The sequence below is a fragment of the Bidens hawaiensis genome, unplaced genomic scaffold (genome assembly GCF_021521415.1).
Source record: "Bidens hawaiensis isolate Kalapana, Puna unplaced genomic scaffold, B.hawaiensis_p1.1 tig00018660_1, whole genome shotgun sequence".
Lineage (NCBI taxonomy): Eukaryota > Viridiplantae > Streptophyta > Magnoliopsida > Asterales > Asteraceae > Bidens > Bidens hawaiensis.
Genome location: NW_027492825.1, coordinates 342,876 through 414,964, shown reverse-complemented (window position 1 = coordinate 414,964; position 72,089 = coordinate 342,876). Strand labels below are relative to the sequence as shown.

The window sequence follows — 72,089 nt, the reverse complement described above, 5'->3', positions numbered from 1 at the left end:
AATTTTGGGGATGTTACAGGAAGCTCTTCCCTTAATAACAAATGTGACCTAATAGATTGATAACTACTATCTAGGCCCATTAAGAAATACATTAGTTTATTCATATGATTGAATGCCTTAAACTTCTTAGAATCATTACAAGTACATGCAGGTAGTTGAAGAATTTGATCAAGTTGTTTTCACATAATATTTAGCTTATGATAATATTCAGACATAGGAGAGTTATTTTGAGAAAACATATTAATCTTTTGATACATATTTAACACAACAGACCCATGCAATTTATTATAGGTTTCTTTTAGTTCTTTCCATACTTCAAAAGTTTTGAATAAACTTCCCTGAGTTCTGCTGATCATAAACATAGTTTAAAATCCAAGTGCGAACCACTGAATTACATCTATCCCATTGTCTACCAAGAATCTCATTATCTGTAGGTCTAATACAAGAACCATCAATAAACCAAGTTTTATTTTTCACTTGAAGTGTAAGATTCATTGCATTAGACAATCTAGTATATTTTCCTGACAGTAAGTTTGATACTATCAATAGTCGAACTGTTGGAGTCACTAGCATGTAAATAAAGAGGATCGCTAGCCTCTAACTTACTAATAACAATACTACTACCAGAAGCATCACCCATATTAGCAAGCAGTTAAACACTTATGAATGAATTAATCACACAAGCACACAGGAGTCTATCAAGGCTAAATCCAGACAGACTTATGCAAGCACAAAAAAAAATATAACAAACCGCACAACGATGCATAAAGAGACCTAGCTAGACTGTATGATGCACCACAAGACCATGCTTTAAATCCTCTAGTATCAGCCTATTTATGCCTACACAATATATCAGATGTAAAAAAAAATAAAAGAATCAAAAAGATCTCACCAAGGGGTGCCCAAGTTAGGATATTCATTCCAAGAGTCAAGATTGTAACCTTCACTTAGGGTTATAGATCTTGACATAATACAAAGTTTACGGCAGCCAGATCTTTGACAACATACAACGTCCACAGCTAGAATACACCGCGAGAAAACTATACACAGACGAACTAAGCCTTTAAGAACGTTGAGAACTATAATTCCCAAATGTTAGGGTTTCAATTTTGGAAACCCTATATCTGCAATTAACGCCGAACACAATTGAATTCCTAAGATATCGAGCAGTCAGAGCTCTAATACCATGTACAAATTGATACCATAAACTATCAACTTAATTAATACCAATAACTCTTACGAATACAGCGGAAGAAATCAATACAAATCAACGACATCACCAACACAGTGATCTATTAATCTCTCAACTCTATCTAACAGATTAACGATTCACAATATTAAGAACCTAAACCATAAAATCGATTACAAAGAGCACAATGAATATCATTTGTATATTATACAAAAGGAGACGAACCAATCCTTTTAAAACCCAATTAACCTGGGGCTCACTCGTTCTAACAAACCAAGACTTGAGAGTTTGTTGAAACAAACTGAGACGTACACACACGGGCTAAATTAGCCTTCTGGTCTTCAAATTTTGTCCATGCTTGAGCCTATGTTCCCTTCCAAGAATTTAAGCATCATTCCAGATCTTGAAGTCCAACAAACAAGCCCATAAAATTTCCTCATATAATAACAAAAACAAACATAAGAGTTGAACATTTAAACGTAAAAATAATAATAATTGAATTGAAAGATAGAAATATAACATATCAAAACATATGTTTCAACAATCATATCATAAAATTTCAGTATTCAAGATTTTTATATATCAATATTCATTCATCGTTATATTGTAAAAACATTTTATCAACAACTATTTCATTTTGGATGGTAACCGCCTATAGCATAATCTTTCTTACGGGTTTTGAATAAACAAACATGCTTAACCGCTGACACAACTTAGCTACAATATAAATGATGCATTTATCTCAATCATACTCAATTTTATGTATCTTATAAATCATCCAACTAGTGTTCATCTTCTATGATGCGAATTTATAGTGTTCTAATCCCTCTATACACATGATTAACCCACTATTAACACTTAATAGTTAATACACAGAAGTATCATATTTCATACTTAGAAAGTTACAAACTAAGAAGGTTAGGTCAAGGGGCTTACCAAAAGTTTCTTTTCTCTAACTATAATTAGATTAATTACCTTCAACTTTAAATTTCTACTGGTTTAGTAAAATTTCAGCTCGTCCCTTTGTCTATTCTCTTCACTGTCAATTTCCCTTTCAAGAACACGAACCACACACACTTTGGTTCGAGAAAAATATGTGAGTTCTTAAATCATACAGGGTCTCCAACTCATTCATCAATTAATTCCCACCTACTTAACCAGTTTTGGCCCTTAATAAACATGATTCTCAAGCTTTACATGTAGACTATCATATATAACATTATAACACTTAGGGATGTGCATCTGGGTCGCACCGACCCGAACCGGGAAATACCCAAACGGACCGAAACCCAAAAATTATTTATATAAGAACTGAAGCCTGACCCGTTTGACTCACTTCGGGTTTCGGGTACCATCGGTTTTCGTGCTTCGAGTAGATAGAAAAAAACCAAAACCGTTTATAAAGAGTGGCCAAGTTCTTCAAAGAAACAGGTTATGGTGATAAGGAGGGAGGGAGAAGATGGGGAGGCTGTGAGATAAAAGAATACGAAAGAGAGAAATTTTTGAAAACATAAATTTATAATTTAAGTTTGTATAGATAACCACTAGAAGACAATTAAAGTTTATGACCCTTTTTCACCTTTAGTGACACACCAAATAGTTAACTATATTTTAAGAATTGAGAAAGGCTATACCCACTCTCTTTCTTAATTAATTATTAATATAATTTTTCCTTTATTCAATGCAGCTCTTTCAAAACAAAGCATTTATGGATTCAAGCAATTCTCCATGGCCATGGAACAAATTTGACAGTTGGAAACTTGTGCGTTTGCATCTTTAATTACTCATGTGGTCCCTATAAGATGTAAGTATGAATCCATCAGAGCAAAACCTCACCAACGTCGTAGCCGAGACGACATCCCATATCCCGCTTTCTACTATCGATCTTTCTCAGTTAGTCGGGTTTTCACCGGTTCTTGACTCGAACCCGACCCAAGACCGAGTTTCTGAACATATCAGGACCGAAACAAAACAGGGAAGTGTAGGGTCGGTTTGGGTTCGGTTTATTTTAGGGTCGGTTATGTCGGGTTTTTCAGTCCGGACCTAAATCTGCACACCCACTACATTTGGGCAAATTAGATTTTAATATCTCAACTAACTGTTATTGGCCAATAATTATCCCAACTTCGTTTATTTCCATTGGTGGTCGCAAGTTTTAAAAAAATGGCTCTCAATGGTCCCCCGTTAAAAAACTTAACGACGTTAAGTTTTTTCCTAATTTCAAACTGATTTTTTAGGGTTTTTGATTGTAAGGAGGATACAGTAGATTGATGTAAAACTTAGCTCGAACTGCTCCAAACGGTTTGATTAGTGCTTCAAATTGGGTGTTTTAACTTCAAATTAACAAAAAATAAGCTGTTTGGAGCATCGTTTCGAGCTAAGTTTTACATCATTCGACTCGTATCCTCCTTCCAATCAAAATCCCTAAAAACTCAGTTTGAAATTTGGAAAAAAATTTGCCGTTAAGTTTTTTTTAACGGGTGACCATTGAGAGCCAATTTATTAAAATCTGTTGTCACACCCCGACTAGGGGGCTGGACGTGACGATTGAATACCAATCAAAACACAGCAGAAATAAGGTAACAAATGTATATTAAGACACTAGGTCAATATTACAATCAAATGTCAGATACAACTACAAGCTAGAAATTCAACTACCATCTAATTAGGGAATAGGTTCTACTATCCATCATGGCTTCTTCGGGCTAATCTCTACGGTTTGATGTAGGTCTTCTAAAAAGGGTCTTCTATCTCCAAACAAGCTCATGTCTAAATATCTATATTGCCACATCTTGAGAAGAGGTACCTGAACACATGCTTAAAATAATTGGGTCAACTAAAAAGTTGGTGAGTTCATGAGTTTAATTTATAAAAACATATATATAAAAATGATCTAAATAGTAAATAGTATGGTGCACATTAAACAAGTTCACAATCAAACCTGTGTCCATGACCTGTGAACATCTAAAATATATAAACCCCTTACCCATACCCCTTATTGTTATGGGTCAAATTTACTTATGTCTGCCAACATAAGACACCAAACTGCGCGAATATATGTCACAAGATAACCATTTATCATTCAGTGGGAGGTCGTCCATGATATAGGCCCACTGTGTGCGGGGGTCTTCCCCAGATAGTACTACCCATATATCCCATGGCTCCCAGTGGAGATAATGATTGTGCTACAAAGTCTGGGATTGTTTATGGCAGCTAAATTGGTCTTGATTAATAATACACCATTAATTTTAAAAACATATAGAAGCATGTATCCACCCAAAAATTTAAGAAAAAGGGTTTGCATGAACTCACCTTGGCCTATGCGTGAAGGAAAACATACTAAAGGAATCTTGTATGCTACGTCATAAACATCTCCAAATGATAGGCATCCCTAAATGCATATAACATGTCACTAGACATAATATGCATCATATTATATGTGCTCGTGGCCTAAATAGGTTAAGGTTATGTTTTTATTTAGGTTATTAAGGGTTATGGTTGCTTATCGCAATATGTGAAGGAACAAAGTGTTCTTAATCAGAATGTTTAAGTTTTGTCTTATGAGAGTATAATTTCGGTTCATGCTAGATTGATATATATCTAAATATATAGTTCACATATATTAGTTAATAATAATAACAATAACGATGATGATGATATTCTAGTTTCGATTACTAAGTTCGTCTAATAATGTTCAACAGTTCGGTTTTACTAAACATGTTAGTAAGTTTTTACATATCTATACTTATTCACACTAAATGGCTAGGCATTTTACATATTTTAAATAATATGATTTCGGGTTAGATTAGTCCTTAGAATAAACTTTAGATATTGGCAAAACGAACTAGCTTCTTAGTTATGAGGTTATGTTCAACGTGCACGAAAGTATAAAGTTTTTGGTATTAAAGTAATATAAATCATCTCAGTTTATAAATAGTAAAAATAGATATTTGGATTTATGTATTTTAAAGAAAATGTACGTGGTTCGAAAATATATGTTTCTAGTTGCCGGTTTGGGTAGATATCGCGTTTTATAAAGCGTAATCGTATAATTAGGATATAGTTTATCAAAAAAAACTTAGGAGAAAATTTTATAATACTTGTAAGTGTAATTTAATGAAAATACCATGTTTGTGTAAAAAGTTCTAGTAAATATTAACTTTCTTTTGTTTCGAGTTTTTAACGCGCTTAACTCGGTTTTTACCATGTCGCTAACTCGTAAATCAAATCAAGGTGATTCTTTTTGCTAAAACCCATAAAATACTTTAAATTTACTATAAGAGTTAAGCTTTTAGCACTTTTTAGAAAAATCTGCACGGTTTTCACATTTAATGCTTTATATACACACATACATACATAATGTCGGTTTAATGGTTTTATTGTTGTGTAAAACGGGTTTTCAAGCAAAGGACCATTATGTAGAGATTAAAGTGTTTAGCTCACTGGAAATTTAGTGTTTATAATGTTTTGGTTCTTATGGATGTCATTTGTGCCTATATGATGTGTAAAACTCAATAATAGACGTATTTAACGAATGTTTTCGGTTAGGATTCGTGTACCTTGTATTACGGCTGATTTCACACAGAAGAGAGTCCAAACATATGTGAATTTCATGGGTTTTGAAGGAACAAGGGCTTAGTACAATAGTTGGTAGAAAACATGAATTTCAAAGGAAACAAGTCGAGCTTCTGGTTTACCTTGTTGAAGGCGGCTATGGGGCTTCAGGTGGGGCTGAAGTATGCCGAGAACAGGGTCACAAGAGGCTGATTACATTCTGTGAAAACGAGATTTAAGGATATTACAAACCAAACATACACTTAGGAGCATGAAACTTATAATATTGGTATGTAGGTGTGATACCCGGTTTAATGGTGCTTCGGGTCTTCCTCTTGGCCGAACACAACAGCAAGCGAGAGAGGGTCATGGGACTCCTGGATCAGATTCAAGGCTAGTGTTAAATGAATTATACTTTAGAATTGAAATAAACACTAACAAAGGATGAAACTTACACATAGGAGCATGAAACTCCATGCGATCGATTAAGGGGTTTTCGGGTTTGCCTTGAGGTTTCGGTTGGGGATGTGTATGGTGTCCAACAGTAGGGCTTTTTCACTGTCAGGATGATGATGGAAATATTAGAAGCAATATCAAAGGAAAGTAATTCCAGAACTTACAAGATTAGACAACGGTTTTCACTACCGAAAAGTGATGTGATTGAAGATTAATAAGAGGCATCTCTCTTGATTGATTCCAGCCAATCGTAAGGGTTCAATGGTATTTTTTTTTGTTATGGAGGGCTTTGAACCTTGCAAGAGTTAAGAAAAGTTTCGTGAGCATAAAGGCTTTTGAACTCACAAAACAACAAGAGTGCAAACTCACCTATGATGCCTCTAGAACTCGTGACTCTTTTGGGCGAATGTTGGGTCGTTTCTGGGCATCAAATACCCTGGGAATTCAACTAAGCTAAACATTAATGAAATCCTTGGAAGTGGGTAAAAGAATCAACGAAATCGGAGTTCGTTTGATACCTTAAACAGGATGACAAAGTAAAAAGTATCGCTGCAGTTTCGGTTCTTGCGCAGTATTGACATTAAGTCGATTTGGAGGTCGAAAAGTTGATAAAATGAAGTGAGGCCGGTGTGAATCTTTCAGGAGGAGATTGAAGGTTTTTATAGAAGAAGAATGGAGTCATTTGATATAGTTTGGAGTGAGATATGGGTCTCCAAAGTTGACTTTAGAATGCTGGCAGAATCTAAGTGAAAGATTTGGTTGAGATATAGGAAGATTTCTTGATATTTAGAAGATATGGCGAGATTTGATTCAGGGATTTTGAGTTAACCAATGTGATATTTGAGTGTAATCTTGTACAAAGAGATTGAGTTGAAAATAATATGTATACTTGTGTATGCATATGATTTGGAGTGGGAGAGAGGACAAGAGAGTGAAAGTCACTTGCTATTGGGTTGGTTCATCTTGTGTTAGTAGAGAATCTTAATAAGATATTATGGAATTTTTATAAAATAGGTCTCCTACACTTGTCATTTTTATAAAATTAGTGTAGTTAATGCATATCTTTATATAAACTAAGTGATTATATAAAATAATATGTGTGCATGAACATTTATAAGTTGTTTGGAAATTTATCTCATCTTAAAAATAATACTATATGTATACATATATACCAGATAAACATACTCAGTAACATGAGTTATTTAAACAAGTGTTATGCAAGTATGTATATCCTTTGATACGATTACATAATTTGAAAATTAGGTAGATTGGTTTTGTATTTGTTTACATGCACATACATGAATTAAATAATTGTTGTAAGGTAAATATTTTTAGTGGGTTTAGTAATTGTGTGGGCATGCCCAATAGTGTGATTTCGAGTGCAGCGGGTTCCAAATTGTATTCATTGTTTTCCTAGTTTTCTTCAATCTAATAGTTCTTTGTAAATCAAATACTAAATAGATACAATTTAAAGAAAAAAAAATTGTGGCCTAAAATCAGGGTTGTTACATCTAGAACCACCAATGGCAATAAACGAAGTTTAGATTATTGTCAATTATAACAATTAGTTGAAATTATTAAAATCCAATTTGCCCTACACTTATAATAAAACTTGTTTAAACCCACCACTTTGGCATATGTCAAAACTCTATTAAATGTCATCTCGAAATGGCAAAATATCGTCACATTTTATGAAAACAATATAACATCTCAAGCTTAGAAGTCAGGATGTGACATGGGTGGATATAATAGCATTGCTATGTTAAGATTCACTTGTTAGTTTTGGTTATTTGAGTAACTTTCATTATTTATAACAGTGAAAGAATAATTACGCATATAAAAATTATATTTTTGCATAATTTAAAAATGTAGTTATTTGTAAATGCTTTTTTGAAAAAAAAAAAGAAAAAAAAAAACCAATTAAGTCACTAATTTATTTTTAAACTCAATCCTAACCATACTCTTAATATATAACGCATGTAATTAGACATGATCTTGAATACAACATAAAGTTACTATAAAAGTCCATGCGTGGTAGCACCTTGCATGAGGTTTGGTCTCAATGATGGCTTATAAAATAGTTCGTTTTAACAACATCAAGCTGAAAGTTGTACATTTTTGTTTGTGTGGATCTTACTGAGGTGTCCGGTTTGTTGTTAGACAGGCTGTGTTATAAGCAGAAGTATGAAAAATTGTTAAGCACGAGAAGGCGTGTGTTGAGAATCAACACGCCCTCATTCCTTTTGCTTTCGATACATTCAGGTCTCTTGCCCCCAATGCTGCTACATTTCTAAAAAGAGTTCAGCGGGTCGTGCACAGCAACTCAACGACGCCAAAGAACGATAACTTTGTTTTCAGTAGGATCAGTTTTGTTATTCAAAAGGGGGTAACAACGTAGCTTGTTGCTCGCTTACCTACCTCTTTATTGTAATGGGATCCTTTTATTTGTCAACTATGGGCCCAATTATGATTAAAAAAATTACAGTAATGTTTAAACCTTTTTTATAGTTTATTTTAATTATTTGGCAAACTGGAAATAAATAATCCAATCTTTTGTGTATTGACCGATAATAATCTCATCTTTAAAAATCACTACCAACGGTTCAACCATTTAACTTTTTTTGTTTTAGTGGTCCTCCGTTAAAAACACTTAGCGTCGTTAAGTTTTTTCTAATTTTCAAACCGATGTTTTACAATATGTAATATAAGAAGCTAACAAATTATTATACACTTTCTTCCTGTACGTTTGATGCAATAATGTGACCTATATTCTTTTGTTTGTGAAATTTTTCATTGTCAGTCACAAAATGATGTCAACCAGATTTTGTTATCACCATCAACCATTAAGTGAACTGAACTTAAAAATCCTTACACATTCCCTTGTTGCATATGCCCTTGAGTTAATCATGCTAACATTTTTTTAAGTTGTGAATTGTTCTCTCTAATCCCGATTGGGAATCAGAGATCCATAGTACCCGCAGCCTCCAATCAGAGATCCATAGTACCTGCAGCCTCCCAAACAGAACGCCACACTAGTGCAAGAGCATGAAAGAGAGGATCCAAGTCTCAATATCTTTTTGTATTTTGATATTGATTTTTTTTTTCTTTTTCGAATTGTTCATTCCTGAGGGGCGGACAGCGAGGTGTCGATAGCAGACTTGGCCAAACTAAGAGGCAGTTTCACCTTAACAAAAAAATTTAAGTGAAGAACCTTGCTGGTTTGATTAATGAGCTACGTGGGAAAATGGAAAAAACATCGAGAAAGGGAAAGCATAAATGTTAAATCCACCTTGAAGTTGACTTATTCGCTCGATGTGAGGAAGCCCACGCCCAGGGCATATTGGCGGCGCAACCGAATCAAAAAAGCAAGAATAAAACAATCCATGGACATGGAATCCCAGGTTTTCTAAAACTTGTCAACTTCCTCCAATATTGCAGCTGAGACCCCGTTATGTAACTTACCTTGCGTTTGTCCATGAGGCGCTTCAATTAAAAGTATAAAACAGGAAACCTAGATGTGACCTAGAATTGTAAATGCCAATATTATCTAGAAAACTCACGTGCATTTAACAAATTACATCAACATTCTAAACGTAAACCAAAAACGTATCTTTAGTCTTTTGTTTTTATACTTAAATAAATTCTTTAGAAACGCTCAACATCTTTTTCCGGTATATTATTAATACCTACACATTATGCTCAAAACAATATACGACATCAAATCTATCGATATAACAATATACATGATAGATTCGATTCTTTGAAGATATTAAAGTAAGATGTCTACATAAAAAAAGAGTTAAGTGGAGTATGCACTCATGTGGTTAACACCCTTTTATAGGTTAACCGTGGTGGGATTTTTGCACTTTGACACCTGTATTGTGCAATTCGACGCAAATTGAACCTACCGTTATGTCATACATAAAAATCTGTTAAAATACATATAAAAAGAACACTGTAGCCCTGCAGTTTGCAAGCTTGTGGTTTGATGTTATTAACAATTACACCCTCTCCTCTCTCTCTCTCTCTCTCTCTCTTTCTAGGGCTGTAAACGAACCGAACGAACACGAACAAAGCCTTGTTCATGTTCGTTCGTTAAGAAAATAATTTGTTCACGAACACTTACCGAACGAGATTTTATGTTCGTGTTCGTTCATTAAAGAAATTAATGTGTTCACGAACGCAAACGAACACAAATAAAATTTGGCAGAGCCTAGAGATTGAGACCAATGTATTCATCAATGTGAATAATGAAAGCTTGTAAATGAATCGAATGAACATGAACAAGGGCATATTCGTGTACGTTCATTTAACTATAAAAGAACACGGACACTTAATCGAACAAATATTTATGTTCATGTTCGTTTATTTAAAAATGGATATTTGTGTTCTTTTGTTTAAAATCTAAACAAACATAACTGAACATAGATAAACGAACGTGTACGAACAAATGTAAATGAACACAAATATAAACAAACTTAAATGAACACAAATTAACAAATATAAAACCTTTAAGTAGATGACCTATCAAGATAATATTTAATTGTTTTCTATTAATACATAAACGAACGTAAATAAATAGACATAAACAAACATAAACGAGCATTCATGAACATAAATGAACGAACGGAACATGTGTTCATGTTCGTTCGTTTAATTAAACGAACACAAATTTTTTGTTCATGTTCGTTCGTTTATTAAATAAATGAACATAAACGAACTTCCCACCGAACGGTTCACGAATATTTCACGAACGTTCGGTTCGTTTACAGGCCTACCTCTCTCTCTCTCTCTCTCTACCCCCCCCCCCCCCCCCCAACCACCACCACCACCACCAGACACCAGTGTCGATGGAAAAATCGAAATTACAAACACTAACCTATCAATGATCAAATTAGCAGTGCATATTGAGGCTCAAACCGAGATTGGTAAACTAGTCTCTTCACATTCGATTTCCTAGTCTACCCCATCAAATTCCACTTATCTAACCTTCTAGTTTCCAGCTTCGTAAAGTCCACTGCTCCCATGGAAATTCTCCATTTCGGGTGCCTAGCTAACAAACACCCAAAAGTATTTGAATCCAACCAAAATCTTGACCCATTTCAGTATTTGATCCCTAACTTCACTAATTAAAGTCACATTTTCATAGGGGCCAAATTCACCATACTTGTACCAATCATCTTCACCCAAAAAACCAAGTTGTTGGTTACAAATCATATATGTAATTCGAACCCTAGAATATCCCACAAACTAGAATTCCAAAATTCGTTTTCGGGAGCCACAATTGATAAATGATATGTTAGGGCTTTTATTCAGAATTCAAAAGGGTGTGTTTTAGTTATCTCGATTGGTGCTCGATAGTTGAGATTCGCCGGAGTTCTACTCGGTGGCGGAGGAGGAGGAGGAGGAAATAAATTAAGTGAGGGCTGTGGAGGTTGGTTGTGGAACGAGGTTAGCTGGGTAACTTGGGTTTGGGTTAATATTGTTGTTATATTAGGTTTATGAATGAAAAGATGACTTTACTCTTGGCCCTATCAATTTTCAACAATCAAATGGATGGTTGACTTAACAATGGGTTCAATTTGCGTCATACAAGTGCTCAAAGTGCAAAAATACCACCACATGTGCTTATCATGTGAAAGAGTGTTAACCAAAAAAATCATAACTAAAACTGATTAAAATAACCTATGGATTGAAACTTGCTTGAAACATCTCACTCAAAATTGATTTGGTTTATAAGCGAGCGAGGCTCACCTGACTCAACTTGACTCGTGAGAAGAACCGACCCTGTATAAAACATAAGCTAGAAAAACAAAATTACAAAAAAAATGCAAATTAGTGATAATGTAAGGACCAAAGAAGCAGTTAAGGGGTGTTTGGCCTAACTTTTATTTTTTTGGCTTATGATTATATTTTAAAGTAGCTTATAGTTTAATTTCTATTATTTAATAAGCTATTTTTAAGTGTTTGGATTAGCTTATATTCTACATGTTGATAATAAATTGTTAAATCCACCGTTCTATAATTTGTTACAGTAATAAGTTGCTTCAATAATTATTAATCCACCACCATTTGAGGGCAAATGAGTAGCTTACACCCTTACACAGATAAACTTCATCAAATAAGCTAGAAAACCATCTTTAAATAATTTTCTTCAAATCTATCTATATCTCTATTAAAAAAATTGAGTTTTGGACACTTGGCTCTTTTCTATTTATTGTCTATTTTCCAAAAATAACTTTGAATGTTAGAATTTCTTTGTATTAAAATAATTTAAAATTAAATTAATAAACCAACTTCCTATTATAATAATTAAAAAAAAATTGCTGTTAAACAGACTCAATTTTAGTGGTATAACCCATAACCCGATCCTTTTTCCAACTATAACCCTGTTCTCGCCCATCATTCAACAAGCCTTAAAGAATTTGACTCTCTCTCTCTCTCTCTACGACTTCGATCAACGGGCCCTAAACAATCAAACCCACCCTTATTATGTGATCAATTCAGCATAAGAAAACGATAACAATCATCAATCAGGTATGATCAATTACGTGAATGGCTGAATTCACTCGATTATTCTGTGAATTTTCATTCTGTGTGTTAAATTTTGTTTATAGAATGTCAGACCCGGTTATCAGTGTGTGCTAATTTGTGTGTGACAAAGTGACGATTCGTTAATCGAGTTAGGGTTCACCGTTACAACCTCCATCTCCAAAAATTGTTTAGAATCAACCAACCTTAAATAGGTATGGTTCCTTCTTATGTTGTTTGATTAGTATTATGTTTCTTATGCAATTTTACCACACTTCATTTCCGATCTCTGGATAGATCTAAGGAAGATGATTTATGTCATGAATCATAAGTCCAGCTTTCTTACTAACGTATGAACTTCCTTGTTCCAATAGTAAAACATGTTCTTATTGTTCACCAAAGTCAATTGATCAAAGTTGTATACATAATTACATATGATGATGTGGTGGAGAGTTACAACTTTGACTAATAGTTAATGCATAATTAGTAACAGCCTCGAAATTATTATTTCAATTATGTATTCAAATAAATTCAAAACTGATTCGCTCTATCAAAATTGGTTACAACTTACAAATTTAAAAATAAAAAACTTATTAAACAACTGTAACTTACAGTTTGAATTTTTTCGGTTCAGCAAAACTTTTCAAGATCTTTCATTTACCTTACTTAAAAAATAAAATATAAAATAACTCTTGCTTTTCATATTTGAATCCAATCATGCACTCAAATCAATAAATTACGGGAAACCATATTTTATTTTGATTTGCATATACAAATTGGTATAGTTATATATTCAATTGCCATAACAATATAATTGCCTATTGGGTTATCTTCGCTATGCTATTCAATTGTCATATTTTATTGCATACTTATATTGTTAAATAATTGAGAAGAGAGACAACACTTTTAGAATTTAGTTTAAGACAACCATGGTTACTGTATAAATGTATCTTAAACTTTTTTATTAGCCTTAAACTTTTTGTCATATTTGTATGTTTAATCGAAACCCTACAAGTTTAAATTTTCGCATTAGCCTTTAGCTTATGAATTTGTAGCTGTCACTTATCATCTGATGTTAATTTGTATGCCATATCACAAGAAGGTATAATTCTCTTTTGTGACATATAACTTTCTCTTCAAGGTATAATTCAAATGACTTGCATTTTGCAACCTTTTTTAAATATTGTGACTATATTATCCGCTCACTTTTTTACTTTTAAGTTCAATTAATTTGTTTGACTTCAGCTATATCCTCGTCAAATGATGTGTTTAGACTTTAGAGTTTATAAGGATAGTGGAGATCTCTTGCTTTGTATCGCTTGCCCGAGGTCATTCCATAAAGGTCAGTTTTATATATTTGAATGTTTTTTTATGATGTTAGCGAGATTATTAATTACTAATATTCACTTAATTATTTTGGTCAACACAGAATGTGTACGTGAACCGAGCATCCCGCGTGGCAAATGGTGCTGCAAAAACTTCAAAAGTTCTCTCTAATTATCAATTTGGAAAGTTGTAAAATGACTAAAAGCCCCTGTTTTTAAAGCTTTCTCATACGAGTATTCATAGGTCCATGGGCATTTATGTCATTTTGCAACTTTTGGCAAGTCTCTTTCTTTTTCTTTTTTTTTTCCTATTTATTGAATTGTATGAAAGAAACAAATCGATACTTGGGTGGCCTCTAAGGTTGTTTTTTCATTAGTGTGTGTAATATGTACGCATTATCACTTAATTTTTAAATTTTGGTCTATTTTACTGTTACACAAACCTAAAAAGTCAACTTTGTTTATAATGCATGATGAATGTTCACTAAAAAGTGTTGATGAATGCAGATCCCATGAGTTTAGCAAAATTAGTTTCAATGACCAGGAAGTTATAGTTTGTGATCAAGGCGAAAAGGAATATCATATCGGCTGTCTGATATAACAGTTAGCAGAGAAACCAACGGAAAGGTAATCTAATCTTATGTTTGTATTTTTAATTTTTGTTTATAATAATAATTTATTATAGTTAATAAATCCTTTGAATCCGTATAAATAAGTAACTTTTATAATTATATTTCATTTAGATTCAAGATCCAATTTGTGTGCAAAATACACCACGAGTGTCGGAACACTCACACCTTTTGATCATGATGCCATACAGTTAGCATACGAGTTGGTTGTTGGTGATGATGAGGTACTTATTATTTTATTGCTAATTTGTTATCTTAATTAAGCATAACAACTAATTTTAAAAATTATAATTGATCATGTATATTAATAAAGACATTTTCATTTACTCGTCTTTGCAGTTTGATCCTATGCAAAGTTCTCCAACAGAACTCAAAGGTATCTTGTAGAGGAAAATTGATAAAACGGTAAAAGTGAAATAATGGAGAAAGTAAAGGGTAAAAGTCATATTTAATGAAAGTCCTTGTAGTTTCATATTAATTTTAGTTTGAATACTCTTTCAGGAAAGAATGATTCATAGCATCTGTTGGTTTGTTGAAACCGAGTTACAAGATACGGATCGTGTTCTGGCTAGCTGGTACGTTTTCTCAAATAATAAAAATTTTGGGTGCATATTTTGATAGTTTACAGGGATAATCCAGGTACTTTTAAAACCATTGAGGACTACAATGTTGTGATCATATTTCTTTTAGTTGATGCAGTGTTTATAATCAACTTTTTTTGTGGATTTCGGGATTCTACATATTCATTTCAGTCAAGGTTGTAAGTTTGGTAAACATGTCATTTTGTTGTTATTAGATGCAGACTCAAAATGCAGCTAATGATTACTGTGGACTATAGGGACAATTTTGTTGGAAAGAGTGTTTGAGGCTACGAATTAAATACAATAAATCGCAAATTCACTTCATATTAGTTTGTAGATGAGTTTACAAACAAGAAAAATTCTAAGGCTCTTGGATATGGGTCAGTCGGTCACGGTTTGAGTTTTAAAGGAAAGTTCGAAATTTAGATCAAGTTTGCTTTCGAGATCAGTTTGGGTCAGACTTAGTGTGAATTAAAGCCTGATTACGGGTCAAAAATTTTGAATGGGTTTTGTTTCAAGTTTTTCAAAATCATAAATGGGTAAAGAGATTTAGATATTTTTGGTTCAAGTTACATAAGTTATTCGATTCAAAGTTGAATGCGGGCCATTTGAGTTCATTTATTGGGTCACAAGTAATGTGATAAGTTTCAAGTTTTGAATTCGGGTTACAACAATTTTTTATACCAGATTTTAGATTAGATTTGGTCTCAGGTTTTCGATTTGGTAAAAGGGCATTTTGTTGTGATTTGTTGGTTTGAATGATATTTTAAAAGAAATATGTGGCATTGAGAAGGTTGTTGACTTTTGTAAAAAAAAATTGTTACCATTTGCTTTTGAGTATGGATGCAAACATAGTAATTATCTTATGGATTTGAGTTAACTAGTTTTTGTGTATCACTTTGAATTTGTTGCAAGTATATAAATAGATGTTTATGTTTATGTAATGCATTATGCATACCTATATTCATATGACAAGCAATATCTTTCGTATAATATTTTGTATATGCATATATACATTTCTAACAAAGACATGTATTACCCTGAGAGCATGAAGTACAACATCAATGCACAAAAACTCAATGAGTTCATTTCTTTCATGGCTGAACGGGTTAGTTGTTATCATAATACTCGGCTTCCAAATTTCTATATGTTGACATGTATAGGGATATGCGGATCATCAAAAAAGAAAAACCAAATATGAGTATAATTAATTATGATAATATAATACTAAAGTAAAAAACCCGTACATGTATGCATTTTTATATATATCTTTATTTTACTATTCTTTTGTTTCATCCTGTACACTGTGTAGTACCAATAATTACCTTTAGATTGATAAAACGTCTACATAAATTCTTATTATTTATTAAAATATCAAAACGTGCACACACACATGTGTGTATTTAATTGATGTTGTCTATATTTCTACCCGTGTCTTATACAGATCAATAACCTAGTTAGCTTAAAAGGCTAAACCAAACACCAAGTTAAAACTTATTTTGAAAAAAAAAAAGGTTAAATAACCTATTTAACCTAGGCCAAACACCCCTTGGTTTTATCATTGTGTTGTTAACCAATCTATCGAGTTATATATTATTATCGGAGATTCTTCACCTGACCGCCGTCAGCAATGGACACCATCATGGAAACCCCAGAATCTCAAGCCGACACCACCAACAACACCTCCGATAACCCCAACAACGCATCCTCCGGCGACGACAACACCTCTCTCGAAAACACCCATCTCTTACCCACAATCTCTAATCCCCTTCAAACCACCACCGACTTAGTTGAGCTTCCGGCCACCAGCGACGCCGCCGTGCCCGCCCCTAAGAAACGCCGCCGGACAAAGAAACAGTTCCCGGAGATGATCCTCTCCGCCGACGCCGTCAACGGCCACAAATCACCCGAGGATGCTTACGCCTTCGAAGACGACATCGAAACCCGCCGCCGCCGGAGAGTCTCGTCGGATCTTGACTTAGAAAGCCTAATCGCGATTTCCGTCGGGTTTCCTGCCGATTCGTTAACTGAAGAGGAAATCGAATCTAACGTTGTCAGAACAATCGGTGGGACCGAGCAGTCGAACTATATTGTTCGGAACCATATCCTCGCGTTGTGGCGGTCAAATGTTGATGTTTGGCTGACGAGAGCGCACGCACTTGACTCGATCCGAGCTGAGCACACTCACCTGGTTGACTCGGCCTACTCTTTTTTACTCGAACACGGTTACATCAACTTTGGACTCTCACCCGCCGTGAAAGCGGCGAAATTGAATCCAAGGGGGGGTCTATTTAGAGGTAGCGTCGTTGTTATAGGCGCCGGACTTGCCGGATTGGTTGCGGCTCGACAGTTGATATTTTTAGGATTTAAGGTGCTTGTTCTAGAAGGTAGGGCGCGCCCGGGTGGGCGTGTACGGACGAAGAAAATGTCGGGTGGGGATTGCGTTGTGGCGGCGGATTTAGGCGGGAGCGTGTTGACGGGAATTAACGGGAATCCGCTTGGAGTTTTAGCGCGGCAGGTGGGGTTTCCGCTTCATAAGGTGAGGGATATCTGTCCGCTTTATTTACCGAACGGAGACACGGTGAACCCCGAGATTGATTCAAAAGTTGAGGTTTTGTTTAATAAGTTGTTGGATAGTGTTTGTAAGCTTAGGCAGTCGATGATGGAGGAAGCCAGGTCGATTGATGTTCCGTTAGGTACGGCTTTAGAGGCTTTTAGGAATGTTTATAAAGTGGCTGAAGAAGATCCGCAGGAGAAAATGTTGCTAGATTGGCATCTGGCGAATCTAGAGTATGTGAATGCGACATTAATGTCGAATCTGTCGATGGTGTTTTGGGATCAGGATGATCCGTTTGAGATGGGCGGTGATCATTGTTTTATTCCGGGAGGGAATGATAGGTTTATTAGAACGTTAGCTGAAAGCCTTCCGATTTTTTATAATCAGACGGTGAAGGTTATAAAGTATGGGTCGGATGGTGTGTTGATCAACGCGAACGGGAAAGAATACCATGCTGATATGGTTCTTTGCACGGTCCCGTTAGGCGTGCTCAAGAAACAAACGATTGAATTCATACCCGATCTTCCTCAAAGGAAGAAAGATGCAATAGAAAGATTAGGGTTTGGGTTATTGAACAAAGTTGCAATTTTGTTTCCTTACGATTTCTGGGGAGGTGAAATCGACACGTTTGGGCATTTATCTGATAAAACCGATAAGAGAGGTGAGTTCTTTTTGTTCTATAGTTATTCGTCTGTGTCGGGTGGGCCCCTTTTGATAGCTTTGGTGGCAGGTGAGGCTGCAATCGGGTTTGAACAAATGTCACCGGTGGAATCAGTGAACAAAGTTATGGAGATTTTGAAGGGGATTTTTAACCCGAAAGGGATTGCTGTGCCGGACCCGCTTCACGCCATATGCACGCGGTGGGGCCAAGATGAGTTCAGTTACGGGTCGTACTCGTATGTGGGGATCGGTGCGTCGGGAAATGATTATGATGTTCTTGCTGAAAGTATTGGTGGTAGGCTTTTCTTTGCTGGTGAAGCAACTAATAAGTTGGTGGTAGGCGTTGAGCCCTTCGTCGACCGCCTGATGACCTTCTACTCTTGGAGGTGCATCCAGGGGTGGTATACTCTGATAACCCGGATCAAGGGTTTAAAGATTTGCGCAACCGAGCGCAGTCTTCGTTCATGGAAGCGGGAGTTCTTTTTTATCTCCGCTCGCGCCATCCCCCTTGCCATGAAGTTCAAGAATGGGCAAGCACTTCCCAGCCTTCACGCCTCCAACTACCAGGAGGCGGAATGGTTCTCGAAGATATCCCGAGTCCAATCTCCGGTTTACCGCTTTGCGGAGTCCGGGATGGTGATGCTCGGGATGAGCCGGGTGTGGAAGGATGCGGATGCGCAAAAGATCCCGATCGTCCTCGAATACGGTTTGAACTCTGTTCCTTACGGTATGCTCTGTTTACTTTGTTTATATAGGTTTGTCTTCTAACTGTTTTTCTTTTATTTCAGAGGGGAACAACTTGCAGTCGCTCCTGTATCCGCGGGAGGCTGACAGTCCCGCCCGGATGGGTACTCGTGCTCTAGATGAGAACGAGTTGCCCATCCTTGAACAGACGGCGGATCGGTTCGTGGAGGTCTACCTGCCAGGCCACGAGATCCTAAGCGCCAGGCGGCCAGGTAAGGCGTTATTCAACCCTTGACCCCTCAATGCTGAAACCTCTGCTGGAATTCCTCTAATCTTATGTTCTGATGAGGAATCCGCAGATGGTCCTCCGTTGGTGCGGAAGAAGAAGGCTGCCGGCGGGAAGGGGAAGGCGAAGGTGGCCTCCGCTGCCGATCCGGTGCCTCGGTCTGATTCAGAGACCGAGAGCGAAGAGGTGGCGGGGAACCCCGGTGGTGATAAGACCACTGCTCCGGAGGCTGCGACGACTGTCACCTCCGGAGAGCCTAGGATGACAACGGTGAGCGGCGTGAAGAGGCCGGCTCCATCGGGTTCATCCCCGCCTGTCCGCACTTTTAGGCTCAAGAAAACCCGTAAGTACAAACTTTATTTTTAACTTCATAACTTTCCATTATTAATACTTATCTTCTTTGTGCAGGCGTGGATGCTACCGCATTCCAGGGTGAAGCGGGGAGGAGTACCTCTGGACCCATGACGGTAGGCTTGGTCAGCCTACCTGAGGCGACGACCCAGGCGGCTGCGCCTGCTTCCGCTGGTTCAGTTGCTCACTCCGTTGAGCCAACTGTTCCAGCTGTGATGACATCACCGCCGGCTGTCAGTGCCATTTTTACCGCATCTTTCACTGAGCCGGCGGTTACTTTTTCTGCGGACTCCGCAGCGGCAACCACGGTTGTGAGTTCACCTACAGTGAGTTCACCTCCGTTGGTTTCTACTACCGCGGCGGCCTTCACCATGCCTCCTCCGTCATCGGCAACGACGGCCGATCCTTCAGGTATGCATGAGGCTTCTCGCCAACCTCTGCCTCCTTCCCATCTACCTGATCTCTTGGACGGATTTCCCTTGGGTTCAGGTGATGGGTTTGGCGGCTATCGGCCTGTTGTTGACCCTACAGGTGCGTAGGGTTCTTTTGGCCTCTTTTTTTTTTTTTTTTTTTTTATATCATCTTTTCCTAACTGCTTTTTGTTTTTTGCAGTGTCGGATTCCAATGAAGTGTATGTTCCACGATGGAACATCCGCCAAGGAACAACCCTTCGCACACCTGTGGAGTGCGTGGAGTGGGCTCGTCACGCAGCTCCCAGTGGTGCGTTGGGGGAAGCCATGGCTAGCTACCAGGAGGGTAGGCTAACCAATGAGCTTCGGGTTCTCCTGGCCCGGATGCAGCCGCGCGTCGAGCTGCTTTGTCGTGAAAACGACAAGTTAAAAGCAGCTCGCATTCAAGAAGTAGCTCAGGCGCGGGCTGTCCGGGAGGAGAATAGGAGGCTCTCCGCCGCTGCTGCGGAGAAGGAGAAGGCGTTCAAGGCCCTTGAAGTTGAAGTTCAGGCCCGTCTCGAGGCCCGTTCCAAGGCTGCCCAAGCTGTTAACGAACAGCTTCGGCTGGCTAAGGAAACTGCTCGGAACGCAACTGAAAGGGCCACCAAGGCTGAAGCTGTTGCTGAGCCTCTACGCCTCGAGAATGAGGAACTTAAAGCTAAACTAGAGGCGCTCCAACAGGCTCATGATGCCTTGGCGATGGAGGACGCGAAGAAGCTCCAAGAGATCCTGGACCAGAGGGGCGTGCTTGACCACACTGAGCGGAAGCTAAAGGGCGTTGAAGAGGCTGCTGCAAAGGAAGTGTTGCTTGCCAACCTCAATAAAAGTGAAGCCGAACGCGCTTGTAACCAAGCTCAAGCCGCCCTCCAAGAAGCTCTGGTTGCCAAGGAATGGCTTCTTCGAGAAGCGTTGTCTCAGGTAAGCTTAACTTCATAATGTCTTTACGCTCCTTTGTGAATAGAAAAGGTTTTGATACTTGTATTTTTTCTTTTTGTAGGTTGTGCATCGGGTCTTTACGGATACGTCTTATGACGATGCTATGAGCGCAGCCCTCAACGCTTCTCATGAGGATGGGGAAAAGGCCGGCTTCCTGCTTGGTCTAGGGTTTGTTGAGAAAGGCATCCCGCCTTCCAACTTCCCTTTATTTGATGTGGATACTGAAGCTGTATACGACCAAGCAGTGAATCAGTATGCCGCCTTCCCACATCCGGTGGTGGAGAAGGTAAACGAAGTCGCTGCTGCTGATGATGGGCTAGCTATCCTTAAAGCTTTCCTTGAACCACCACGCTCTACTGATGGTGCGGGTCCGAGTGGAAGTGGTCCTGAAGCTTGATCCTAAAGATCCCTCTCCACCATTAGAGTAGATTTTTATTTTTGTATAGCTTCTTTTGTATGCGGGTATGTACGCAGCAATCTTTGTAATAATTGAACTTCGATGGAATAAAGATTATTTGCCAATCCCTTGCCTTGTTTGTTTCACGCATATTCTGATTTAACTTAGCAATTTCTTTAGTACTTAGATAATTTAACTTTTCAACGTGGTAGATAATAAGTTAGTTTTGCGTCCTCTTTCATGATTGTGCGGATAAGACCGTCACTTGCACTTAGTAGGATGGCTAAACTTACATTTATCCTGCGTGGAAGTTTTCCTTATCTTTTCCTTGAAGTTTTCTAAGTGTTTAGAATAAGTTAACCTTTGAACGTGGTAGATAATAGGTTGAAGTTTTGCTTCCTCGTTCGTGATTGTGCGGGTAAGACCGTCACTTGCACTTAGTAGGATGGCTAAACTTTACCTATATCTAACCTGCGTGGAGGTTTTCCTCATCCTTTTGTTCGAAATTTTCTAAAGTATTTTGAGTAAGTTAACCGCTCGACGCGCGGTTGTCAATAGGTTCGGTTTCCTCTCATGATTTGTGCGGTTAGGACCGGCACTTTCATTTAGTGGGATGACCAAAGGTTACCTATGACTGACCTGCGTGAAGGTTTACCGTTTTTTGGGTTTATGCGGGTTTTGTCGCCTTCCCCACGCAACGACTTACTACATAATTATGCGGTGAGTACCGGCATCTGTGTTGAATAAATTAACCGTTCGACGCGCGGTTGTTAATAAGTTGTGTTCAGTTTCCTCTATCATGATTCGTGCGGATAGACCGGTACTTTCATTTAGTGGGATGACTGAACTTTACCTTTAACTGACCTGCGTGAAGGTTTGCCGTTTTTTGGGTTTATCCGGGTTTTGCCGCCTTCCCCACGCAACGGCTTTCCCCGTAATTATGCGGTGAAAACCGGCATATTCGTGTGGAAAGTTCATAAGTATAAATGTAAAATCATCAGCGTCGATGTTCTAAGGAGAATCATTTCCATTAGAAGTGGCTCTGGGCCTTTTCTTTACAAATTTGGAATTCATCTACATGCAAACTGTGTAATTGAGCTCCCTTCCATGTTGTTGGGATGGGAGTGCCATCGAGCCGATATGCACCTGGTTCGGGATCTCGTTGTTTACGCAGTATGTAGTCTCCGGCATTGAAGCTGCAATTTTATTCGTGTTTTCCCCAGCTGGGGTTCTACACGCATCAGCCTGCTCAGCGTTCGTTACGCCACGAGGTGTGCGAGCGTCCCATCTCTGACAAATGCTTCGACGATGTCCTTTACGTCTGTGCATTCTTCAGTGTTGTGGCCTTTTGTCCTGTGAAAGTCACAGTATTTGCTCATATCAGCATTGTGACGATGTCGGATTATTGGAGCCTTTGGCCATGGGAGCTCCTCAGTGGCGAATATCTCGGTGACGCTTTTGGTGAGTGGCGTCCATCTGGAGTTCTGGTTCGACTGTACGTTATCCCTTCCGCCTAACCGATGTTGCAAGCAGGATGAGGTGTCAAAGTTTACCCTTGACTGCCAAATGCCTAGCTTCCGCTTTTTGTTTAGTCGGGCGGTAAGGAAGTTGTCTTCTCTTGTTTTCTGGGTGTAGAGGTTTGTGCTCTGGGGGAGATCTCTACCCAGTTGCTTCTCCGTTTCCGCAAAGCGTTTAGCTGCTGTCATGATGGCATCCCATGTGGATGGCATGCCATCTTTACCCGTTAAGGTGCGGATGAGCTCTGGGTCGTTTGCGCCCTGGATGAAAGCAGCGCGAACAAGATCTTCGCTAATATTACCCAGACTTAGCTTCTTTGAGTTGAAGCGAGTGATGAAGTCTGGCAAAGATTCATCTTCCTCTCGAATGAATTTGAGGATTGTCCATTGCTCTTCGGTATACTTTCTTTGTTGGCTGAAGTGTTGGCTAAATTTTTGCTGGAAGTCTTCCCAATCGTAGATGTGGTGGACCGGTAGACGATCGAACCACGCTCTAGCTGCCCCAACAAGCGTCATTTGGAACATGTAACACCACGTAGGTTCCGTCCAACTACTGACGGTTGCCCCCGCTATGAACCTGTTCAAATGATCGTCTGGATCAGATATACCATCGTAAGTGCCGATGTTGGACATCTGTTTGGCACTTTTCGGGACGATTGCTTCCGCAATGTCCCTTGCAAATTTGGACGTTCCCGCCTTTGCAGCAGTTGGTGTAAATGTTTTGGAGAAGTCACGTGGGTTTCCACCTGCGTTTTTTGGTTTGAAGGTTTCTCCAAAACGCCTTCTCGGTTGGGAGTCTGTTTCCTTACGCTTCCCTTTCGCCCTATGACGAGGGTTTGCGTCACTATCGGACTCCTCCGAATCATTGTCCCAGTACTCTCTGAATTCCTCAGGCTGTTGGAGTGAACGTAAGCGTTCATCCAACTCGGCTTGGAATTCTTTTTGACGTGCTTCCGCCCACGCTTTAACTTCATCGAGTGTTTGGCGGCGAAGCCTCGTTCGTTGTCTCTCTAACTGGGTATCGGTGAATCCCAGTGAGCGATTATTTACTGCACTTGCCCCAGCTTGGGTAACTGGGGCAGTGTTCGTAAAATTTGTGTAGTCGCCGGTATCCCCCTGAGTAGCTGGGGTTGTGGTTACCGGAGTTTCTTTAACCAACTTTCCAGAAGTTTGAAAAAACTGAAAAGAAATGAAGTTCTAGCTTTTATGCACGGATGGCGCCAATGAAGAAACACTAATCGTCCCCGGGCAGATTACGGATAATCTGGGGGTTAAATAGATGTTTCCCACGAGGGGTTAGACCCGGCAAAGATGGTTCTTCTGATAACCTGCAAAACAGACACCGTGAGCTCGTCACTGAGAAGGGGGGGTACCTCCTTGTGACCACCCTCCGGCGTGAGAATCAGACTAGATTGCTCTTGAATATAAATGTATATTAAGATATTGCTAGAGCAGATATCAGGTATAAGATGTAAGATACAAGATAAGATGAGATGATCATACCATTTGGGGTATTTATAGCCGAAGGTAGGTTTCCAAGAGGTTATGGCCGGCTGAATAGTATTCCTGTTCTACCAACTGTGGCCTACGCACGTGCCATGCTGTCAGTTGGTGGGTAGGCATCGGCTGACAGTGACCAGGCCTGCTGTGTACTATTCCTTTTCCACCAACTATAGGCTATGCACGTGGTATGACAGGAGTTGGTGAGTAGGTAGCGGCTAATAGTGACATACAGTACAAGAGCATGCTGCTCGCCATACTGTTGTCAATGGGCTGTCGTATCTCTGGTCAGATCTTTTGCCCATACCTCGTCAGGTACAGTACAAAAGATCTTCCAGTATCGTACGGACTGGCTCATTTGGGCGGGAGTATTCCCCCTCCCGCCTTTGTGCGGGATTGTTCCCGGCTTTGCTCATTCCTTCAGGTGACAACTGAATTATTGAGAGCTAAGTGCCTTGTGCGTGTAGCCCTGCTGCGCGGGTGGCCTTCCCTGATGGCTTGTATCCGAAGCTGCGGGAACAGGCGGAGTACTTCACCATTGGGGGGCATTTCCTGCGGGAACAGCTTGCGTACTGCGCGTAAGGACGTCACGTCTCTGAGCATGGTGGGTCCTGCGGATCCAGTTGGTTTCTGCGCAGACGTCTCTTCAAGGTGAGTCCTGTGGGTCCAACTGGGCTCTGCTGGGACCTACCTCTTCAGTCCCGTTAGGCGTGCTCAAGAAACAAACGGTTGAATTCATACCCGATCTTCCTCAAAGGAAGAAAGATGCAATAGAAAGATTAGGGTTTGGGTTATTGAACAAAGTTGCAATTTTGTTTCCTTACGATTTCTGGGGAGGTGAAATCGACACGTTTGGGCATTTATCTGATAAAACCGATAAGAGAGGTGAGTTCTTTTTGTTCTATAGTTATTCGTCTGTGTCGGGTGGGCCCCTTTTGATAGCTTTGGTGGCAGGTGAGGCTGCAATCGGGTTTGAACAAATGTCACCGGTGGAATCAGTGAACAAAGTTATGGAGATTTTGAAGGGGATTTTTAACCCGAAAGGGATTGCTGTGCCGGACCCGCTTCAGGCCATATGCACGCCGTGGGGCCAAGATGAGTTCAGTTACGGGTCGTACTCGTATGTGGGGATCGGTGCGTCGGGAAATGATTATGATGTTCTTGCTGAAAGTATTGGTGGTAGGCTTTTCTTTGCTGGTGAAGCAACTAATAAGTTGTATCCTGCAACAATGCATGGGGCTTTTCTTAGTGGGTTGAGAGAGGCTGCAAATATGCTGAGGATGGATAAGAGAAGGAAGTCAAAGTCAACATAGTCAATTGATAACTTTTGTTATAGGATGGTTGGTTGTTAAAACTGTTTATGAATGTAGAATCAGGAAGTAAGCTTTGGGTTTAACCATAATTTTATAAGATCATGACCCTTATTTAATAGATTTATGGTTATAATAAGTTGAATGATTATGAACTGTTTTATTCTGATTGTTTTATTGATTACATAACTTGTTTTCTAAGTTGTTGATTTTAGTAGCTTTAGGGTAGGGGCTTCAAGAACCCTTTTGTATCACAAGGACCATTTTGTCCTTTTTAAGTTTCAATCTCAAACTAGTAGCAGACACTCAAATTAGTCAATTAATTAATCGAAATAAAATTAGAAACAAATGTTATATTTAGGAAGCATTAGGATTAGCTTCTATGAATTTAGCTGAAATTATAAAGCCTAGCTCTTATGGAATAAAAATAGCTCTTTCGTAATAAAAATACAGGTTATTAGCTTCTATCCTTCGTATTACGAGGTTGTTTTACATTATTCGTTTATAATATTCATATATTTTTTTGAATTTAAATTTTATTTATTGTAAGAAAGCTAATAATTAATTTAGAATATGATGATAAAAAGGCTTCACATATAAATAAAGCCTTTTAAAAACTATATGGGTTTGGTGAGAGACTCATAACCGCTTATTTATTTACTAAGAAATTGTTTTTTAATTATAAATAATATCTTTTTTTTAATATCGGATATTAATTTTTAGTATATTCATATTTTGTAGGATTTTCATATTAAATAATATTTTATGATATTAATTTTTAATTTAATGAGATATTATAACTTGTTTAATGGTTATATGGGTTTAGTGAAACCTATAACCGTAAATTCAAGTCAAATGCATGAAAAGTCTTTATACAAATAGAACAATCTGGTGGCTTGAGAGACTCTAGAGAGCAATCAGAGAGCTTTCAAAGGTTTCATTTATATATATTTAAGATTTATTCTATGTATGACTTACATATAGAAAAGATAATATGTTTTAGCCTTTAGGCCTACAATCATTGCATTTTCAATTGACATCTATTGTAATGATAAGCTGCTCGTCTTGCCATGACCTTCTCTTTAATTCTCAAAGTTTTTGTCGCCCATCGCTGCAGGGGCACAGAACCCGTCGTTGTCTCGGCTGTGCTACCGGAGGCTCTGGGCAAGTCGGAATAGGAGAGCACTCATCTTGGGGGTGGGCTTACAACTTGGATGCTTTCTGCAGTTATCTACTCCGCACTTGACTACCCAGCGTTTACCATGGGCACGATAACTGGTACACTAGAGGTTTGTCCTTCCCGCTCCTCTTTTACTAGGGAAAGGCCCTCTCGATACTCTAACGCCCACACTGGATATCGAATAAGTGCTTTTGTTGAATGGAAGGAAAGAGATCGTTGAGGTAGAGGAAAGACGGTCTTGTGTTGTTTTGGTGTAGAAACAGTTAAACCAAGTTATGTAAGAGGATATATGCGCCAAGGAGACACGGGCTCACGTGGTCTATTTTCATTCCACTTATTAATGATGATCTAATCTGCGTATTTAGAAATTCACATCTTCAATTTATTGAACTTTTGAATGATATCAATGATTTGTAGATTATGCTATTGTATTCCATAAGACAAGGTGGTATAGAAGCCGCTCACTACCATCCTACACCATTGCATGGAGATCCCTGCAGCATCTACGTGGAAGTTGCTCACCACTCATGTCGATGCCTCTACCATCGTTCTCTTCTTTCTCTCTTTACATTCATCGTTCTGTTGGAATCTTCACGTTTGTGGTCTTCTTCCTTATGTGACCATTGTGGGAGCCCCATCATAACCAATCACGGCAACACGACAACTATAGTTCTATACTGCATAATTAAAAATGCTTCCATGTTCGTAGAACCTAGAATTTTGTGTCTACATATCTAATATAAGATTTCTTTTATCTATAAATGATGAGATTGAAAATAACTAATTTATAAAAAGAAGTAAACCTAGATTTGGTGACTTAAAAATTTAGGGTTTTAAATGTTGTGAAATTATAGTAAAGAAATTTAAGAGTTTGCAAGTCCTAAGAGAATTGAAGGTAGACCGTAGAAGGGTTAAGGTTGTCAAATTGGGTAAACACAATTGATGATACGTGTGTTACTTTATTACTTGAAGGGGTATTAATGTTAATGGTTAATAAAAATAATAATTGATCAAACTAGGGCGGTGGAGAACCCTAAGGAGGAAAGCCAAAAAGATATCGCCTTCTAATCACGAATTGAGGCTAGAAGTCTCTTTTGTTGTGATATCTGGTAAGCGATTTCATCATCTTAATTTTGTAGTAAACCTAGATTGCGATTTTGGGATGTTGTGGGTGGATAATAGACGCAAATTACATATGTTGATGGGAAAATATATATATAGAGGTAGGGTTAGAAAAAAGCCCAAAGAACCCTTAGCTCATTTAACGTTTCCGTGGGTCACTCGTATACTACCCATGGGAGTCATCCCAAGAAACAGAAAGTCCAAACATTATTCTAGAATCCGCGGAAGCCATCCGCGAGAAAAAGAACATAGGTCTTGGCAGGCTGTGGATACATCCGTAGAAGGAAGAACGAATGATTGCAAATCCTTCTAGAAGCTCGCAGAAGGTAACCGCATACAAAAGGAAGGACTTCACATGTGCAAGGCAAAACAGTTGTTAACCAAAAGATTCTCTAACAATGACATTTACCTCCTTAACAAAGAGCATGTAATGGTCTAACCAATGAAGATGAGACAGCTGTGCATTCCCCAACGGCCTAGCACATGGCCAGGCTGGTACTTCCTATCAGAATGGGCCACGTGTCTCTCCAGGTGAATGAAACATCTTTTGGATAGTGACAACTTAGTCAATCACCTTCTTTCACCCCTGGCTATAAATATCTTCTCAATCATTATGAGGTATCATTCACAACTACGAGAATACATCAATCGCATTATTATAGTACTTTCTCTCTCAAGAAGAAAAGTTACTGATTCTCAGTCGGATGGTGGTTACGAGAAGACCCCTCCCCCCCCCCATCTTGTCCTTCTTGTAGGGAGCTAACGGTGATTTATTTTGCAGGATACAAACTCAGATCTAGCTTGGCTCCCGACTTGTTTTAACTTAATTCTATCAATTATTCTTTATCCAACGGGAATATAGGTCTAACCCTACTATGATTAGATTCGTGCTTCTTCATTTGCGTCATCCGTGTTTTGGCTAGAACAGTTTTCATTTGTTGTTTTTGGTTGAAATGAGTCAGATCCCGCAAAATCCGGTTGATACTCCGGCGATGACAAAGCGAATGGCCATTTTCGAAGGTCCCATTTCGGACGACGATGGACATGTGACTGTAGAAACTAGTTGACATCAACGAACCTCATATATGGACGTCAGATCTGGAGAATCTCCCCGTCGCAAGGGAGAAGAGACGATGGTTCGCCCGTCGTCAGTTTGAACCTGGAAGGAGGACGCAAACTCCTGAGGAATTGTTACGTCAAGAGAAGGAACGAATTGCTGAAGAATACGAACGTATGTTGAGTCACGGACGAGTACCACCAAGGACGTTGATATACGAAGAATCACTTTCTCCATCTCCGTCTCCCCGCTGACAATACGCCAAAGTCAACTTGGTGCTAGCGTCAGGACTGCAACAAATTCAGAGGAACATTGGGAAGGTATAGGTCATGACAGAGGTCATCGTGTTGAGCGGAGCTTATCTCGCAAACACCCGTACAACCAGAGTAATGCTTCTCGCGCTTACCGCAAGAACACATACAGATGAGAATGATGGTTATCCAAGTGATGAAAGTCGAAATTATGGTAAAGAAGAAACTAGCCGCTCGTGGATGATGGTAAAACACACTGAATACTATTGTGATGCGGAGGTGGATTTCACAAAGGCATATAGACCCGCGGTGTTCACAGAAAAATTCAAATTTAAATACCGCGGATTGCTACCTCTCCCTTCCTAATACACGTGAAAATTCCAAGCAATTTGGGCAAGTATAACGAGATGACAGAACCTAGCGATCATCTCCTTAATTTCACAACGGTTGGAGGAATAAGTGGATGGACTTTACCTTACTGATGCCACATGTTTGCCTTCACGTTGATAGGGGCCGCTCGCGAGTGGTTCGAGAACTTGCCAGGTGGACAAATTCAGAGTTGGAATGATCTTGTGGCGAAATTCTCACAGCATTTTAGTCATCAAAAGGAACACACGCGAGACCCCTCAGGCTTTTTAAATGTTGTCAGGCGCGATAACAAGTCGATTGAAAATTTTATCTACTGCTTTAACAAAGAAGGGTTAAATATTGGCGGGATTAGCGAAGATATGACGAGGGGCGCTTTTAGACAAAACATTCGCAATAAAGACCTTATAAGATGTTTGACCGGCTGCGATGGAATGCCTAAGTCATTGGATGCTACAATGACAGCAGCTAAGGTGTTTGTTGCAACAGAAAAAGTTCTAGGGCGGGATAGTCCAAAACAAACATCTAAGATATAATTGAAGAATGCTCGAGCCAGTAAACAAAAGCATTCTTCCATTTGGTCACAAATTCAGTCCCCTGCAGAACCTTCTCGCGGGCCTAACGCGCACGTGTTGATTGGAGACAAAAATAAAAATCAAGGTCGTGGACGTGGACGTGATGATCACAAATGGACTCCCTTGACAAAAACTCCAACCTAGATTTTGACTACTAAGAATGTAGACTTCAAAAAACCCAAACCCATGACTGGGAGGAGAATTTGAATCCTAACCAGCGCTGCATGTTTCATGATAAAATTGGTCATCACACAGACGACTATATTAGTTTGAAAAATGAAACTGAAGAAGCGATCAAGGAAGTTGAAATATTTGCTTAAAAATTTTAGACAATGAGCGTGTATTCAAACCGACCGCCTTGATAATGGCCTGCTGAAGAGGCAAAGCAAGGATTTAAATGTGCACATGATCCTAGGTGGTAAAAATCGAGGGTACAAGAGGTCTGAAACTGATAGTGAGGATTGGAAGGCGGAGCCAGCTATTTTTCCAAGGGTAAAGGGAGCCCTTTGCAAGAAAAATCCGTTGGTGATTACGACGTTAATCGGTCATTATCGATCCCGATATGTGTTTTTCGACACAGGGGGGCACATAGACATCATGTATGAACAATGTTTTGAGCAACTAGACAATAAGGACAAGGCTCGTGAATTTAATGAAATTTTAATGGGGTTGGAAACATGATGAACTAGAATGAGCTTTACTAAAATATCAATCTGCATGATTAAATCTGATTTGGTCAAACTAAGGTGATGACAAAAGTTTGTTTTATGAGAAATGTAAATTATAGTTGTCATGTTGCGCATGTGAAAACCATCCTTGATTGAGTATGCTTTGAATTAATTCTTTTTATACTTAATTGTAGTTTTGGTATCTGTGGTAAAACCCAAAAAGCAACTTTCAACCCTGTGGTGGCAATTTTGCATATAAGGCCCCTATGGTGGCCATTTTTTTGCAATTGGGTTTCCCATTAGCTCCCGTTAGTCTGTTCCGTTAAATAGAAGGGCAAATCCGTCTTTTGTCGAATCATTCCCCCTTATACAAAATAATCCCCTCTTTATCGCAACTTGCACCCCTATCCATGTCTTCTCGCCGTTCCATCTATATCGTCACCCGTCTTCATCGTCTTCACTCCAATCGTAACAATGGCTTGAATTTTTTACGCAATCCTTAATACTATGTTTTTCACATGTATCAGAATTCACATTTTCCCGTTAATTCGTTTGTTCGATTAAATTTAGTTTAGGCCGATGCTCTATATTTGGCACGGTTATGTTATTGGTTTTATAGTCGCGATTTGGCTGGATGTTAGCTTTGACCACCTAAATTTTGAGTTGGTGGTTTTGGTGAAAACCCGGTCATACAGGATCTACACTTTCTAGTTTGAAGCAAGTGGCCAGGATCAAATCGAGTAGGGTTTAAGTAGTAGTTTTGATGTTTTGTATAATATTAACTTAGTTAGTAATGACCTAGACTGGTAATCATGCATTTTGTATTATATCAACAACTAACTAGGGCATTTTGTATTAACTTAAATAGCAATCTAGTAATTATGTCTTTTAAATATAATGATATTATGATCACTAGTTGACTGCAATGTTGTCAATTTGATCAATCTGTGTGAATCTGTATGATTTATGTGGGTGTGATTATGTTTGTATCTATGTATGCTTGTTTTTATATATGTGAATTTCTAAAACTTTGTGCATATGTGTGCTTATATGTATTTATCTTTTGTATGCATAATTAGAAGTATGTGTGATTATAATTAGTATGCCTTTGTTAACTTTGTAGAACAACAACAAACTAATTAGTTAAGGAATCAATTGCTTGCAATGTGTGTATGTGTATTTATGCAGGGGCATAACAGTATTTTTATGTATGATTGCCTGTGTATATATGTATTTGTGGTTGTGTATGTGTATGTATAACCGTGTCTGCATATGCTAAGTGTTTTAATAGGTGTTTATATACTAAGTGTCTATATACTAAATGTTTTATACATTGTCTTTTGTAGTATTAACACTTAGTTGTACATGCACACAATTTGTATAAGCTAGTGTGGAAGGGCATGAGTGTCATTTCACATTAGTGTGCGTGTCTATGCATATATGTATGCAGATATGTATTTGTATGTAGGTATGTATTTGTGTAGGTGTTTTGTATGCATTTGAATGTGTCTCTGTAAGTAGCTAAGTAAAACATTGTGTTTAATTGGTTAATGTTATGCAAAGATTAGGAAAGTCAAACTGTGTGTTTTTATCTAGGGTTCTTTGATTTGCAAAGTCATAGTTTGATTTAGGAAAGTAAATTATTGTGTTCAATTGGTTAATGCTGTGCAAAGATTAGGAAAGTCAAGCTATTTGTTTTTAACTTAGGGTTCTTTGATTTGCAAAGTCACAGTTTGACTTAGGAAAGTCACGCTGTGTGTCTGAATTTGATTGTGATAAGAAAGTTTAATTGAAAGTCAACGAGTGTGCATGTCTCTCTGAATTTATATATGTATGTGTGACTATGTGTGTGCATATGTATATATGATTGTGACTGTGTGTGCATATCTATGTGAATATGCATGCATCAAAGTATGAGTGTAGTGTGTGTGCATATCTATGTAGTGTGTATGTATATTTTCAAACTATGTAAATTTTTTATGTCATGTCAATTTGGTTAATCTTATACAAATAAGCAGTTTAGAGAGTCATGATTATGATTGCTTATGTTAAGTAGATTGTAATAAGCATCTTACAATATAAGTCAACAGGTCATAGATAGTCAACCATAAAAGGTCAACATTTGGTTGGTTTACACTGTTGGAGGGAAAATATTTTAACAGGCCGAGGGTCCAAATTGCATGTATTTAAAACCACATGGTTGCAAATTACAAGGGTATAATTGTTTTTTCGCATAAAAACAAACTTTGTGTTCACAAAGGGGACCTAATTGCAAAAAAAAATGGCCATCACAGGGGCCTTATCTGCGAAATGACCATCACGGGATTGAAAGTTGCATTTTGGGTTTCACCACACGAACCAAAACTGCAATAAGTTCTTCTGTTTACATAAGATGGTTTAAAAGTGTGATACAATTGGAAATAGAGGAGATTATGAGACCAGATGTTTTATGATTATAAAATTCATGTCATATCTAGACAAAGTCTTGGACCAATATGATGTATTTATAATATAGAATATGGTTTGACCTAATAATAAAAGATTGTTTTGACGGTGGTCTGTTAGTTTAACCTTATGAATAAAGGGTGTAAATTTATAATGGGTCGAGTGACCCGCAAGTGTTGAGAATTCAGCTTGTTTCCATATCTTAATCGACTTTTAAAAATTCGTAGTAAATTAACAACATGTCCATTGTAACACCCACAAAGTTTCGGTCTAAATTTGACAAATTTATAAAGATAAATGACCAAAAATATTCTTAGGAAAAGTGATGGGAACAAAGAAGATAAAAGGAAACAAGAGTATATTATGTTAAGAAAATAAGGAAAACTCCATCCAACATGGAAAGTGGAAAAGAAATGGAAGCACTTTATAAGAAAGTAATTTTTCATGGAAATGTTCTTATGTGACTAACCACTCTCACTAGTCCTAGCGGAGGGTGCGAAGCACCCGACGTGCACGCGTACGGGCATAGACTCAGACTCGTACACGAACTCGAGCGTAATGTGGCGTTTTGATGGCGCACTTCGCACGCTCGTATCGCCGCGAGACGCATAAGGGTCGCTTTAGTATTTTTGAACTGTGGAAGAGAGGTTGAGATATGACGAGCGACCAAAGACCAGGGACTGAAAATGAAAATTTAGCTCCTTCGCGCGACGTGAACAAAACAGGTAAGAAAACTTCGTGCGATGCGAAGTAGTTGTGAAGTAACCTTATCTGGTGCTGACACGTGTCGACACGTGGCAAGTCTAGTGGGTTGACTCAGTAGTCCTATTGGTCAACTTCGTGCAACGCAAAGTATGCTTCGCGCGACGCGAAGGAATAAAATAATAATGACGGCTTCGTGCGACGCGAAGAAACCTTCGCGCGACGCAAAGCACGATTCCTGCCTATAATAGGCAGCTATGGGCTGAAGTCTCAAATCACATCACACACACTTAACCTCAATTTTCGTGCCGAAATCCCGTCATTTCCGATACGTTGGTTGTCTAGAAGTACGTGCAAGTAGAAATGATGCCCACGGGAAGTTTTAACATTTCGTATAAACAAGCCATACAAGGTAGGGGTTCTGCCCGATTATTTTATTATATATGGCTTGGACCCTAGTTAGGGGTATAGTCTATACCTTGATCATATAAATAAGTGAAATATAGCTTTCATAAGAGAAGATTATAGATGAAATATTATTCTTTATTTTATATAAAGATATTTCTTATGAAAGAAGAAAATTGTTATAAATGTTTCTTCATAAAGAAGAAACGTTGCATATGTTTTAGAAAAGAAATGAATATCAAGGTAAAAGTAATGCAAATAGACTAAAGGTCTAAAGATAGATCATAGATCTAGTTATTTATAAAATGTTATTCTCGTACTATAGGTCCGAGATACAGGTCAAGCATTTTTCAGTGAGATACATTGAACACAGCAAAAGGTGAATACGTCCAACCTTTTTATGAGTATATTTTACGACGTGAATACGTCTAAATGTATCATCTTTTTAAAGATATTTACTATTTAAACTATGGACTGTTATCCATATGTAAAAGAGTTATGAAAGTATTTACATGGGGGTTGGTTCAAATCCTCTTAAACGTCTTGATACAAGGTAGTACTAAACACTCAGGTTAAAATACACATGTGTCTAGATCCTTACATATATGTATTGTAGTGGGCACACTACAGACATACTGACCATGAGGCAAGTGACTGTCTCTAGAGCGAGTGAAGTCCAATTATGTGGTTTGTGCGTATCTTTAGTTCCGACGAGATAGGATCGAGACCCACTGAGTAGTTGAACACTATTAGTGTTGTGTCATAACGAATTGTGAAAACCTTTATTGAGTCAGCGTGTTCACCAGCATATAGCTGACGTATTTTAAAACTGTTTTCAGGTAATCAAGTTTAAATTATAGAGATGGATATGCCAGTGGAGATAGAAAATCACTAGGCATAGAATATAGCTGGTGGCTCGGCTAATTTTGTAAAGATGCATATGTAAAACTTGTTTTTAAACAAGAAATTTTGTAAAACAAGCAAGGGCATTTAATTCCCTATGCTATAAAAGTAAATATTTTTAAATTAACATTTTTCGCTGCAAACTTTGATAAATTGACCCAATTGGGACCAACTATTGGTCACATGCCTAGGCCCGAAGGCGGGGTGTGACATCCGTGCAAGGCGTATTTTATATTTGACAGAAAGCTCTACGAGTCTATTTTACAAAGAATTATAGTTTGAAGCGCAACACTCACTTTAAATGGGGGGAAGCGTCTTTAATAAGAAACTTTATAGTTTTTACTAAATCATAGGAATTCACTCACTTTAAATGGGGGGAAGCGTCTTTAATAAGAAACTTTATAGTTTTTACTAAATCATAGGAATTTAATCGAGGGCCCGTTAAACATGGCTTTTATTTAGTGGTATTCCGAAAAAGGTTTACTTTTTGTTGTTTTATATTAATTGGGGAATGGATTATTAGAATACGAGTCACATACGTTAAACATGGTTGTTATACATAAGATTTATAAGTTGTTCATGGGTTGTATTCGCTTGTATTAAAGATCGTTGAAATTGTGCTGATAATATCATGGTAATGAGGTTTATATAAAGGTAATAACTTTAATGGTTTTCTTTGATAAAGTATTGGACGGGAATAAGCCATGACTCATTCGTTCAGGTAGAATGCTTTTACTTAATTCAAAGCTTCCCATCATGTAAGTAATGTCTAACAAAATACGTTGAAAGGACTGTTTATTTATTTATTATTATTATTTTTTTTTTTTGTGATTTTAATCGTGAATTAAAAATGATGATTAGTGGTAAACCAAATGAGTCTTAAGTTAAAAAAGGTGTAAATGTCAATAGTATTTTATTGTGAAAATTACTTCAAAGCTTTGAGAACAGTTTAATACATTTTTAGTCAGTATCCTTTAATGTAAAAACATATTGTGTGAATGAGAATTTGCAAACGGTTAAAAGAATTGTAAAACATCATAAATGATTGAAGCTGGGTTAGTGCCAGCTTAAGATACACATGAAGTGGTGTATGCTGCACCGACAACTTGCTTCATATGAGTTGTAAAATGTTGATCTTATACACTACTATTACTAATTTGTGGTGTGGATATGTCTGAGGTGATGCTTATCAGATTATGATTAAATTGAGGATTGAAGATCAAGCTCTCGGGATAAGGACATATCACACATCTCATTTTAGATGATTACGCTCTCTATATGGTGTCTTACCATAAATTGTATTATGAATACTTGAGTTTCAATTCTAGTAGCCTTTTTAGACTTTGTTCATGACAAAACTTATTAAAATGTACTTGGTGTGATTTTAAATGAATAAAGAAAAAACAAAAAGTTGAGACCATTTTCCGCTGCAACATTTTCAAACACTGCTGGTCCATTAAATTTTGGGTGTTACAATAATAATAATAATAATAATAATAATAATAATAAAAGTTTTGGTGCTTCATTAAAACTCAAATGATATAAAATTATTTTGTGAGAATACCCAAATTATAGTTTATGTATACCACTCACCAAGTCACTAGCGTAAAATATTACATAGCTCAGACAACTAGAGTCGAAGAAAAGCTATGATAGTAGCTTTTGATGAAGATATCTGCAAACTAGTGAGCTGAGGGCATATGTAGGGCACAAACTTGACCAATGGCAGCAAATTCTCTCTTCCACATGTTTGGTTATTTGATGATTTTCATGGTTAGAGGCTAAATACACTCCACTGACATTATCACAAAACACAATGGTGGCACGAGACACATGGAATTGTAACTCAAGAAGAATATTATATAGCCAGACTGCTTCGACAACATTAACGTTGGCCACACCGCTTTACTCAACTCATGCGCTGGATCGGGAGACGGCCTTATCCAATGCTATAATATAACACAAGGTATATTATCTAGCAATGTCTTTCATCTATTAATAATGAGATACTAAAGAATGTTTTGGGTGCTTCATGAAAACTCAAATGATTTAAGGTATCCATGACTACTATTTGTGGGTGGAAACAACTTACTAAGATACTATAAAAAAAAAGTAGTTATGTTTCTAAAAAATGCATTAATTAATTTTGGAATTCTTTCATGCTCTAAATATATTAATCTGTCAATTATCATATACAAGTAGCCATTTAATAAAATAAATCATGACAAACCATCATTTTATGTGAAGGAAAAAAAACACTCTTCTATTTATTGAAGGTAAAATCAAATAAAGTGATTTCACCAAAATGTATATGCATACATGTTGTACCTTTTAGTTAGTAATGATTACAATTAATGTCCAATGTGAAACAACATCCGACCTTAGCTCAGTTGGTAGTGCGGAGGACTGTAGTGTCATAATAGCTATCCTTAGGTCGCTGGTTCGAATCCGGCAGGTCGGATATCTTTTTTTTCGTTTTACCTCTTTGGGCACTCTAAATATTTTAATTTATATTCCATCTCTAATCTAGAAAGTTTGACATACTTTCAGTAAGAATCATGAAGACAATATTGTTTTCATGTTTATTGTGGATTTCATGGTTGTTCTGAAGATGATTCGGAGGGTATTAAAGCCATGTTATATATAATATATGTTATTCTCAGCAACAAACATGAAGAAAACAACATGTTCATGCCTGTACTAGTGTGAACAGAATAGAATAAACTGTTGAAAATGTACACAAGATTCACTTTTACATTTGATGTAACTTTTTATCAGTTCAGGCGTTTTTATGTTTAGTTAAACGGGTTGTGTCTGTTTATTTATTATTTTTCATAAAATGCGTTTATGTAAAATAACTTAGAAGTTAAAACCATTTGGGTCTTCTATGCCAAAGTTTTAAACTTTAAAAATAAACTGGCATATTCTAAACATAATTTCTTTCAAAAAAGTAAAAATAATATGTGAATTTACAGTTTTAAAGTATTAACATATGTGTTTATGTCAACCCATGAATATACATATCATGTTGAGGTTCATATATAATTTTCAGGTTCGACCCGTTTTGCAGTCCTACCCAATGAATGGTATAGGCGCGTGACAGATTAACGGGCAGTAAAAAAATAAAAAAATAAAAAAAAAATTCTTAAGACTACAGCATGCACTTTACCGGGCCCCTCGATTGCCCATCTCTTTATGATTAGCGGTTAAAACATGTTAAGTCTGTTTAAACAGAATCTGATTCTCCATTAAGCTAAAAAAGCGCGTACGTATGTTGGCGAATCAGGTTCACTTCCTAGCTGCAACTTTTTACACTTTGTATATTATATAAACACACCATACTACAATCACACAATCAGTTTTTTCTTCATATGTACAATCACTTTCATTAGTTCATCAAACTTAGTATGTGCCATCACCTTAAAAACACTGCCATGTCATCAACCAACGAACGTGTCTGCTGCCCTAAGTGTCAAGATTTTGTTGCAGACGATTCTGATGCGCGCATACAATCAACTCCAGAGCGTGTTAAGTTCACGAGTGATGCAAAGGGCATGCAGCATTTACTTAGAAGGATGTTTAAAAGGAGTGAGATGTCAAATTCTAATTCTTTGACTAATTATGAAAAGTCGACCCTTGAGTCGATAAAGAACTGGGAAACCACAAAAGGGAAACGTGCGCTTCTTTGTGCAGTGACATATAATAAACAGAAGTACAAACTTAAAGGAACTAACTATGATGTGATCAGCATGAAGGATTTACTTGTTAAACGGTTTCGGTTTCCAAAAAGCTCGATCCGTATCCTTGCAGGTATTTATAACTCTTTACTAGAATCTGCAGAATGGGCGGGTCACGAGGATTGCTTAACGGGCCAAAACGGTATTTGAAGTAATTAGAGTAAAAGGTTTTACGAAAGTTGTATTTTCTTGATAGTATCTGCTTTTTAAAAGAGTGGTTTTTCAGGTGTCATGCTTTTAATACATTGACTTTCAGCTCGTTTGACCTGTTTGACCTTGTAAGGTTTTTGTTCTTTATTTTTACCTAGGAGGTGGTCAATCGTGCAGGGTTGACGGGTTAAATTGTTCAACACAAATATGACTTGTATGCTTAGTCGTGGCAAAAACATCAACCCTAACCCGCACACACACTTAAAGTAGTGTAACCCGGACATGACCCGCTTAACCGATTTATCTTAATGTCATAAGTGGGTTAACAGGTAATAATCAAGTTGTAAATGTGTTATCAGGTCGGTGGATTATAGAAGATGGGTTAAACAGATTAGTGGGTTAAACATGTCAACCTGAACACAACCATTTAATTGAACAAGTCAACTCAACACAATGCATTTATCTAAATGTCTCAAATGGGTTGGCGGGTACTCAAGTTGTAAATGTGTTAATTGGGTTTGTGGGTTGTGAAGTAATGAGTTAAACGGGTTGACATGTTTAACTAAACGAATTAAAAGGTCATGACCCATTTTTAAACAGGTTAGATATACGAACCCAAAACCTGATTATTTTCGTGTCATGTTGAAAATTGTTACCCCTAGTTTTACCCATTTGACCAGTTATAGATAAACAAAGACGGGGATATTTTTCATTTGAATTCCATCTAGTAGAAAAGATTCCTAAATCATAGTATAAAAAAGATGAGGATATTTTGACCGTTGGATTAAAACCGTGTGATGCAGAAATGGACCCATACCCTCATCCAACAAAAAGAAACATCCAAGAAGCTTTAAGGTGGCTAGTGAAAGACAACCAACCCGGGGACTCGCTAGTGTTCTACTTTTCGGGTCACGGGTTAAGACAGCCTGATTTTTTTGACGATGAAATTGACGGGTTTGATGAAACAATATGTCCTCTAGATTTTAGAACCGCGGGTATGATAGTTGACAATGAAATCAATGACACCATTGTTAGACCTCTCAAAGATGGTGTCAAACTTCATGCCATCATTGATGCTTGTCACAGTGGAACTATTCTTGATTTACCACATATTTATAGCACAAAAGAGTATGTTTTGTTGTTTTTAAGGATATCTTTTAAAATATAAAAATTATGGCATCATTTTGGTTGATTGGCAGGAAAGTTTGGTTGGACAATAGTCCTCCGTCTGGTGTTTATAAAGGTACAAGTGGCGGACACGCGATTTCTATAAGCGCGTGTGAAGATAATCAACTTGCTGCAGATACATCTGTGAGTAAATATTCTGATCTTTTTGATAGAATATTTTTATTTTAACTAGTTGAAGCCGCCGTATGCGATGTGATGTGACGGGAGTTTTGTACATGTATATCCTGACCTATCAAAGCACGCGTAAAAGTCGTTTACGATACCAAAAATGGGCCAAAACAAGTTTATTTTGTTTATTTACTTCTTATTTATTAAGTTATGCTGGCTCAAACGGTATTTGAAAGAATAAAACTTTTAACGTTATAAATCATTTTATTAAAATAATTAGATTTTTTTGCAATAACATAAATTTGTAATGACATTTGAGTTTGACCCCAACCGGGCCATTTTGACACCTCTACTATACATTGATATCTTGTATCATTTTCTGGTTAAATTAAATAAATTTTGATTTTTTTTTCTTTTTTTGCAGGTTTTTTCAGAGTCGGGAAAGCAAATGGAAGGTGCGATGACATACACTTTTAGGAAAGCACTTTTGGAGAACACAAGAGTGACTTATGCTAGTCTCTTGTCTTCAATGCATAAAGATATTTTGGAAGCCAAGAAAAAATGTTTCAGCCTACGTGGACTGTTTCACCGCGGAAGACTACAGGTTAGAGTTGCTTCTTGACTTTTGACTTTACACTTTTGAAGAAAACTTAGCAATTTCGCGTTCCGAATTTGACAAAAGTTTTTGGATTTTTTCTCTCGTTGAAATGTTTATGTTATTAGTTATCGAGTTTTATCACTGCCAACAAAATATCTATATGTTATTTATATTAATTACAACCTGGTGATGTTTCAGGAACCTTTACTATCATCTTCCGAAGTATTTGATGTAAATGAGCCCTTTGTGCTATAACTCTACCACAAGGAGCTTCTACAGTTGACTTGCAATAAAACATTAGTAACAAGAAAAGTGCTGCACAAGGAGCATTAACATTCTACATAGATATAGAAACAGTCTTGTGTGGGTCATGTCAAACGTTGAATGTGCCATTTTCCTCCGATCCTTTGTTTCAAAAAGAAAGTTTGTTTGGTTTTTGTTGTTTATTTTGTGTTGTTTCAAATGAATAATTTTTAATAATTATTCAATAGAGAAGATGGAAATCCAATTTATACATGCATACCGTTTAAAACATACATAACATCATATCTACTCGAAATGAAAACAAAATATATGGGTTTGGTTACGTTATGTATTATAGTTAAAGTAATAGGTATAATTGTTTATTTATAAATTCCTATTTAAGATGGATTATGGCTATCAAATAGTTTAGAGAGTTGGTGATTTAATTTAAACTAAAAGGATAATTTGGGAACTGCACAACAAATTGATAAACAATTTCTAGTTTCAAATTAAAATCTCTTAAGCATGCCTAAGAATTTAATCGAACAAGTTACACCATGAAAACGAACGATTTTTTTCTTTTAAGTGGAAAGCCACTTGATATGCGTTTATAGTTTTTATATATTTTTTGGTTGTGTGATATTTTACCTTGATCAAAACTCAATCCTTCTAATCGGATTGAATGGAACCATCACCAAGAAATCAATGATAATGGTGGATTATTCTTTTCAATTATATAAAGTTTGTAGGTTTTGAGTGTACCCATTTGGATTTTAAGTAAAATATATTTAAATACACGTGGATATAGGTGGGTAGATAGATGCGTATATTCAAAAAAATATATATGATCCACTATACTATCCAAATCCCTAATTTTCATTAACACTATATGTCATTTACACCATTAACTATCTTAAAACTTCTTAATCAACACTCCCCTCAAATACCGTAAAACCAATTTCCTTTTTAAAAAAAATTATAAAGATGACAAATGATTAGGTAGGTTTGAGGGCCACTTGCACATCCTCTCTCGTCTTCCCTAAAATGTAACTATACCTTAACCTACTACACTAACAACACCGCCCTGAGAGGGGGGGGGGGGGTGTTTATATCCTAAGAGGGTACCTTATCTGACTATGATACCCTTACAATAGAAGAACATTGCAACGTTATGCATGTTTGGGTGGGGAAAAAAAATATTGTTTGCAACTCGTGTAAACAATGATGTTATACTAGATGATCCTTCAAGCCCGGACAACAGTAAGAAAAGCTTCCAAAAAATGTTTGGGAACTTCCATTTATAATGCATCAAAGTCGAATTGAAAAACGCAACCGTACAAACAAATTACGTTTAGGCAAGATTATGCTATATTCTCGTCAAATTATGTTTGATTGTTAAAGGATTGTTGAATCCAACATTAGTGAGATATGAAAAAATCTAAATTACAATTTTTTTTTTTTAATCCAACATGAGCGAGACATGAAAAAATCATTCACCCCATGTCTCTAAGTGACTAGAATCCACAACCATTTGGTTGTAAGTCACACACCTTTTACTCTAGACCAAGGCACCAATCTAGTTAAATGATTCATAAATACTTTTTGTTATTTTTAATTATTTTTTTAAAAAATTAATATATTAGACATGAGCAGTCTAGATCGTTCCACATATTCGAAGTTACCACTCACAAGTCACAAATTAAGTATTCGAATATGAAAAATTTTATAAATTGAAAAATATATTGATTACATTTTGGCTCATTTCATGACTAGTCCATATTGTTTTTATTTTCATTGTATATAATATACGTCGCTATGCATTTTTATACACCCCGAGAACAAATAAGGTTTGTATTCATCTCATCCTCTCAATATCTTTATGAGTTCGTTTGTTTTGTTCATATACAAACATTCAATATTTTATGTTAGTGATTATTTTCGTCTCATCCTCCCAATACCTTTATGAGTTCGTTTGTTTTATTTATATACAATCATTCCATATTTTGTGTTATTGGTGATTATTGTAATATAGAAACTATAACTAAGGACTTGTTAAAGCTATTTATACATGAACCGAAACTGACCATAGCTTTGTATTAACTATTAACCAAAATCCCTGAATTATAATTAATCAAATATCAAAGGCTAAAACAAATTCAAAAAAGAATCAAATTCTAGGAAAAAGTCAAAAAGCATCAAATACTTTAAGAAAAACAAATTAAAGTCGTTTCCTTTTGTAGCATTCACATATTCTCTTACTATTCCTATTCTGTCGTTTCCTTTTGTAGCATTCACATATTCTCTTACTATTCCTATTCTACTCTCCATCTTCATCTCTGTACTTACACTAAAAACACCATCTTTTCTCTCTAAATAATATTTTTTTTATAATTTTATCATTACATTTTTTTTCTCGTTCACTCACAACCACTTTAAAAAACATTAAAAAATTATAAAGGTGAATAGTACGTTTCTCTAAATTTAACCATCAACAGTAAAATTTTCTCTCTCCTCCTCTCATAACCACTTTTAATCATCTCTAAAAAATTGAGAACATCACATAATTTGGAGAACCCATTGGAAACGCTCTAACTTTTGGATATTTTATTTCTTACTTTATTTAATATATATACAAAATAACAAAAACGGTTGCAAATTAGTTTTTAAGTGAATTTCGGTTCAGCACAAGAAAACACTCAAAAAGATCAAAAGAAAATGTTAAAACATGCTCTCCACAAAATCAATTATAGTTCCATAAATTCACAAGAGGCCAGTTTAGACACAAATATTACAAACACTTGGTTTCAACCACCTCACAACTCGTTTGGTGTTGATTTTCAAAAACCCATACGCGTTATATATCAAAATCGAGCAGCCGAAGCATATCAACTTACTGGTTTCTGTAGCCTCTTTTCAGCCATTTTGGCAGCCTTGTTCTGCGGTTCTAGCACGAGCGCGTGCTTAAAATCTGCAACCCATAAGAATATTGAAAAAGCATATAAACAAATAATATTCTTTGTTACAAAAAAAATCCAACATAAAATACCTTGAAGAGCACCCTTGTAATACAAAACTGATTCTCTAGCAGTTCCTCGTCTCAAGTACGCCTTCACATTCTGCACAAAAAACAAAAAAAAAAAAAAAAAGTTTTGTAGAGGCTTGCATCAGTTTAAAAAGAGGTGACTTGTAATTGTAGACAGCTGATTCATACATAACAAATTTATATGTTTGGACTTTTTTACCCTTAAAAATATATTTTTTAACCATTAAGGCTAAAATAAACCAAACACATAGATGTTTTGTTGGTTAAAATTTTAGGCAAATAAATAACATAATCGTTACCTTCTTATCAAGTGAGATTGCTTTGGTGCAGTCTTCCTCAGCTTGCTGAAAGCTGCATTATAGCATCATCATCATGTCAGTAGAGCAATATATTTATATATTTATATATATAAATAGACACATATTTATATATCTACATACCATCCTAATTCTAAGTAGGCAGCTGCTCTGTTGCAGTAGAAAGTAGCATTTGATTCATCCAGCTTAATAGCTTCGGTATAATAAGTTACGGCTTTATTCCACTGTCTTCCTTTGAATGTAGCATTTCCCTAAAACAATACACCAAAAAATAAAACTAAAAAACATATAACAAACTTGAAATAAGGGTAAAAGAGTAAATACCTTCTCCTTTAACAATTCAGAAGCATCCAAATTGCCATTTAAGTCTAATGATGGGGGCAAATTAGTAACAGCACTAACTTGCCCTTGTAATGACTGATACATATCCAAAACAGTATCTAGAAGAAATTTATCAGATCCATGATTTGCAATAAACGAAACACCAATCAGAGTATCTTCGTGTTTTCCAAAAGGAACAGTGACCTGAAGTTAATTTTAACAAAATATTTAAAAGTGGGATAAACAATTATCAAATAAACGAACGAATATGAACACAGCTTTTGTTCATTTAATTACACGAACGGTTCATGTTTGTTCATTTACTTCTGTTATAGTTTTTCGTTTGTTTACGTGTGTTCAAATATTAGATCAAATTTATTTATAAATAGTATCAAACTAAAATCAGTCTGATTTTCACATTTTAAAACTCAGAGTTTGGATGTATTTGTAGTTTTAAATGTTTGATGTAATGATGGTGGTACTTTAGATCTAATTGGATACTCACGTTTACTTTTAACTTGTGAGTTGTTCATGTATGCCCGTTTATTTTCTTTTAGGTTCATTTTGTTTCCATTTGTGTTCGTTTATGCTCATGAACTGCTCGTTTAGAATATTAACGAACGAACATAAACAAACACAAACACGAACACGTTCATTTTCGTAACAAATGAAAACGAACAAAGTCCTTCTGCTTAAGTGTTTGTTTGATTGTTCGGTTGAAGTTAAACAAACGAACAAGAACAACCACCGTTCACTTGCAGGGCCTCCAAAAAATTTCTCATAAAAATTACCTGGCAGCAACCGGACATGGTAGTTATGCTTAACAAAGGAAAAGTCCTATCATGAAACTCTGTTACTAAATTTTTCTTTGATTTAAGTTTTAATGAAGCATCAGCAACCGCAGGCACAACCAATATTCCATCATCCTGTAAACAGAACATGTATCAATTGGCATCATGTAAATGCTTATAAACATGATATTTATATATTAAAGCATGAAAATAATGTAGATAACAAAGTTGTAATTCAGTCAGTACCTTTAAAAGACTACGAAAAGCTGATCGCATTTCGGTCCTGACTTTGTAATAAGCTTTAATATTATCATGATTAGCTGTAATTAAAGCATGAATAGATTCTGCCACGTCAGATCCTAACTTAGGCTTGACTGTATTAATCCATTCTTCATGATTAGTTTTGAATTCATATCTGAAACATTATTAGTCATGTGTCATTAACTGTTGCAGTGAGAAAAGCACTAAAAACACAAAGAAAGATTATTAATTTATTATACCTCTGTAATAATAGCATTGCTGTAGTGAGAGCTTTCAAAGTATATGTTCCATTTTGCAAATTTGATATTTGCTCATGAAAATATTTTAGGCTTGGTACGTTTGACAAAATATACTGACCAATATTCATATGCTTTGGTGCTTGGTCTGCATACAAAGTTTAAAAAATAATAATAATATTCAGTTAGGTTCAATTAGGCAACGAACACAAGCAGAGCATGTTCACGTTGTTTAACTTTAACTGAACAAACGATCAAATACGAACGGGGTTTTCTTGTTCGTGTTTGTTTATGTTAGCTCGTTAATAGTATAAACGAGCATTTCATGAACGTAAACGAACGTATCTAAGCTAAAACCAATTAAAAGTAAATGTGGACTAAAAAGTTATTACAACTAGACTAAGTTGTAACCTGTAGTGTGCCTAAAACATTTAAATAAATATATTAATAAACGTAACTGAACAAACGAGACATGTGTTCACGTTTGTTCATTTAACTAAATGAACAAGTGTTTCTTCATATTAGTTCGTTTTGCAACAAAACGAACTTACCACCAATCGGTTCACCGAATGTTCAGTTCGTTTACAGGCCTAGGTTCAATATCGGCATAACTAGTATATAATCAGGGATATAATTATAAACATCTTGTGAAGTAACTTACAACCAGATAGCTTTTCAGTTACTTTGCTAACAATATAAACAGTCTTCTGTTGAGGAACTTTATATAACTGAAATAAATCATCCGCCACAATTACTCGCCTCGTCCTTCTAGGTTCCACCGGGTTTAAGTGAAGAAGGGCGTGCCCAACTCGATGTAATATAGATGGATCACGCGCAAATATTCCTGAAATGTTTAACCATCGAAGATACGTTGTTAGCATAGAATATCATTACAAGTGGTAAATTATTATCAGAAAACAAAACATACCAAGACTACATACCAACAGTGTCTAAACTTTGTGAGTTTGGTAAAACTCCAATAGTTGATACGACTCCGTGCGAAGGTCGGAATCCAAGAACGCCACAAAATGAGGCAGGAACTCTCACGCCCCCGATGGTATCGATACCTGGAAAATAAATATCACAACTTATTTTATATTTTTGAGTTTCAGTTGCAAACAAAAAAGTCAACAATACCAATAGCAAAGTCAACAAGCTCGGCTGCAACAGCAACAGCTGAGCCACTAGAAGATCCACCAGGAATATAAGATGGTGATGCAGGGTTTGTTGGGGTCCCATAATGTGAATTTTCTCCGGTTATCCTGAAATTGAATTAACACACATGACATTTTTGTATCATAAGTTATCATATGTAAAAGTTTTAACATAAAAACTAACAAGAACTAAAAAAGAAAAGAAAAGGATGTACCCAAAAGATAACTCGTCTATGACAGTCTTGCCAAGACAAGTAGCCCCGTTTTTCAACAAATTAGTAACAACAACTGCAGTCTTCCCAGCTTCCTCGTGAGTTCTTTTCCAGTCTGGGTTCCCAAAGCCAGTCACATACTCTTTCACATCAAACCTACAACATAACAGCAAAACTCAAAAAAATTGCTCGTTTATTTTATAATTACATTGCCAAACTAAACAGAGCAAAAGCTTAACTGTCCTACTTGTATACCCCCTTAATGCTAATAAATTTAAATTATTAAAATGATAAGTAAAATGATACTACAATGTCTCCTTCCAATACTCCATCATAAAATGCATAGATCACTTCTTTTTGAGATATTTTCAATCCAGATTACTTATTCATCAAGGTAACAATCTTTAAACAGCCAATATTCACCTCTTTTGTTGAAGATAGCACTCTTATGTGTTACTACTTACTAATCAACTATATACATGGATACTAGAACAATAATACCATACAACCTAATCAAATCAAAAATCATATCTCCTGATTGAAACACTTATTAAAACCTAAAATCCACTCAAGTAAAATGATACTACAATGTCTTCATCCAATACTCCATCGAAAACACCTGGATCACTTCTTTTTTGAAATATTTTCTATCCAAATTACTTATTCATCAAGTTAACATTCATCAAACAGCCAATATTCACCTATTTTGTTGAAAATGACACTCTTATGTATTATTAATCAACTATATACATCAACACAATTAAAAAATAATTACATAGAAAACCCAATCAAATCATAAACCATATCTCCTAATTAAAACCCTAACTATTACAGATAATTACAATACGCTTAAAAAAACTAACGTTAAGCATTAATAAACATTCATTAACGCTTCTTCTTTTTAAGATGACACTCATATATATTATTAATAATCAACTATATACACAAAACACAATAAAAATAATAATTACATAAAAAAAACCTAATCAAATCATAAATAGCATATCTCCTAATTAAAACCCTAACTAACTTATTATTATATCCAACAGATCATCACAATAACCGTACATAACAAACAGTGATCACATCATCCTCCAGTTAACTAACCTAACAATTCATAAACATTTAAAAATCATTCATACACATAAGATCAACAAACTCACACGTCGTTAACGGCGAAAGTTAGTCCAGCGAGAGGCTGTTTGGCGGCGGGAGGAGGCGGCTGAGGAAACGGAAGCAACTCAAAGCGCTCGATAAACGCACCGTAGTCTGTAAATCCGCCTTTCAATCGACGGCGGTGATGATGAAGGCGCCAGCGACGGTGACGCCGATGACGATCCAGAGTTTGGGGTTTGAGGCGATGAGTTTCATTTTGGAATTGGAAGACATGAAGTGAGGGTTTGAATTCGACGGATTTGAAGGTCGGTAGGGTTTAGTGGTAAAACAAGGGTTTTAGGTGTTATCGTGCGCTGCAAGCAGGTGGGAATTAGGAAAGGGCGAGATGGATGTAAGGCTATTGTGCGCCTGGTACCAACAAGTCAACAAGCCTTGGGGTGGTGTATATTCTCGAGGTGATTTGCAATGTAAAAATGTAACACGATATTAATTAAGTTCGTATAAAATAAAATGATGATAATTTTATTATTTATCATGCTTGTATAACTCGTGCTGTGCTGATGAGTTGGTCAAGATTATGCTAAATTACATGGTTTATCATTGTATCATATCAAATATGTGTATTTTGATGATGTTTTTGTAAGTTGGTGTGGTAGATAGAAGGCATAAAGGACCGGTTTTAAACATGTTTAAAAGCGAGAAGAAACGGGTCCTAGCCACATTCTACGGCACATACCCATGACCGTACCCTATGGCCCTGTTGGCGAAGGGTTGGGTCCCTGCTGTTTCAAAATAGGAACATCCAACATTTAATCAAATTTTTATGAGGATTGATGTCTATCGATGAAAAAGTTTGATGAAAATGATGATTCTCATGATTAAATGGATCATTCTTTCACCATTGAATATGTATCCAAAATCTATTTGGGAATTATTTAGTAAAAACTTTGCCAACATTAAAATTATTTACAATTCAAGAGTCGTTTTTTTTCTCTCTTTTTTTTGAAATCATGTTGAACATGTCTAGCTAAAACTTTTTTGATCAACCCGGGTCTAGGGTTTATGTTTTATGACTTCATGCTTTGGATTTGTGTTTATCTTATCTAAACATAAGATATTCACCATGTGTTGAACTGTTTATTTGAATCTACTATCAATTGTTCGTTTTTGATGTTTACATAATCATATACTAGTAATCGGTTTACGGATTTCGTATGATATCGATGATTTTTATTAAGACAAATTCCTAGCCTGTATTTCTTGTCCAACCAAGATCGAAAGGTCATCACAACAGGAATACCTCGTTTTGTAATTATTCTTCACTACACTTATGTACCAAATTATGTCTATATAATTTCCACTTTAATAAACCGAATCAAATTATAGGTTACTACGTAACTCGAAACCTAGAATGGCAATTTTTTCCGATTCTTGTTTACATAGATTAATCAAATGTACTTGGTTGCTAGTTGGCACGCTAGTTTTCACACTCACAAAAAATCATTTTATTTCTACAAGTCCGTTGAATCAACTTGTTGGTTCACCAATTTCAATCTTAATCAAGTTTTGTCGAAAGACATGTTAGCAAGTTCCATAACAAAATAATCAATTAAGTTAGCCATCTACCGCGAACTCTTCGTGGTCCAATAGTCTTCTTACCATTACTAGTTTAAGGTATTTATGACACACGCTAATTCTTTATTTTTAACCGGCCTGACGACGATCGATCACATGCCTAGGCATCGAGTACTCGATGAGTAATCCTCAAGTACTTTCCGTCTAGGTTGAGTACTCTGCGAGTAATTCCCAAGTCCTCCTAGATTAGGCCAAGTGCCCGGCTGCTCGCAACTCCCTAGTCGACCGACTTGACATCATATAGCGACTTCTGAAGAAATGATTATTTTTATTAAAATGAAATTAAAGTATAGTAAAAACCTTATTCTCACTAAGTTCAAGCTTCCACACTAAAACCTCATCAATTCTAGCATCTAAACTAAAACCTTGTAAAATTTATGTTTTTACACTAAACCCTTGTCCAAACTCCGAAACAGTTGATTTTTTTATTGCATCCTTGTGATATTGTTTGATTGAATTATTTGATGAATTTATGAAATGTTTAGTTGAATATGGTCTAAACGTTTTATCCATGTAAGACATGCATCAATCGTGATGGCATCATATAAAATACCCAAGGCCGGCTGGGACATTGTGCAAAGTGGGCGACCGACCGGGGTACTTTATTTTTAGGGGCACAAAATTTATACTATATAATAAATAAAAGTTTCCTCTTGCCACATGTCATTCCCTTATGTATTCTTACTATTTTTTCTCGTCTCTCTCTCCTATTAATTATACATTAATTATAAATTTTTTAAAGTTCTTTTTATATATTTTTTGTTTAATGATTTTTCTAATTGCTTTTACAAAACATATTTTATTTCTTAAAAACGATAGGTTTGCTTACAAAACATTTTTATAAACTGAACATTTTCATTATTTAATTTGTCTAATATAAATTATATCATTTTTACATGTAAGAAAATATTTACATGTAAATGAAAAATCTTAGCTCCTAAAACTTACTTAGCGGATTCATTGTTTAAAAATATGTGGATCTTTAACTGAATTCAGCCTGCCTTCTTTTCCCCTATAACCGTAATCTCTTTCTTTCTATCCATATATTGTCAATCAAAACCTTATTGATTTTCTTTTACTGCGCATTTCGACTGACTGAAAGCTTTCTTCTATTGATGGTTGGTTCGTATTGTTCCGATTGTACCAATTATGCTTTCATAATTCTATTTTACTTTAGTTGTTATCATATTTTTAGTGTATCGTCTACTATTGTATCGAAAGAAATATTTAGAGATTTATGATTTATTTTTAAGATTGTGAATAGTAGTTGTAATTTAACTTCATACTTATTAATGTATTACTTAAATTTATTTATCAAAAGTTATCACTTACAAAATTTAAGTTGTCAAGCCCATGTATGACATGGGTATTTAACCTAGTTTTATATATATATATATAGGGGATGGATCATGCGAGAAGTGCGAGAAGTCGATCTCAACCATTGATTATCTCTTATTTGTTCAATGCATTAAATCATTTAATTACTCCTAAAATATTCTCCACATTAATTCTTGTGGAAAGTTACAAATTTGAATTATTTATTACCTACATATAAAAAAAATGTATATGTAGGTGAATTGTTTTAAATTTATCACCTACACAAGTAACATAATAATCTACACATAGCTCATATTCAATTATACAAATTGTTAGTTATTTTTTTTTTATCAAAGTGTAACTCGTATTTACCAACACAACTTATTTTCTTCTACACTAATTTTGTTTCTTTTATTTTTCATCAACACATAACTAATATTTACCTACACATATATCGTATTCACCTACACAGCTTGCTAGTTCATTTTGTTTTCACCTACAAATAAATAATATTCATCTACACTTAACTCGTATTTGCCTACACATAAAAGATAGATTATAAAATAATTAAAATTATAAAAAAATATGATGTGTTCCTACATTGCGAATATTTTACACGTTTAGGTTAATACTATTAATTGTATGTGATATCACGAACAAGGTTTGTTTGTGTTAGTTAATATTCTGATATGTGTAGTTAAATACAAATGGGTAGGCTATAACATGAAGTAAATTTGTATGTGTAGGTTATTATTGTGATTTGTGTATGTGAACATGAACTAGTTATGTGCACGTATATAAATATTGTGATCTATGTAGGTAATAACATGAACTAGTTTTTGTATATGTGTAGGTTAATATTATGATTTGTGTAGGTATTTGTTTTTATGATGATTAATATATTTATATTTTTTATAGTATGAATATGATGGGTTTGTTTTATGAATTGTTTAAATATTAAATTAAATTAAAAAATAAAAATAAATGTATAATCATTTGTAACTTAACATTAATTAGTATTAATTATCAAAAGAAACTCCTAAACTTTTTACTAATATACTTCTACAATTAAATAATCTGAAATTAAAAAGAAAACTTATGATTGGCCAGAATCTTTTCTCACACTTCTCATATTAAAAACACTTCTGAAATGAACCTAATCCTATATATATATATATATATATAAAAACACATTGTTTCCAAGGAATGGTAGGAATAAATATAGGCCATTAGATCAACTAATCCAATGGCTAAGATTGAAAACCATAAAAAAAAACATGGTGTTTCTTAACTTTACTCTTCCCATGGTGTTTCTTAAGGGCAATTTTGTCCATTTAGTGTTTTATTAATTAAATCGCCAATTTTTTTAATTGACAAATCGGCGGAGTATGCTGCAATCATTGTTTTTGTTTTATAAACTAACATACCATTACAACACTTGAGCAACAACGTAAAGATTTAATGGAAACACCATTTCTGGTTTTTAATTTCATAAACTAACACACTATCACAATAACCCTTAAAACAAAATCAAAATATTTATGGGGACACTACTTCTGGTTTATGTTTCATAAACTAAGAAACTATTACAAGAACACTAGAACAAAATCAAAATATTTAATGGACTCTAATTGGAATTACAAAGGCAATTTGGTATGGCATCGAAACATTAATTAGCAATTTTATATGCCATCTAAACATTAATTAGATATTGCAAACATTTATTAACAGATTTACCGTTTTCACCATCCATCATCAAATTCATACTTCTTAGGGTTTTTAAAGTGTAATCACGTAAACAAAATATGGGTTGACAGTTACAAAATTATCTACATATTAGAGATTATGAAAATAATAAAGAATCCCATAAAAATAGGAAGTAAACCGGTTTTTATATATTTTAAATATAATTTAATGGATTGTTAAATTTACCTAACTACCCTTTATTGTAAATTTAAAACAATAAAATGTGTCAATAATCTATTGGTTCTCACAATTCTTACAAAACTATTTATTTTTATTTAAACCCTCCTCTCTCTCTCTATATATATATAGTGGCAAAGGGGCATGACTTCCAACCAAAAGTTTGTAGGTTCTAGTCTCATTTGATACAAATTTAAGCTTATTTTTATACAAAAAATTTTTACACAACCTAAATCATAACCAAGTAGTCAAGTAAGCTCATATAAAAATTTAATTGTTTAAACTAAAGAAAAAACCATTTAAATAAGGTCTAATTTTTTTTTATTATATTATTTCGTTACTTGTTAGGATCTATGAGCCTTTTTATTTTGGCTTGGCCAAGGCATATAAATTCTCGAAGAGGACCTGAAAATACCCTTCTAGTTATTCTATACTGAAAATATGAAACCATCTAATGTTGTCTAAATCCATTTATATAAGTTTTTGAAAGTTGCTCTTACACGTGTGAATTACGAAATATCTTATGTAATATTCCAACCCAAGACTTGCTTCCAGAAATTACTACATTTGGGTTTTTCCCTACAAGTAAACATACATGAAACCATTAGCATAAGCTAATTAAACACCCTAGATCAAACGAAAAAATATAACACAACGTGAGAAAACCTCGCGAAAAGGGTAATTGGCGTATAATACATTATACATTGGGTCTAGCAAACTATATGTCGCCCTTCTTTTGCTTGGTTGGCGTATCGACTGGCGTATGGGTCTATGGCTCTTTTTCCCTAACGGATAATACGTTGATGAGCATATTATACATCCTGTGGAGGTAGGGTCCTAAATACCCTGTACGACCTTTTACTTATTGTGCTTTATATTATGTTTGTTATATTATTATTGTTTACTAACCAATGCCCAATGGGCTGGGGGGTTGTGGAGGTAACCCCTAACCGGGCCTGACCCAATACGGTTAGGGTTTTATGATGGTAGCCATGGAGTTCCTATATAAGGGGTCTTTACCTTTCATTTGAAGGATCCCTTCTTGAACACTTGGTCTCCACATATATTTTTGTGTCTGTAAACAAGAGGGAACTCTTAGCAGTCACCTCCATTTCCCCCATATTTCCATGGCAGATCTCGAGCTACCAGAGAAGAAGACGAAGTCGTGGTTCGTTCATCTCGAACATCGAGGAACATCGTCATGGATCAGGTCAGATTCATATAATGTTTCTTCATTGGCGACATCCGTGGGACCGGCAACGAACCACACTTTGATTTTCGTCTTGGTTCTCAAATCTGTTCATCAGTTATTCTAGATCTATGATTTTTTCCTCTTTAGAAAAATCCAGATCTAAAAAAAAAACCCTACATGATTCGGACGGTCAAGCCTCCGGATTTGTGATGGTTTTAACCAGATTCGACTACGATGTCTAGATCTACTTTATTTTGGAGGCAAAAATTTCTCACGGTTTTGGAGATGCATTTTTCTGGTGATACACACGAGATTCGGTTCTGATTTATTCAGATCTGAGTTCGATTGAACAGCTGTAACATTTGGTATTCCGGCCATATCCCCAAATCTTCATTGGAGTTCCACGATTCAAGATATGAAATAATCTCTAGATCTATTTTTATTTTTGAAGATGGCACCTTCAAGATATGAAGGTCCAGAATCCTAGATCTGGAAAAGTAATATCATCATAAAATATATTGAAAAAAGAGCGTACAACATGTATAGCACACTTCACAACTGATTTAGGGATGGTACACTATGAGGGGACATCTTCTAGAATACTTGGCGGGCTGCCTTAGGTGCCAGCTAGCCTTGATAACATTCAAAAGAATTTGTCTTTTTGTGAGGTGATTTTTTACAGGCACCCCCACTGGAATAAGGAGGCAGAATGGACACCATTGGTGTGACATTCGTCAATTCCGGGTCTTGTTTGTATTCGTTTTTGTATCTGTTTATTATGTAAACCGACCCGATTTGTAAACCGAAGCTTATGTTATAATCAAAATGATGGATTTATGTTACAATATTGTTTCACACTTGTTGGGTCTTGAAAACATCATATTTTTATTTTTATTTATTTATTTATTTTGTTGTTTTGTGTTTTTGTCTTGATCCATTTTGCATGAAAACTCTTGTGTCTCACACCCATATTTGACCACCAACATTACCCTATATATACACCACCTTTCCTCTTCATTTTCCCTTGCTACAACTCCAGGAAAAAAAAAAAACTCTCTCAAACATCAAAGATTCAAGGTTATCTTCTTAAGTGTTCTTGAGACTATTTTTATCAACAACCCAACCCAACATTTTAATAAAAAATTAATTTCTCTCTCTTCCACATACACAACCCAACCTACCTAATTTTTCACTTGCATTCACAACCCAACACAACCCAATTATTTTAATACATATATCTTATTTAGGTTTTAATTTATTCTATAAAATTTATTGAAATTAAAAAAATGTTTATTTTTTAAATTGTATTATTTTAAGTATAAAAAGTATTAAAAAAACTACGTTCATTAAACATATTTAATTAAAAAGATAATTCAAGTTACAAGCATAACACTGAATTTAAAATTACAAGTACATAATATGGAAACAACATAATTATTCATCAAGGTGAAATTTTTGTCATATATGCTCAATCAAATTGTTTTTTAAAGCATTATGAGACTCTCTATTGTGAAGTTGTGCTCTGTTGGTCATATAACTTGATAAGTTTGCAATTCGTTCGGTAGAGTATTGGAAAGGTTGTTCATCGTCTTCAGTAGAGTTTCTTCGTTGCTGATTTTTAGGCCTATCATTAAGAAATTCAGATGGATCATAATAGTGAAGGTATGTATCTCGTTCATCCTCAACTATCATATTATGGATGATTATACATGCAATCATAATTTTTCTCATCAGATCCTTGTTCCACACAAGACATGGATGTCGAAGAAATGCAAACCGAGCCTATAGAACTCCAAATGCACGTTCAACATCTTTTCTAGTAGACTCTTGATGTTGAGCGAATAACTTATGTTTTCGAAGTAGTGGAGAAGTTATTGACTTGACAAAGGCTGCCCATTAAGGATATATGCCATCAGTGAGATAATATGTCCTATTATATTCTCGGCCATTCACGACGTAACTCACATTTGGTGCTTGACCAGACAATACATCATCAAAAATAGGAGATCGTTGAAGGACATTAATGTCATTGCACGAACCTGGTGTTCCAAAGAATGCATGCCATATCCATAAGTCATATGATGCAACAGCTTCTAAAATAATCTTTGGTTTACCGCTTCTACCTGCATATTGCCCAGCCCAAGCGGTGGGACAATTTTTCCACTGCCAGTGCATACAATCAATGCTGCCTACCATTCCTGGGAATCCACGCTCTGCCCCAACATGAAGTAGTCTTGCTAAATCATCATCATTTGGCCTTCTAAGGTACTCTTGACTGAAACATGAAATAACACCTTCTACGAACTTTATAAGGGAGGCTCTTGTTAAAGCTTCACTCATTCTCAAATATTCATCATGTGCATCTGCCGATGTCCCATACGCTAACACCCGCATAGCTCCAGTACACTTCTGCAATGGTGAAAGCCCTTGTCTACCTGTGGCATCACATCTTTGTTGAAAATAAATATCATTGGCCGTAACAGCAGCCAGTATACGTAAAAACAATGGTTTTTGCATTCGAAATCTACGTCGAAAAATTGCTTGATCATACGTTGGGTTATCAACAAAGTAGTCTTGCATCAAGCGTGCCTCTCCCTGCTCACATTCCCGATTGCAATACCTCCTTCTTGTACGAGGATGATCTCTTATGATCATATTTGGCATGTTTGTGAGTAACTCAATCATGATGCCTTCAAGTTGACGATTTGATTGATTAACTCGTTCTCGCCATGAATCAGACTCATTCGAGTATGATGAATCGGAACTCTTTGAGCTTTCACTATATGACATTTTTAAAGAGATGGAAATGAAAAGTTCTGGTTGGATGAGAAAGTATATCAACGTTATGCTATATTTATACAAGAAAAATAATGGATTTTCATACAGATAATGCTACTATTTATTATCTAAATAAAATAAACGCACCCAATGAAAAGTTGACAAATGGAAGATTTAAGATAAAGTTAGATCGACATAATAATGCTATATTATATTATCTAAATAAAATCCAAACATCCAATGAAATATTGACAAGTGGAACAAGAAGATAAATTTAAGTTTCATGGATAATGTTAAATTATCTTATCTAAATAGAAATCCAACCATTTAACGAAAAGTTGACAAATGAAAAATTAAGTATATGTTATAATGAGCAGATAATATCATATTATTTTTAACTTACACATACATAAAATACATAAGTTGAAAATTAAATATCTTACACATACATAAAAACACAAGCTGAAAATTAAATATCTTACAGATACATAAAATACATAACTTGATAATCAAATATGTTACATAAATAAAATACATAACTTGATAATTAAACATCTTACACGCCAATTAAAAATAAACTAAAGATAAAACATACACAATAGATAATCTTACACATACATGAAACCTGAAACTAAATTCCCTTTCCATAATACTTTAAAGCTAGTTGGTCTCTGATATCTTCTTCAATAGGTGACAAATGCTCCTTTCGTAACAATGTGTTAAGATGTAGGAGTTGCATTTTCTTTAGGTCACTTTATTCCTTTTGACGTAGCTTTTCTTGGTCCATGTCGAGTTTTCTTTTGAAAAGCTCATTCTCATGTTCTTTTATAAGATTCAATGCATCAAGTCTTTCAGCAATTGCATCATAAGCCTTACCTTTTCCTTTTTTTAGCTGCATCTCTACCTGTTGGACGTTGAATTGTTGATCAACCGGTATTTGGCGTTTCTGGGTTGGAATAGTCCCCTTCTTCACTAGTTCTCGATCTTTTTGTACTACCACCACTTTCTTCATTCTCTTCTTCACATTCAGGACGATAACGTGTTGTGTCATGATGTGTTGGTGGCGCCCACTTCTGGTTTTTGCACATAACATCATTATAAACAACAATATCAGTAAACTTACTTTTAACATCTTGCTGGTAAATTTTATGAGCTTCACTCTCAATATCTTTCTGGCTCATTCCGCTTTTTGCGCGACGACGTGCTTCCTCGCATACACGAACCCACTTGTGAACACTTTGGCAAAGTCGTTTATAACGACCTTTCATTTGTTGAATATTCCTCTTACCAATCTTTTCTGGGCTTTCTGCCTGAGCTTCGTCATACAACTTCTTTACCTTTGCCCATATTATTGTGAATTTCTGGTTTTTACCACAAATTTTATCTTCACTAACAATACACCATGATGACATTAAAGCGACATCTTCAGCAACATCCCATAAACTTGACTCGGGTTTGAATATTTTCAGTGGCAGAAACTTGACTCGGGTTTGAATAATAAAAAGTGTTTTCATAGTATTGATTATTCGGGCAATCTCCATCTCCAAGACTCATATGATAATTTGAAAACGATGGATCCATTAAGAATTAAAAGAGAATGGAGATAGAAAACTAGGAGTGGATGTGAATGCATTCTTGTGTCCAATATATATAATACATATAAAAGTAGATAATGTTAGATTTCTAGATGACAATCTTTATCAAAAAAATCTAACAAACCAATATAGTGTGGACAAATGGCAATCAGATAATATCATAATTCTGTAAAAAAAAACTTCAATTTTTACAAGTAACAAGAATAATTTTACATATAATAATATAATAAAAAATACATGTTTTGAAAAGTGCTCCGTTTTTAACAAAATTTATATCGAAATGCTCATAAAATTAAACTAAACAAGACTGCGTTTTTAAAATTTTAAATTAAGTTAAATAATACAAATTATTAAAGAAAAACAAATTATATAGAAAAGAAATTGTTTAAAAGAAAAAAAAAGAAAAAATGAATACTTAAATAACATGTGGGTTGTGACCCAAGTTGTATTCTCAACCGGGCCATGAGGCTTCCTCAATTTTTAATATTATTTTCTTTTGTCTTCTAGTGCACAACCCAAGCATTGGGTTGGTGATAAAGAAAGTCTGAAGGTTTTTAGTCTTTCATCTTAATTAGTTTATGTAGCCTTATTAATACTTGTTTATGGTTGTGCAACATATATAATATACACCCCTTGTTTACCTTTGGTAGTTACTTCTCCGATTCCGGTCGGTGAGGTTTCGAACCTCATAAGGCAAGGCTTCATGGAGGACTTCGTGTCCTTTATATATATACATCTATATAACTTGTTCATACATATTAATCTTGCTTATTTTAGTTTGTTTGTCATGTTTACAAGTTCCATGGTTATGGGTTTTTAAGAGTCTATGCTTCGGTTTAACCGTAAATAACTTTAAACCGTAAACCGAACTTTGTTACTAGTTTTGTTAAATAATTGTTTAAACATACTTATTGTTAGATCTAAGTTTCTAAAATCATTTTTACAAATTCTATGGTTATGGGTTTGTAGAATCTTACCTCGGTCTTAACCCGAAACACGATCCGAACCGAAAACCGAACTTTTGTTTAAAGACTTTATTGTTAACTTTTGGTTGTAAAACTTAAAGTATTTTTTATTTGTACCTTATTATACAAGTTCTTTAGTGTTTGACATGTGGAAACCATCTATGAACTTGTTGTGAGATGGAAACCGAACCAAACCGATTCTTACTCGCTTAAGACACACAAGTGTGTTTTTTTTAGCCATCAAGACTTGTATATTTCTTTAAAAATAGTTACAAATTGATTTTTAAATATTTTCTTAAGTACTTGGAAATGTTGGATCCAACTTGATCTCATAACAAAGTTTGGACCGACAAAACCGAACACTCGCTTAACGTGCGTTGTTAGTTCTAAAACAATGGAACTACATACTTGGTTAAGTCTTATTAAATTTTATTGAGTTATCCCATAACATTCAATATTTTAGAAAGTTGACTTTGGGTTTGACCAATTATCAAAACCCGAACCGACAACCCGAACACTCGATAAAAAAAAAACCGTTTTAGTATCTTTATTCCAAAGGGGTTTGCATTCTTGCATTTTACCCACCTTATTACTTAACATAGGTTGAGTAAATATTAAGGTTAGATACTTTAACCCGGTTTCGAGCAAACTTACATTTTTAAAGGGTTATTATTATAAATTCTTAAATAGTTACATTTTAAAACCTTGAACTTTAATTATTTACATTTCTCAACATTTATTTTGTTTAAATACCTTCAAGACAACCTTTCTAAATTCAAGACTTCTTTTCTTTTTAGGCATTGTGCGTTAAACTCGTCGTTCCGACAAATCTCCAAATTATCATCTTTCAAGTTTACTACTTGAAGGTGAGTACTTCATACCCCATTTTCCATCTTTTATTTTGGGGGTGACATTTCATACTTATTCAACAAAATGCTTTATATTTGAATCTTAAACCACAAACGTAGTTGTATACTTTACCTAAATAATTGCTCGATTTGGTGTTCTATGCTTATATGCCTATGTGTTTATCGCTTTTGGTTGGTGGAACTATAAAATCCTAGACTATTTGGCATCCCCTTATAGCAAGGTGTCGTTAACGTAATGCAATTAACGATAACTATAAAATCCTAGACTATCTGGCATCCCCTTATAGCTAGGTGTCGCTAATGTGTTTGGCGATATCTATTTATCCAAATTACCACTTTTATTTATCGTTTCGTATGCAAGTTTTGTGGCTATCTTTATTATATACTAATATGATTAAACTTATGAATTGCTCACCAACCTTTGTGTTGACAAACTTTATTTTATGAAATGTTGCAGGTTTGCATCTTGGTTGATTTATGATTGTGAAGAAAACGACATCAAAGACCTTAGGATATTATAAAAATGAACAATATCAAATTTTTCATATTTTGTGATATCTTGTTTATGGTTATTTTATGGATAATTGTTATGTAACATTTTCGATGTTGTGAAATGAAATGAGTTTATTAAATACTGTCACTTTAATTAGTGTCATGTGCTTATGGACAATCGTTACACCTCGGCATGTTCCGCCGCCTTTGGTCGGGGTGTGACAATTGGTGTCTCCCATCACCACACAAGCAGCAGCGCTCACTTGTCAGATTTGCGGCACACGCGCACCAGATTTCTATTGCTTGCTTGTTTGAACCGCAACGCTTGCATGATAAAATTGCCGCGCCGACAGAGCCGCGTAACCCAAATTTGGCAAGCCAACGTTCACGCTGCCATGCATGCGCGCCCTCGAGTCATCCCTCTGCTGCCATGCATGCGCGCCCGCGGAAACCACCGTGCGGGTCGGAAGACGACTCGATGACCCTGGTTTTGCGCATAAGACTCCGCCGCCATGCATGCGCGCCCGCGAGTCATCCCTCCATCGCCATGCATGCGCGTCCGCGGAAAACACCAAGCGTGTCAGAAGACGACACCATGATAATAGTATAGTATGAGGTTGGAAGACGACATCATACTCTTGGTTTCACGCGGAAACCCCATGTGGGTCAAAACTCTACAACGCCATGCATGAGCCGACGCGGATGAACAATCCGCCGCTATTCATATGCGACACGCAGATGTTGCACTCTGCCATCATGCTTGCGCGTCCTGCAGATCAAACTCTTCGCCTTGTATGCGCGACCTGCGAATCAACACTACCATGGATCAACAATCCGCCATCATGCATGCGCGCCTGCGAGTCACTACTCCGACGCCATGCATGCGCACTACCGAGGGTCAAGACTCCATTGCCATGCATGCGCGCCACCAAGATCAAGTCTCTGCTTCCATGCATGTGCACTGTCGAGGGTCACCACTCCACGGCCATGCATGCATACCACCTCTGCCGAGGAACCGCGCCTCCTGCTTGTCAGATCCACAAAGTCCGCTATGACCAAAAAAAGTTTATACACATGCGAAGGAAAGACCCGCTTGTACGCTGCCGTCAGCCGTGGGTCATAACCGCGATCCGCGTATCAACACCTGTGGGGCGCGGGTCGTAACCGCGATCCGCGTATCAACACCTACGGGAAGAGATGTCAACACTTCGCCGTCATGCCGTGTGCCGTCACGTATCAACACCTGCGGGTTGGCAATGCCACCCGCAGGTCGTAACCATGTCGCGTGCTGCCACGTATCAACACCTACGGTTAGGCAATACCACCCGCGGGTCAACACCTACGTGCCGCCATGCATGCGCGCCCGCGAGTCACTATGCCGCCATGCATGCATGACCGCGGAAACCATCATGCGGGTCAGAAGACGACTCCATGTCCTTGGTTTTACGCAGAAAACTCCACCGCCATGCATGCGTGCCCGCGAGTCACCACTCCGCCGCCATGCATGCGCGCCCGTGGAAACCATCATGCGGGTCGGAAGACGACACCATGTCCTTGGTTTCACGCGGAAACCCCATGCGGGCCAAAAGTAGCACCGTATGAGTTTGGAAGACGACTCCATACCTTGGTTCCACACGAAAACCACCATGCGGGTCAGAAGACGACACCATGCAGGTCGAAAACACTATGTCCCTTCACCTCTTGATCAATGGGTTTCAAAAGAAAGAAATTAGCGAGAGGTAAAGGATATTTTAGGGGATTGGTCCGAAATTTTGAAGTGAGAAATTCATCAAAATTTCTAGCTCTGCTTTGCTTTTCAAAAATAAGAAATTAGTGGTTCACATTTCATGTGCAAAAGTACAACATCACATCACAAAACTTTGTCTTATTGAAGGAGACATTAAAATGACATGTGAGCCCTACATTGTCATCCTCATCCTCAAAGAAGTTGTTTTGCAAACCTCTCACCGGAAAACATCGGACAACTAATAAGTCATCACGGGACGCATGCTCCATAAGTGAAGCAACATCGCACCATCAAGTATGCAAGCCGCTGCAGATTAATGACCCGCCACCTTGCATTCGTACCGCAGCATATTTGCAACCCGCCTTACCTGCGCGCCGCGACTCACCATCGCGCCGCCATGCATGGGCAATGCCGTGAATCTACCCTCCGCCACTTTGCACGAATGGCGTCGCGGATTCGCACTCCGCCACCATGCATACGTTTGTGTTACTGCAAGAAAACTCCCATCGTGGATCACTTGCATAACCCGTTGATCAACTACAATCATCACAGGTGCAGCGGAGGTTAAAATACGGTCACTATATGTGCACCGGCTGTGAAAAATCACTCACTGCGGACCAATTACCGCTACCCACAGTTCTTATGCGGGTAGGCATACCCGAAATCACACTCCAATGAGTTAAAACCAATTCATGGCGGGATAACTACAAGCCTCGCTTGGATAACCGCTGGCCGCTTGCGCACACCTGCGAGTATAATATCAGGCGGGTCAATCATTACTTTCACGGGCCTTGTATATTGGCTTAGATGGACAACCGCAGACCGAATTCTCACCCGCGGGTCGCACGCTCTTACGTCGCGGGACCAAACCAATCATGGCGGACGAAAGCCGCGGATTACTTTCGCGTTAGGCATGTTAACAACAGTCTTCACGGCCACTATCGCGCTTTGGCAACACGACACCCGCCGGGGAGAACCGCCATCTGCATGTACATTCTGACGACTCCAGCCACAGGTCGGAAACACCATCCGCGACCTGCGTGTCTGCGCTGCAAAAGCATGAGCACGTTTCAAAATTTGGCAGGAAGGTCAAGATACCTCTCCATGGGAAAGTATACACCGGATAACACCGGACATGCGCACGCCTTCTTCAGAACACCATCACATGGTACTGTAGAAACATGAGATGAATCTGACCTGACCCATGACGATGTTCCCGGGTCTTCGGGATGAACGAGCTGCGCCTTGATCTTCTTCTCCGGCTAGCTTGAGATCTGCAATGGCTTTTTGGGGGTGTGGAGGTGACTGCTAAGAAATCTCGAGGATCTCTTGTTTACAGACACAAAAATGATATGATGGCAGCTCTTACTGAGCATCACCCCTTAATAAGAAGGTGGAGACCTCCTTATATAGAGAGCCTCATGGCCACCATCATGGTACCCTAATGGGCCTAGCCCAGTTAGGGTTACCTCCACAAAACCCCCTCAGCCCAATAATATTGTATTAGTCCATATAATAAAATAAGCCAAACATAATAAATTAAGGTCGTAAGCCGGGTTTAGTACCATACCCCTACAAGCCCCCCAAGTCCAGTGTTGCTCCTAGGCGTGCAAGCGTTTAGGTGGAGCGCTGGACTTCATAAGGTGTGTTAGGATATGAGGCGGTTTTTTCCCCTTTCTTTGGCCTTGTTTTTATTGTCTTTGAGTTTTGAGAGGTTTTCTCCATGATTGTGACATGTTGTGATCCTTATGATAATGATGGTGCATTGAGGAATTTGTAACCAAGCATGTGCTATTGTTAGCGTTCTGGGATTTGGCCGCGAGGATTGTTCTTGCTTTGCCATGAGAATTCCACGCTTCCGACATGAGTGTTCCGTGCCTCTGACTCGAGAATTCTTTCAGATCTAGGAAGGTTTTCTTGTTATACGTGTCGGAGCAGAATAAGACCTCCGCCCCAGTTTGCCGATTTTAAAAAGTTGCGTTGCGAAGATGTATGCGTTCTTTAGTGATCGGTCTTGGTCTAACGAAGTGTTAATCTGCGGTGCGCGCATACATGGGGGCGGAGTGGTGATCCAAGGTCGCGTATGCATGGCGGCGGAGTGGTGATCCGTGGGCGCGCATGCATGGCGGCTGAAAGTTGAGCGCGCATGCATGGCGGAGAGTTGAGCGCGCATGCATGGCGGCGAGTTGAGCGCGCATGCATGGCGGCGAGTTGAGCGCGCATGCATGGCGTTAGTCTTGACCCTCAGCACTGCGCATGCATGGCGTCGGGGTGTTCCTCCAATGCGGCACATGCAAGGCCGGGAGAGTTCGTCCGCAGCGCACTTGCATGGCGTCGGAGTGATCCGTGGGTGCATGCATGGCGGCGGAGTGATGACTCGCGGGCGCGCGTGCATGGCAGTGGAGTCTTTGCATAGAACCAAGGTATGGAGTCATCCTCCCACTTGAACAGTGATGCGGATGTAAGAAACCAAACTTTTGGAGGCGCCCATCCATTATGACGCGGTGTTGTTCCGCGACGACGCCCACGCATGTGGCGCAGTGTTCTTTTGTGACGTGATTGCGTAGTGGTGATCCGCAAGTATGATGGCGGTGTGCTGTGTAAATGAGTAAAGGACTTAGAATATATTTTCTTGCCTGGCTCCACCTGTGGAGGTGGTGTGCTATTTATAGTATTAGGGTTTCCAATGATTGGGCTCAGACCCAATTAGGGCCTTTTTGGCCTCCTCCTATCGCTTCGCGCCACGTGTACTTGGGACACCTGGTGCTTTTTCATTGATTATTCTCTGACCAAGGTATTTCACCTGACCCATGTGCCATCACGTGGTGGCACATGGGCTTTGCTGAGTTGTCCACCCTTCAATGGCAGCTGTCAACATCAGCATATTCTTTATTCCTTAAAAGATACCTTCTGGAAGGTTGTCTGATGAGCACAATCATGGTTGTCCTTATCCTGATTTGGATAGGGACGTGGTTGGTTGTGTGCATATGTGATATGCGCTTATCCTGGGGATGCGCGAGGTCCTCTTTATTCTCACGCGCAGATGTGATGCGTGAGCATATGTGATGCGTGAGCATATATGTGATGCGTGAGCATATGTGATGCGTGAGCATATATGATATGCGCCACGCACAGATGTGTTATGCGCGAGCATATGTGATATGCACCACGCGCATAGGTTTTGGCTTTGTCTTGACATCCTGATTTCAAGCATGTGATGCGTGAGCATATGTGATATGCGTGAGCATATGTGATATGCGCCACGCGCAGATGTGATATGCGTGAGCATATGTGATGCGTGAGCATATGTGATGCGTGAGCATATGTGATGCGTGAGCATATATGATATGCGTGAGCATATGTGATGCGTGAGCATATATGATATGCGCCACGCACAGATGTGTTATGCGCGAGCATATGTGATATGCACCACGCGCATAGGTTTTGGCTTTGTGTCTTCATGACATCCTGATTTCAAGCCTCTTATCTATATCTTGTAGGTTGACCCGCCCCGTTCGATGTTAAGGCGGGTGCATACCCCTTCAAGCCCCCCCCAGTCTAATGTGTGTCTTGTCTCGCGCGAGCGAGGTAAGATAGATATTAGACTTAATAGTTTGCTTTTTTAATAGGGCTTGTTTTTTTTTTCTTTTTCTCTTCTTGTACGCGCGTTGCGCGAAATTCCATCCCTTTGGTTAAAATGAAATCGTCAATGCATGTGGTTGGTTGGTGTTGACATGCATCAGAGACGTTCAGACCTTTCGTGTGCTCGGCGCCAGCGCGCATACGTGATGGTGCGCTGCTGCTTCATAGCGGTGAAACTCATGCATGGTGGCATGCATCATGGCGGCCAGATGGTTACCCGCGGTGGCGTGTACGCGTGGTGGCGCAATGACATTACGCAGTGGCGAGGTTCACTTGTCGTGGCACGTGTGAATGTTGACGGAATGTTAATCCGCGACTGTGCGCATGTATGGTGGCGGAGTATTGACCCGTGACGGCGCATCGTGATCCGCGGCGACGCGCTGCTGCTTCATGGCGATGTACTGAACCGCGGTGGCGCATGCGTGGTGGCGAAGTATTGAATCGCGGTGGCGCATGCGTGATGGCGGTGTATCGAACCGCGGTGGCGCATGCGTGGTGGCGGTGTATCGAACCGCGGTGGCGCATGCGTGATGGCGCGCACGTGTGCTATAAGGTATGCTTACACATTGAAATTTGAACAAAGTTGTAAGGAAATTATTTTTACTTACTCCTTAACAGTTGTCATATTTCAAGTTATTTTGCAATATTTTGAATATGCTGACACGTGCCTTGGCATTTCATTATTCCTCTTTTGCGCGACGTTATCGCGCATTTATTATAGGGAATTATGAATGAGTTTTTTAGCCTTTACGTGTCGGTATGTGTTACTCTGCCTATATCCATTATAATCCCATGCGCGGCCCCGACCTGAAACCTTAACAACTATGCTTTGGCATGTGCTTTGCCTTAGTTGTGCTTAGGTATTTTATGGTCCAGCTGCGCAATACGTAGGATGGATGCTATGAGTAATTTGAGCTAAGGCTCATATTATCGGGCTAAGGCCCTGACGTTTTAGAGTTAAAACTCGTCAACGCGTCTGAGCTTGAAGCTCGCGCATGTATGTTTTACTTCGTTTTATTTTTAGTTTGATGTCAATACAATGTTGTCATATTGCTCAAATTAATAAAGGGAAGTGTGAAACATGTATGCAAAATTAAAATCAGGCTCGCACATGCATGGCGGTGGAGTCGTGACTCGCGGGCGCGCGTGCATGGCGGAGAGTTGCGTGCGCATGCATGGCGGCGAGTTGCGCACAAGCATGGTAGAGGGTTGCGCGCACATGCATGGCGTTGGAGTCTTCTACGTAAAGCCAAAAGCATGGAGTCGTCTTTCGAACTCACATGGTGGTTTCCGCGGGCGCGCATGTATGGCTGCGGAGTGAGGATCCGCGGGCGCGCGTGCATGGCGGCGGAATGGTGACCCGCTGGCGAACATGCACGGTGGCAGTCTTTTGCGCAAAACCCACATGGTGGTTTCCGCGGTGGTTTCCGCGGGCGCTCACGCATGTCGGCGGAATGGTGACCCGCTGGCGAGCATGCATGGTGGCGGTCTTCTGCGCAAAACCCACATGGTGGCAGTCTTTTGCGCAAAACCCACATGGTGGTTTCCGCGGTGGCGGAGTTTCTCCGAGACTGTTAACTTTAGTTGCTCTAGTGGTGATGGAGGAGCACCGATGTACACAGCCTGTTATTCTTCTGTGCATTCCTTTTTGCTCCCAATTTTTGCTTTGTGGCCATAGATCTAGAACTTATTCCAGCATTGAACACTGAAAAATCAGATTTGGATCCGACACCCATTGCGTATGAACGCAGATCTGCGTCACTCCAGAAACACAGATCTGGAAGCATCTTTTAGATCTATGGATCTTTTTGAGCTTTAATAGAACAAGTCTTGAAGCATCTTTCTGTAAACTTCCAGATCTGGATTTTTCTTGGGAGAAAATGGATGAACAGATCTGAACAATGGATGAACAGATCCGAGAACCGAGACGAAAATCGAAGGGTAGCTCGTTGCCGTCCCACGGATGGCGCCAATGTAGAAACATGAGATGAATCTGACCTGACCCATGACGATGTTCCCGGGTCTTCGGGATGAACGAGCTGCGCCTTGATCTTCTTCTCCGGCTAGCTTGAGATCTGCAATGGCTTTTTGGGGGTGTGGAGGTGACTGCTAAGAAATCTCGAGGATCTCTTGTTTACAGACACAAAAATGATATGATGGCAGCTCTTACTGAGCATCACCCCTTAATAAGAAGGTGGAGACCTCCTTATATAGAGAGCCTCATGGCCACCATCATGGTACCCTAATGGGCCTAGCCCAGTTAGGGTTACCTCCACAAAACCCCCTCAGCCCAATAATATTGTATTAGTCCATATAATAAAATAAGCCAAACATAATAAATTAAGGTCGCAAGCCGGGTTTAGTACCATACCCCTACACATGAAAGTATACACCTGATAACACTGGACATGCGCACGCCTTCTTCAGAACACCATCACATGGTACCATTAACCCCAATGGGGGGTACGATGGTCGGAAAAACGCGGATGCGTTCACGAAATCAGTCACCGCGGTTAAATATTGCGGGCCACTCACGCTGACGGACCAAAGATCATCACTGCGGACGTATGCCGTGGGTCACCACGGCGGACCGTGTGTGCGTTACGGAAGAGCCAACTCCGGCCACTACGGACGCAATGCGCCCAAAGGTGGATCAAATTAAAGTCACGGCAAAAGTGCGGGCGGGGGTATTCTGTCGTCCGCGGCTCACTAGCAAAGCCATGGTGGATCTTTCCGTCTTCGCATTTCGCGGCCCACGAGTGAAACCGGCGGGTATCTTCCAACCGCTAGGTTACTTGAGCTTCTCAGCTGACCGCGGTTCGACACTCATTACTGCGGGACAGTAACAGTAGCGCGAACTAGAGAAACGATCATGGCGGACAAACTGTATTCCCAAACCTTCTATAACTTAGTTGAAACCTTGAAGGCGGAAGAACACGAAGTGTCACGTGAACTGGAGCATCTCTTTTCATAACATCATGGTTGTTGCATTAAGAAAAAAGAGGAATTAATTTCTGAATTTTCAAAACAGCCCCCTCCACTTGTGCATCATGTTTATTATGATTCAAAATAACAAAGAAAGCGTTTGAATTATTGACATTTCACCCCCCTAAGATTACTACAAGTATAACAAAGGTTGAAGCCTAAAGAAGTCTCGCATCAGAGGCGCGGAACACTCGCGTCAGAGGCGTGTAATCCTTGCGGCCAAGTCCCGAAACGCTAGCAATAGCACATGCTTGGTTACAAGTTCCTCAAGTAAGGGAATTATTTCACAAGTTTTCTCAACAACCTCAAACTTTTCGCCTATATTGAGTTTGTTTTAACAAACAAAATAAAACAAAACGAAAAGTATGAGTATATAAGATTTGCATGAAATGGTACAAAAAATTATTTAGGGCTTATATTAATGCAAAACATACGGCTACGCGCCGAATATTAGGTTGGGCACACCTCATAATTCGCCTAAGGATGGAAAACATCCGAATATATAGGTTGGGAATCCTTATAAACCCATACGGCTATGCGCCAAACTTATAGGTTAGGAATCCTTATAAACCCATACGGCTACGCGCCAAACTTAAAGGTTGGGAATCCTCATAAACCCATACGGCTACGTGACAAACTTAAAGGTTGGGAATCCTCATAAACCCATACGGCTACGCGCCAAACTTAAAGGTTGGGAATCCTCACAAACCCATATGGCTACGTGCTAAACTTAAAGGTTGGGAATCCTCATAAACCTATACGACTACGCGCCAAACCTAAAGGTTGGGAATCCTCATAAACCCATACAACTACGCACCAAACTTATAGGTTGGGAATCCTTATAAACCCATACGACTATGCGCCGAAGATATTATGATGAGGAAGATTGGCCTATCTACATACCAAATCAGAATCAAGACAGATTTATCAGGAAAGCATACTATGGTGAGGTCGGGCACGCTCCGCATACCGGACGCGCTCCGCCCTGCTCAACGCGCCATCATGATTAAACTTCTTACAACCCAAAGCAAAGTATAAATATGCAAAAAGTACATTTGGGAAGCACCGGGTCCAAAAAACCGTACAAGCTCTCCTAATAAGTCCAGAACTCCACCTAACCGCTTGCACGCTCAGGAACAACACTGGACTGGGGGGACTTGTGGATGTAGAGTCCTAAATACCCGGTACGACCTTTTACTTATTGTGCTTTATATTATATTTGTTATATTATTATTGTTTACTAACCAATACCCAATGGGCTGGAGGGTTGTGGAGGTAACCCCTAACCGGCCTGGCCCAATACGGTTAGGGTTTCATGATGGTAGCCATGGAGTTCCTATATAAGGGGTCTTTACCTTTCATTTGAAGGATCCCTTCTTGGACACTTGGCCTCCACATATATTTTTGTTAGGGCTGGCAATTGGGTACCTGTTAAATACACGATAAGACTTGTTAAGCAAAAAAGTGCGGTATGTGATTTTTTATTTTTCTTAAATAATTGAAATTAGTAGGCTAGACTCCAGTGTATTCCTTTATTGGTACATGAAACTTAAAACTGTCTTGTAGTCATGACATATAAAGTAGTTAAACGAGTCGTATTCATGTTTGATACTTGTGTTCAGCGCGTCGCTTCATACCTGTTAAGACACGAATTGCCAGCCTTAATTTTTGTGTCTATAAACAAGAGGGAACTCTTAGCAATCACCTCCACTCCCCCCCCCCCCCCCATATTTCCATGGCAAATCTCGAGCTATCGGAGAAGAAGACGAAGTCGTGGTTCATTCATCTCGAACATCGAGGAACATCATCATGGATCAGGTCCTAAATACCCGGTACTAACTTTTACTTAATGTAACCGCACATTTTTATGATAGAATCTTGTTTTAAT

At 37.5% G+C, this 72,089-nt stretch overlaps 2 protein-coding genes, 1 non-coding gene and 2 pseudogenes across 5 annotated transcripts; 3 read left to right on the top strand and 2 right to left on the bottom strand.

Annotated features, from left to right (window-relative positions):
• Positions 1–17,682: 17,682 nt before the first annotated feature.
• On the top strand, positions 17,683–25,960 carry LOC143556629 (lysine-specific histone demethylase 1 homolog 1 pseudogene; annotated as a pseudogene). Its single transcript, XR_013139405.1, has 3 exons — positions 17,683–17,804; positions 17,903–18,818; positions 25,241–25,960. The product of XR_013139405.1 is annotated as a lysine-specific histone demethylase 1 homolog 1 pseudogene (transcript).
• Positions 25,961–37,961: 12,001 nt separating this feature from the next.
• On the top strand, positions 37,962–38,047 carry TRNAY-GUA (transfer RNA tyrosine (anticodon GUA)). The gene is given in 2 exon segments: positions 37,962–37,998; positions 38,012–38,047. It is a non-coding gene; the product is annotated as a tRNA-Tyr (tRNA).
• Positions 38,048–38,934: 887 nt separating this feature from the next.
• Positions 38,935–41,680, top strand: LOC143556632 (metacaspase-1-like). The gene is made up of 5 exons (XM_077045905.1): positions 38,935–39,396; positions 40,277–40,601; positions 40,673–40,784; positions 41,194–41,373; positions 41,566–41,680. Exons 1-5 carry the CDS (start codon positions 38,994–38,996, stop codon positions 41,620–41,622), a joined length of 1,077 nt encoding a protein of 358 aa, XP_076902020.1. The 5' UTR covers positions 38,935–38,993; the 3' UTR covers positions 41,623–41,680.
• A 2,663-nt stretch (positions 41,681–44,343) lies between these two features.
• Positions 44,344–49,334, bottom strand: LOC143556631 (outer envelope protein 64, mitochondrial-like; annotated as a pseudogene). Its single transcript, XR_013139406.1, has 13 exons — positions 49,109–49,334; positions 47,949–48,101; positions 47,717–47,841; positions 47,521–47,646; positions 47,241–47,423; positions 46,583–46,727; positions 46,329–46,497; positions 46,083–46,217; positions 45,295–45,495; positions 45,094–45,221; positions 44,953–45,004; positions 44,657–44,726; positions 44,344–44,578 (listed from the first exon to the last, which is right to left on the bottom strand). The product of XR_013139406.1 is annotated as an outer envelope protein 64, mitochondrial-like (transcript).
• A 9,498-nt stretch (positions 49,335–58,832) lies between these two features.
• On the bottom strand, positions 58,833–59,420 carry LOC143556628 (glutathione S-transferase T3-like). Its single transcript, XM_077045901.1, has one exon. The coding sequence runs from the start codon at positions 59,418–59,420 to the stop codon at positions 58,833–58,835; it is 588 nt and encodes a 195-aa protein (XP_076902016.1).
• Between the last annotated feature and the right edge of the window lie 12,669 nt (positions 59,421–72,089).

Bases quoted from the DNA above. Each gene is read 5' to 3' on its own strand.
- LOC143556632 (XM_077045905.1), top strand. From the start codon at position 38,994: ATGTGCCATCACCTTAAAAACACTGCCATGTCATCAACCAACGAACGT. The intron at 39,397-40,276 runs GTATTTATAACT...CGTGTGATGCAG, and splicing joins CTCGATCCGTATCCTTGCAG to AAATGGACCCATACCCTCAT. The intron at 40,785-41,193 runs GTGAGTAAATAT...CTTTTTTTGCAG, and splicing joins AACTTGCTGCAGATACATCT to GTTTTTTCAGAGTCGGGAAA.
- LOC143556628 (XM_077045901.1), bottom strand. From the start codon at position 59,420: ATGAAAACACTTTTTATTATTCAAACCCGAGTCAAGTTTCTGCCACTG.